This window comes from Hypanus sabinus, unplaced genomic scaffold, assembly GCF_030144855.1.
Source record: "Hypanus sabinus isolate sHypSab1 unplaced genomic scaffold, sHypSab1.hap1 scaffold_503, whole genome shotgun sequence".
NCBI lineage: Eukaryota > Metazoa > Chordata > Chondrichthyes > Myliobatiformes > Dasyatidae > Hypanus > Hypanus sabinus.
The window spans coordinates 1,618-73,706 of record NW_026781370.1 but is presented as its reverse complement, the minus strand read 5'-3'; the positions used below and the strand labels follow the sequence as shown (position 1 = coordinate 73,706).

Sequence of the window (72,089 nt, the reverse complement as noted above, 5' to 3'; positions counted from 1 at the left end):
TCAATTTTTACCCTCCTCTCCTCTCTCTGTGACTTTTCATTTCGTGCTCTCCAACTCTCCAATAATGACGATCTACCTTATCAATACCCCTTATGATTTTAAACTTCTGAGGTCACCTCTCATTCTCCAAGGAATAAAGGTCCAGCATGGCCAGCCTCACTGTAACCCAGACCCTCTAGTCCAGAAAGCATCCTCGTAAATTTCTTCTGCACCCTCTCCAACTTGACAGCGTCCTTCCTATAACAGGGTAAGCAAAATTGTAGATAATATTCCAAAAGTGGTCTCACAACAAATTATATTACTGCAAATAATCCCCCGCTCCTACACTCTACGCCATATCTGATAAAGGCAAGCATGCTAAACGCTTTTTTTTTCTCACAATCCTGTCTTTTAGTGAACTATGCACTTGTCAGTGCCTTGCCATTCACTGTACAAGTTCTACTTCATCTGAATGTCCATCACCTCACATATAACCATATAACAATTACAGCACGGAAACAGGCCATCTCAGCCCTTCTAGTCCGTGTCGAATGCATACTCTCACGTAGTCCCACCGATCGGCTCTTAGCCCATAACCCCCCATTCCTTTCCTGTCCATGTTCCTGTCCATTTTTTTTTTAAATGACAATATCGAACCTGCCTCTACCACTTCTATTGCCACCTTGTTCCACACAGCTACTACTCTCCGAGTAAAGAAGTTCCCCGGCGTGTTAAACCTAAACTTTTACCCCCCAAACTCTCAACTCATGTCCTCTTGTTTGAATCTCCACTACTCTCAATGGGAAAAAAGCCTATCCACGTCAACTCTATCTACCCCCCTCATAATTTTATATACCTCTGTCAAGTCCTCATTCAACCTTCTAAGCTCCAAAGAGTAAAGATCTAACTTGTTCAACCTTTCTCTGTAACTTTGGTGCTGAAACCCAGGTAACATTCTAGGAAATCTTCTCTGTACTCTATTTTGTTGACTGCTTTCCTATAATTCGGTGACCAGAACTGTACACAATACTCTAAATTTGGACTCAGCAATGCCTTGTACAATTTTAGCATTACAGCCCAACTCCTATACTCAATGCTGTGATTTATAAAGGCCAGCATACAAAAGCTTTCTTCACCACCCGATCCACGAGATTCCACCTTCAGGGAACTATGCACCATTATTCCTAGATCACCCTGTTCTACTGCATTCCTCAATGCCCTAACATTTAACATGATTGTCCTATTTTGAATAGTCCTAACAAAATGTAGCACCTCACACTTATCAGTATTAAACTCCATTTGCCATCTTTCAGTCTACTCTTCTAACTGGCCTAAATCTCTCTGTCAGCTTTAAAAAACTACGTCATTATCCACAACGCCACCTATCTTAGTATCATCAGCATACTTGCTAATCCAATTTACCACCCCATCATCCAGGTCATTTATGTATATGACAAACAACACTGGACCCAGTACATATCACTGCCGCACACCACTAGTCAGCGGCCTCCAACCTGACAAAGAGTTATCCACCACTACTTTCTGGCATCTCCCATCCAGCCACTGTTGAATCCATTTTACTACTTCAACATTAATACCTAACGATTGAACCTTCCTAACTAACCATCCGTGTAGAACCTTGTCAAAGACTTTAGTGAACTCCATATAGACAACCTCCACTGCTTTACCCTCATCAACTTTCCTCGTAACCTCTTCAAAAATTCAATAAGATCTGCGGACGTCGCGTGCTGCCGTAGGATCAAGACGTTGGGAATCCAGCTCCCTCGGAAAAAGTAATGAAATAAGGTTTAAATGAAGAAGAGTTAACAAATATCTACTAGAAACTATTTATAAATAACTCAGTATTATCTTTTGATATGGCTCCAAAACCGAAACAGAAGAAAGCTACTACTTCGAAGACTGCGCAAATCGGCGTGGGAAAAGGCCTAACCGTATCGGCGAAGCCTCGGACTCAAGTTGGATCTCCTCCCGGCGAAGTGCATGGCACTTCTGTTGATGCGGGACAGGAATTTGCAGCAATGTCGGCGGTCTCTAAATGAAACGGCAAGAACAATGCATGCGCGAAGAAACAAGTGTGCATGAACAGATATCAGCAAAAGTAACAAAAGTACAAATCCCAACTACGGCTAGAAGTGAACCTGGAAGTATATCGGAAGTGGAGTCAGACTCTGTGGGAGATTCAGAGGAAGAAGAAGAGGAAAAGATAATGGAGATTAAAGGAGTCATTAAAGATATCCTGATATATATTATAAATGAATTAAAAGCTATAAGAAGGATGAAGAACACACTCGATAATGTGGTGGAAAAACTAAAGAAGATGGATAATAAAGTTGAAGAAATGGAAGTAAAAGTGGAAGAAAACACTGAAAGAATAGATAAGATACAAGACAATAATCTCGCCTGGACAATAAAAAGAAAACGGATGTTGGAATAAATAGATGCGCTTGAAAACTCAAGTCCACGAAATAATATCAAAATTGTTGGTCTTATGGAGGGTACAGAGGAAGAAAATCCAATAAAATTCTTTCAAGAATGGATTCCGAAAATTTTGGAAATGAAAGAAGGAAGCCAAGTAATTGAAATTGAAAGAGCACAAAGAGCTTTAAGACCAAGACCTCAGCAAGATCAAAATCCGAGATCAATTTTGATAAAATGCTTAAGGGAGCAAGGTAAAGAAGTGATCTTGAAGGCAGCTACTCAAGGTGCTAAAAAGAGAAATGGGCCATTGATAATAGAAGATAAAAGTTTTTTTTTTTATCCGGACATAAGTTACGATCTTCTGAAGAGGCGGAAGGAATTTAATCCAGTGCAAAAATATTTCTGGGAAAAGGGCTATAAATTTTTATTGAGCTACCCAGCAAAATTGATAATATTCCTGGATAACAAAGAAAGAAGATTTTTCGTTGACTACCGGAAAGCAGAGAAACTTGTATAAGAATTACCTGATGTCCACGAAGAGGAGTAAAGAATTATAGAAATGAAGTGGACTAATGATGAAGAATGAAACAAGGTTGGACTTGACAGACATTTATAAGGGAAAAAATAGTTGAGTATGAATTGGGAGCAGAGACATTAATTATTTTCTTTTGTTTCTTCACTAATATATTTTCTTTTTTTTGCGAGGGAGTTGGAGGAGCTCCTGATCGATGGCTGCGAGTTTCACTTGTACAATCATGGCGATTGCCATGACCCGTAAGTGGGGGGGGGAAGTAATGTTGTGTTCGTTTTATTCGCAACATTAGTGAGGGAGTATTTTGGGGTTTTTCCTTATATATAAGTTACCTTTCTTCTATTTGTCTTCTTTTTTGCCTGGATGGTTGGGGAGAGACTCATAGCAACATGGAGAATTTCAAAGAGTTCCCAAGGTATTATGAATGATTAATTTACTTAATGTTTTAAGTTTTAATGTTAATGCACTTAATGGACCTGTGAAAAGAAAAAGAGTTTTAACATATTTTAAGAAAATGAAAGGAGGTATAGCTTTTTTACAAGAAACACATTTAACAGAAACAGAACATAAGAAATTAAAGAGAGATTGGGTTGCAAATGTCATTGCAGCTTCATTTAATTCAAAATCGAGAGGAGTTGCAATTTTGGTTAATAAATCTTTACCAATTAAAATATAAAATGTAGTAATTGATTCTGTGGGGAGATATGTGATTATACATTGTCAATTTTTTTCAGAATTATGGACTTGTATAAACATTTATGCCCCCAATGAAAATGATGTAAAATTCATACAAGAAGTTTTTTTTGAACTTGGCTGATGCACATGATAAAATATTAATAGGTGGAGCTTTTAATTTTTGTTTAGATCCAGTTTTGGATAGGTCAACTAAAGTTGCTACAAAATCAAACGTAATAAAACTAACTTTATTATAAATGAAAGATTTAAACCTGATTGATATATGGAGAAAAAATAATCCAAGAGAAAGAGATTATTCATTTTATTCAAACAGACATAAAACTTACTAAAGGGTTGATTTTTTTTATTTTCAAAAAATATTCAAGATAGAGTGAAAAGTGTGGAATATAAAGCAATAATTCCCCTTGATAATAATGATAATGATGGATAAGCAGAAATCGATCTCTTGATGAAGATTTAATTCAATTTTATTAAAACGTCAAGACTTTTGTGATTTTATGAAAAAACAGATTCAAATTTTTTAATACAAAATTACATTCAGTTCAGGAAAAAATTGTATTATGGGAAGCGATGAAAGCATATTTAAGGTGTCAGATTATAAGTTATACCTCTAAAATTAAGAAGGAATATTTGGCAGAAATAGATCAATTAGAAAAAGATATCATAAAGTTAGAAAAAGAATCTCAAAGATATATGACTGAAGAAAAACGAAGACAATTTTAAATAAAAAAAACTACAATATAATACACCAGACATATCGTACAGAAAAAGTAATTATCAGAACTAAACAGAAATATTATGAATTAGGTGAAAGATCTCATAAGATTCTTGCTTGGCAGTTGAAAACAGAACAGGCTTCTAAAACAATAAATGCAATTAGAACAAGTGTGTATAAGGTCACTTACAAATTAATGAAACTAAAATAAAATTATACTGAACTATATCAATCAGAATCACAAAATACGATTACAAAGATAGATACATTTTTATCTTAAATAACCCTTCCAAAATTAAATTTGGAGGAACAGAAAGGATTAGATATGCCCTTTACATTAAAAGAGGTTGAAGAAGCTTTAGGATCACTTCAGAGTAATAAATCCCCAGGAGAAGACGGTTTTCCTCCTGAATTTTATAAAAGGTTTAAAGATTGATTAATTCCTCCTTTTATGGAAGAAATATATCGTGGAAAGAATGTAGTTTTAACAACGATTATAACTGTTCTGCCAAAAAAAGATAGAGATCCTTTAAACCCAACATCATATAGGCCCACTTCTTTGTTGAATACAGATTATAAAATAATAGCAAAATTTTATCTAAAGGAATATCTAAATATTTACCAAAATTAATACATATGTATAAACAGGTTTTATTAAAAACAGACAATCAATGGATAATATAAGCCAGTTACTTAGTATAATTCATTTGGCACAAAAAAGAGAGAAAATGAGTGTGGCAGTTGCTTTGGATGTAGAAAAGGAATTTAATAGATTGGAATGGGATTTTTTATTTAAGGTATTGGAAAAATATGAGTTAGGAAAATCTTTTATACAATGCATTTAAACCTGAAATCCTAATCCTCAAGCTAAAGTAGTTACAAATGGTCAGATTTCAACACCATTTTGCTTAACGAGGTCAACTAGGCTGCCCATTATCACCTGCTTTATTTGGATTGGCAATAGTACCATTAGCTGAATTAATTAGAACAGATTCAGACATTGGGGGCTTTAGAGTTAATAAAGAAGAATATAAGATTAATTTATTTGCTAATGATGTTTTGATTTATTTATCAAACCCATTGCAATCTTTGCAAAGATTATCTTTTAGATTGAAAGAATATGGGTATCAGGGTATAAAGTAAATTGGGATAAAAGTGAAATTTTACCCCTTACCAAAGGAAATTATAATCAATGTCGATTAGTAACTCAATTTCGATGGTAATAAATGGGATAAAATATATAGGTATTAGCGTTGATAATGATGTAAAAAAATTATATGAACAAAATTATTTACCATTAATAAAAAAATAAAAGAGGATCTTGATAAATGGATTATGTTACCAATAACATTAATAGGTAGAGTTAATGCTGAAAAAATGAATATATTTCCTAGATTGCAATATTTATTCCAAACTTTACCAATACAATTACCTCAGAAGTTTTTCAAGAACTGAATAGATATGTAAGGAAATTTCTTTGGAAAGGAAAGAAGTCAAGAATATCGTTGGAAAAATTGACATGTATATTTGATTTAGAAGGGTTACAAATTGCAAATTTTAAGAATTATTCTAAAGCAAATCAACTTAGATTTATTGCGTCTTTTTTGATGAAGAAAAGCCAGCATGGATTAGAATAGAATTAGATAAGATAGGAGAAAACATACCAGATGATTTTATATATAAATGGGAATCCAAATGGATAAGGGGAAAAAATCTCCTATATTAAGACACTTGATTGATTTATGGAATTATGTAAATATGGACGATATAAAGAAATCTTTATTAGCAATAAGAACTTTAATTCAAAATAGGCTTATTCCTTTTACAATGGATAATAAACTTTTATATAATTGGTTCCAAAAGGGGATTAAATATATAGGTGATTGTTTTGAACGAGGTATATTGATGTCGGTTGATCAATTAAGAAATAAATATAAAATATCAAAGAACACTCTTTTCTGTTATTTTCAATTAAAGGATTATTTACGAGAAAAGCTGGTCAAACAATGTTCATGCCAAAACCTAGTGAAATAGAAATATTAATTCAAAAAGTAAAAATTAAAAAAAATACATCTTCTATGTACAATTTGATTCAAAAACAGACAATTAAATCAGGAATTCATAAATCAAGACAAAAATGGGAATCTGATTTGAATGTTAAAATTGATGGAAAAACTGGTCAAGTTTATGTTCTGATAGTATGATAAATACAATAAATGTTCGACTTAGATTAATACAATATAATTTTACATCAATGATATATAACACCACAGAAAATGAATAGATTATATTCAAATATGTCTGACCAATGTTTTCGCTGTAATCAAGAAATTGGTACTTTTTTACATACTACTTGGTCTTGTTTTAAAATTCAGCCATTTTGGATAAATCTGAGACTTTTATTGGAACAAATTATTGGAGTACAACTCCCACATAGTCCAGTATTATTTTTATTAGGATACATTGAAGGGACAATACCGAAACTTAAATTGAATAAGTATCAGAAAAAAATTATAAAAATTGCATTGGCACTAGCCAAAAAAAGTTATCACAGTTACATGGAAATCTGATTATATTTAACTATGGATCGATGGAATAATGAAATACATAGTTGTATTCCACTTGAAAAAATTACATACAATCTAAGAAATGAATATGATATATTTTTGAAAATTTGGCTCCCAAACATACAAAGGGTGGGATTAAATACATAGGTCCTTTGGAGATAAAATTATAAAGTAATTGGGGAAAGTAAAAATAAATATTAAAATTATTTTGAACTTCATGGAGCATGTGGGGATCCTCCGGTATCCAGGCAATCTTTCTCTTCTTTCTTTCTTTTTTTTTTTCTTTAGACAAGCGTTAAGGGGGGAGGGCTAAGGGGAGGGGAGAGGGTTAATATTATTTTTCTTTTTCTTACTATTTTATAACCTCATTTATTCTTTGTAAATTTCTAAAAATGTAATAATTGTTTTTTAATTTTTTAAAAAATTAAATAAGATCTGTCAAACATGGCCTTCTACGCACCAATCCATGTTGACTGTTCCTAACCAGACCATGTCTGTCCAGATAATTATATATACCATCTCTAAGAATACTTTCCATTAATTTACCCATCATTGATGTCATAATTACAGGCCTAGAATTGCTAGGTTTACTTTTAAAACCCTTTTTAAACAATGGAACCACATGAGCAATACGCAATTCCTCCGGCACCATCCCCGTTTATAATGACATTTGAAACATTTCCGTCAGAGCCCCTGCTATTTCAGCACTAACTTCCCTCAAATTCCCAGGAAATATCCTATCATGTCCTGGAGACTTATCCACTATCCTTAATAGCGCCAGCACTTCCTCTTCTTTAAACAGCTCGGGTATTTGCAAAGTAATGGTGATAGCGGGGTAACACACCGACGGGAGTAATGTAAATAGAACCAGTAGTCATGAAAGTCATCTGATTGATAAGGTTATTTATTTCCAGTAAGTGAACACTAATCTGATGGTGAAATATGTTGTACTCTTTTGGCTGTGGCTATGTCCAGTTTGCAATCTCCACTTAGCTGCTGCCTTGCCCATCATTGTAATGGCCCCATTGTGGACAAATATTTAAGTTTGCTTTATAAAGTTGTTGACTGAGATCGGTGCTGCTGGCTTGCCCATCATTGTAATGGCCCCATTGGGCACAAATATTTAAGTTTGCTTTATAAAGTTGTTGAGTGAGATCGGTGATGCTGCACGTTACCGGGACACGGTTTAATCTGGCGAAAGTGAATGTCCAGTGTTCAAAAGAAAAGATTGTTCCAAAATCATAACTTTTTACCAGAGTTCACATGGCCCATCCTGCTGCTGTGTCTTTCCTATAACCATATAACATATAACAGTCACAGCACCGAAACAGACCATCTCGGCCCACAGCGATAAGTCCACAGCGATTTCTGCCCTCAGCTGTCACTGAAGTTTATAGTCTGACAGTACATTGGTCCCAAAGTAAACAATAAATTAATGCGAAATGACACCACCCGAACTGAACCAGGATGCGGGTCGCGGTTGCTCCCTGGAGCTGATCGATTTGTCGTGAGATACAGGTGCTCGGATTCGCTGGAAACAGAACCAGGAGCTCAGCACAGAGTAAACACGGAGACTGTACTGGGTGGGCGACGTTACGATGAGTTAATGCGTCCACTTGTGATGGCAGGAATTCTAGTTTTTCTACCATTTCATTACTGTCTTTAAAATAGTGTGGCTTTGCGGATCCGCCTGATTTTTCTGCAGGAGTGAGTGTGCTATTCTAGCAAAGACAGCAAGTACCTGTCAGTGATATTTAAAATAAAACTTGCTGATTTAAATGTCATTGGCTGTTGACAACAAATGTCTGTGTGCACTGTATTGTGTTCCTCCGGTACCCAGTAATACAGCCACTGGCTCTATGTCCGTGGTGTCCTATTGCCGGAGCCCATTCAGTTCAATGTTCGACACGTTACGCGTCCAGCGATGCCTCTCCGCACAGTGCAGGAGTAACGTGCTTATTTGAGTTACTGTCGTCTTCCTGGCAGATTGAATCGATCCCGCCTTTCTCCACCGACCTCTCTCATTACTAAGACGTTTTTGCTGTCAGAATTGCCGCAACCTGTTTTATTTCCCAGCACCATTCTCCGCAAAACTGAGACTGTTGAACTTGACAATGCCAGGATTTCAGCAGTTCCTGCGATATTCAAACTGAACCGTCTGAAACAACAAACATTCCACCCTAAAGTCATCCAGATCACATTTCATCTCCATTGTGATGTTTGCTGGAGACAGAACGTACCCTTTACGAAAGAACATGATAGGGAGAGACCGGCTGATAAAGCTGTGGGTTTAGTTAATGATTATCACCAGGAGCTGACTGAACATTAACCAGGGTGTGTTCATTACTGACAGAACCCGTAACACAGCCTCTCTGGGACAGGGTGGTAACAGAACCTGGAGCCGCGGTACAAGGTAAGAAGCTCTATATACTGAAATATAAACATCATAAAGATATTTAGACACTTTTATGAACACGAATGGGATTGATAACGTATTGTGTTCATCCACATTAGAACTGTAGCGAATCGCTTTTAAATGAATTAATAATTCCCTTCATCTAATTGAATGCATTGACTTGCTGTGGGGGGAGGCGATGTAAGGAGTTGATGGTTCCATTATATAGTCGGTTGCTGAGAACTGTTGTGGATCACCGCCTGCAGTGTTGTTTCGCTTCTGTCAGAAGTCAGCGGCGAGGTGGGAAATCAAGAGAAGGTTTACCAGACAGATATTTGCCCCTGCGAGTTTTTGTATGAGGAATCTGTTGTGATCTTGACTTGTGGTGTGACATAAAACAGGGGCTTGTATACATTACAGTTGTTCTTTAAACAACAATATACTTGATTGTATACGCGGTAATTTGGTATAATGAGTGGGAACTTCGATGGGACAAAGTATCCCACGGAGTTTGACAGGGACGTGTACAAAATAGTTCCTGTTGTGTGAGGATCTGAAACCAGGCACCGCCAGTTGAAGACAGTTGAGATGTTTTCCCTCTCTCTATGGGTCCAGCGTGTCATGGGAATGACCGTCCTCAATATTCAGGAGACAGAATATTCATCACACAGTGAGGAGAAACGGCTCCGGTATCTGTACATGTGAGGGCGGGGAAGCACACCAACGGGAGGAAAGTAAACAGACACATTCGTCATATTTTTATCTGATTAATAATTTTATTTATTTCCAGTAAGTGAACACTGATCTGTGGAAATATATTCTTATCTTGCTGTACTCTTTAGGGCGTGGTTATCTCCAGACCGTTGCTGCCTTGCCCATTATTATAGAGGCCCCATTGTGGACAAATATTGAAGGTTGCTTTATAAACGGTCCGACTCTGATGTCAGTGCAGCTGCAGCAGATGGGGTACCGTCACACCTGGCGAAAGCGACTGTCCACTGTTCACAAGGAAGAGTATTCCCAACCAGAGTTGACAGAGTCCGTCCTGCTGGTCTCTCTCTAATAAACCCATATTGAACTTTGCCCTCAGCTGTCACTGGGCTTTTCAGTCTGAGAATAAACTGGTCCAGAACTAAACAATAAATTAATTCGATCAGACCAACCGAAAGGAAACAGGATCCCTGGAGCAGACTGAATTGGAAAGAGATTCTGGATGTAATCTTTGTCACTGTGCACCGAAGTACAATCGGAAGCCGGTACCGAACGACACAATACAACCATTTGCCTGACTGAGGTTTGGTGTCCTTCAGTTCAAGCACTGGGGAGCGGGGTGTGGAGTTACATCCCGGTCAGTGTGAGGTCCGGGTTGCTGAGCGTGATCTCAACTGAACGTTCCGCAGGGTGTACTCACTCACTGTTTGGGCCCAGGGAATTCACTGGGAACGGAATCAAGAGCTCGGCACTTGTTTATTTGTTTCTCTCTGTATGTTTTTTTGTGCTACCTTGCGCAAAGATAGAGTCTATCTTAAGACTATCTGAAATAAAACTTTCTGAAGTACATCTCACGGTCACCTCCTGTACCTAATAGTGTGGCCGCTGAGTGTATGTCCGTGGTCTTCTGCAGCTGTAAGCCGCCCACTTCAGTCTTCGCCATGTTACACGTTCAGTGATGCCTCTCTGAACGCTATTGTTGCAGCGTGGTTATTTGAGATACTGTCGTCTTCCTGACATATAGAATCAGTCTGGCCTTTTCCCTTCGATCTCTCTCATTCATAAGGAGTCTTTGCTCACGGAACTGCCGCAGCCTTACTTCTTTTCTGTGCTGTTCTCCGCAAACTGAACCTGTTGAAGGCGACAATCCCAGGAAATCCGCAGTTTCTGCGACATTATAAACTGCGCCGTCTGGCATTAACAACCATTCCACGTTCTAAGTCACTGAGATCACATTTCATCCCCATTCTGATGTGTTTGAGAGACCGAACGTACCCTGTTCCAAGGACTAGGAGAAGGAGAGACCCGCTGATGAAGCTCTGAGTTTAGTTAATGATTATCACCAGGAGCAGACTGAACATTAACCTGGGTGTGTCCATTAACCACAGAACCCGTAACACAGCCTCACTGGGACAGGGTGGTAACAGAACCTGGAGCCGCGGTACACGGTAAGAAGCTCTATATGCTGAAATATAAACATCATAAAAGCAGTTAGCCACTTCTGTGAACACTTAAATGAGACAGAGAACGTATTGGTGTATTGGACATTAGAACTGTAGGTGAATCGCTTTTGAAAGAAATAATAATTCCCTTCGAGTAATTAGATCAACTTCGTGTACATGCCCGGCGGGAAACTGGTGTAGTTGGAAGTGTTAATGGAAACGTCGCACTTTCAATGCAGTTGCGAATGAACAGCAAAGGCTAGGAAGGAGCTAGCTTCCAGATGTTGGGAACTGTCCCCGGGCTACAGTCTCCAGCAGGAGACCGGCCTCTCCACACCGGGGCTTTACTGATCGCTGACTGACAGAACCGAGGATTCGCTTTGTTTATTCCTTCGCTGGCGGGATCGACACTGTTACGAATGTGCCACAACTCTGAGTGGCCGAAGGGTACAAAGTCGCCCCCTCCTTTTTGAGAATCGCAAGATCGCTATTAATTCGGGTCTGGGACCCAGGAAATGAGTGAGAATCGACAAGGTTTGGAATGTGTCCTGGCCTCAGCGAGACAAAGCCACGGATAACGGCCATTGTCTCTGGGAGACGGAATTGTGTATTGAGTACTGTACTATTCATTGAAGCCCTCAGGGAATGACCAGAGTGGTCTGGTTGAGGGATTGCATCATCCCAACCTGACTGACATCTGAGACCCCGTGAGTGGGGATAAAAGAGGGTCTGGGGAACAACCCCTTCAGACGCACCAGGAGAAACGCTAGGAATCCCGTGACAGCGTTTAATAGCGACAGCCGGTGGGGGGTTCGTGTGCGTCCTTTCCCTTGCCTCGGATTGGCGGCCTCACCACGGAAGAACGGCTTAGCTAAAGGAGAGGCCACAAGTGAACGGCCGCACCAACGAGACTCTGACGGATCGAAATCATAAAAGGAGTTGGCAAGGTTCTCCAAATCTCTCTCTCTCTCTCTCTCTGTCTCTCTCTCTCTCTCTCTCTCTCTCTCTCTCTCTCTCTCTCTCTCTCTCTGTCTCTCTGTCTCTCTCTCTCTCTCTGTCTCTCTGTCTCTCTCTCTCTCTCTCTCTCTCTCTCTCTCTCTCTCTCTCTCTCTCTCTCTCTCTCTCTCTCTCTCTCTCTCTCTCCAACCAAAGGCTGCAGCCGCGTGAACAGAGTGACGTTTATATTTCCATCGGACAATACATTCTCCAAATCTCTCTCTCTCTCTCTCTCTCTCTCTCTCTCTCTCTCTCTCTCTCTCTCTCTCTCTCTCTCTCTCTCTCTCTCTCTCTCTCTCTCTCTCTCCAACCAAAGGCTGCAGCCTGAATGAACAGAGTGACTTTTATATTTCCATCGGACAATACATTATCCCCTGGACAACGATACAGCCACTTCTTATTGATGATTATCATACCCGCACTTTTAGATTTAGTACTGACGACGTATATTATCTGTATGTTTGCATTGATATTATTTTTGTGTATTTTTACCAATAAATACTGTTAAAAATCCTATCATCAGACTTCAAAGGACCTCTCTGTCTTTGCTGGTAAGTGACCCAGTTACGGGGTTCGTAACAACACTATCTGCCCATCCTAGGCGTCATTTCGGTCGGTAGCTACAGGCAGAGGGTGAATTTATGAAAACTACCCACATTGCAGATTATAGCGAGGGGACGGGGGATTTAAAGAGCTGATGGTCCCATTATATAATCGGTTGTAGAGACCTGTAGTGGATCACCGCCGGCAGTGTTGATGCCCTTCTGTCAGAAGGGTGTGGGTAGGTGAGAGATCTAAAGAAGGTTTAACAGAGAGTTATCTGCATCTTGTGAGTTGTCCTGTGATGAAGCCTTTGTGATCTTGGCTTTTTTCAGTGATTGAGAAGAATTCGACATGACCTAAGTTTACAGGGTGGTCTATACATCGCAGTCTTTTTTTTTAAACAAAAACAAGGTACTTGATTGCATCCATAGCAGTTTGGTAAAATCAGTGGGGTCTTTGATGAGACATAAAGTATCCCGCGGCGTCTTGACAGGGACGTGAACAAAATAGTCTCTGTTGTGGGAGAACTGAAACTGGCTATCGCCAGTTGTAGACAGTTGAGTTATTTTTTTTTTCTCTCTGGGTCTAGTGTCTCATTGGAATGGCCTCCTCAATATTCAGGAGAAGCACATTATTGCAAATAATTCTGTAATCTCTGCAGTGTAATGGTCCTTGAAGGACATGTGAGTGACATGTTACAGGTGAGAGGCAGGATTAAGGCGCTGAGATCACAAATTGAACTAGGTCGGTCACAGTAAATTCAGCATGTGAATTTTATTAAATCTCGCTTCAACATCCTCTGGCTGACAAAAACACATCCAGTGAATTTAATGTTAAAGGGCTTTTCATCATTCAGTAAACATAGCACCCCCCCCCATAAACCACCCCCCCGCATCCCCGTGAGGCAACTTTCAGGGATCTGAACGGGAGGAACGCAAATAGACCCATTAGTGATAATTTTATCTGCTTGATCAGGTCACTTATCTCCAGCAAGTGAACGCTCATCTGAAGGTGAAATATATTTTTATCTTCTTGTACTTTTTAGGGCGAGGTTATCTCCAGATTGTAATCTCGACACAGTTGCCGCCTTGCCCATTATTTTACTGGCCCCATTGTGGACAATTGTTGAAATTTGCTTCATAAAAGGGCTGACTCTGAGATAAGTGGAGCTCCAGGCAGTGGAAGCACAGTTAAATCTGGTGAAATTGAAGGACCAGAGTTCAAAAGAAAATATTATTCCAAAAGCATAACTTTTCACCCGACTTCACATTGCCCGTCCTGATGTTGTGTCTTTCCAATAAGTCCACAACGATTTTTGCCTTTAGCTGTCACTACCGTTTTCAGTCTGAAAATAAATTGATCCCCAAGTATACAATAAATTAATGCCAAGAGAAAGTCTGCAGAAGCTGGAAATCCAAACGACAAACACGAAATGCTGGAGGAACTCAGCAGGCCAAGAAGCATCTACAGAAAGGAGAACAGTCGAAATTTCGGGCCCAAACCCTTCAGCAGGATTGGAGAAAACAAAAAAAAAGAAAGATGTTGGGTCACAGCTAGACGGAGAGAGATGGGGCTTGGAGGAAGAAGCAGAAAGTGATAGGTGAAACAGGGAGGTGGAGGTATAACATAAAGTGCTGGGAAATTGATTGGTGAAAGTGATACACGGCCGGAGAAGTGGGAATCTGATAGGAGAGGACAGAATGCCAGGGAAAAAGTAAAGTACACCGGAGAGAGGCAATAGGCAGGTAAATAGTTAAGGCCAGAGAGGGAAAGGGGAATGGGGAATGATGAAGTCGGGGGAGCTGAAGTTTGAGAAATTAATGATCATGCTATCAGGTGAGAGGCTACCCAGACGTAATATAAGGTGTTGCTCCTCCAGTCTGAATGTCGCCTCACCACAGCAGTGGAGGAGACCAGGGATTGACATGTCGGAATATGCATGGGAAGTGGAATTTAAATGGCTGGCCACTGGAAGCTTCTGCTTTTTCCGGCAGACAAAGTGCAGGTGTTCCGCAAAGTGGTGCTGCCGAAGGGTCTCGGCCCAAAATGTCGACTGTCCTGTTTTCCATAGATGCTGCCTGGCCCGCTGAGTTCCTCCAGCATTCTGAGCCTGTTGCAATGAATTAGTGTGTTGACACCAACTGAACGGAGCCGGGATGCGGGTCGCGGTTGCTCCCTGGCGCAGATCGAGTTGTGGACAGATACTGGATGTAATCTGTGTCACCGTGCAATGAGGCCTGGACCGAACAGCACAATGGAATCATTGTGTTATCAACTGAATCTTGCTCACGGTGTGCTCACTTACTGTTTGCACCCACTAAGTTCAGGGACTCGGACTCGCTGGAACAGAAAGAGAAGCTCAGCACCAAGTACACACAGAGACCGTACTGGGTGGGGAACGTTGTGGTGTTTCAATACGTCCCTCGTCAGGAGAGGATTTCCAGTGGTTCTACCCGTTCGATATCGTCTTCAAAACTGTGTGGCATTACGGACATGCAAGATTTTTACTGTGTGCGTGTTGTTTTTAAGGAAAACAGACATGCATCTGGCAGTGATAATTACAATGCAGAGATTACAGAATTAATGGTAATAATCTGCTTCTGCTGAATGTTGAGGAGACCATTCCAGAGACGGGAGGAGAGAGAGGGGGAGAGGAAGGAAGGGGAGCACAGAGAGATGGGGAGAGAGGGGCAGAGGGGAGGGGGGGGAGGGGAAGAAGGGGGTCGGGGGGAGAAGCGGGGAGAGAGGAGGGGAGATGGGGAGAGAGAAGGGGAGGGGGGAAAGAGGAGTGGGAGAGCGGGGGAGAGTGGAGGAGAGTGGGGGAGAGAGTGGGGTCTGAGAAAGCGGGAGAGGGCGAAGAGAGGGGGTGAAAAGGGTGGAGGGAGAAGAGGAGGGAGACTGTCTTCAACTGCTTTCAGTTCCTGCCAGAACAGGAACTATTCTGTCGACGTCCCTGTCAAGAAGCCGCAGTATACTTTATTTCTCATCAAATACCCCACTGATTTTACCAAACTACTACGGATACAATCAAGCACATTGTTATTTTAAAAAAAACTGCAAAGTATACACCATCCAGTAAACTTAGGTCATGTCGAATTCTTCTCAAGCACTGAAAAAAGCCAAGAGCACAGAGGTTTCCTCACAGGACAACTCACACGGTGCAGATGTCTCTCTGTTAAAACTTCTTTTGATCCACACACTTCTGAAAGAAGGGAATCAAGACTGCAGGCAGTGATCCACAACAGGTCCCACCAGCCGACTAGACAATAGAACCATCACCTCTTTACACCCCTCCCCGCCGTCCCCTCTCCCGCTATAACCTGCAGTGTGAGTAGTTCTCATAATTTCTTTTTCTTTTGCACAGGATACGTTCTGTCTCAGACAAACATCGCAATGGAGGGGACATGTGATCTCAATGATTTTGAGAGTGGAATGTTTGTTCACGCCGGACGGTACAGTTTTATAGACGATAGGTGCAGAAGTAGGTCGTTCGGCCCTTCGAGCCATCACTGCCATTCACTGTGATCATGGCTGATCATCCGCAATCAGTACCCCGTTCCTGCCTTCTCCCCATATCCCTTGACTCCGCTGTCTTTAAAATCTCTATCTAATTCTTACTTGAAAGCATCCAGAGAACTGGCCTCCACTGCTTTCTGAGGCAGAACATTCCGTAGATCCACAAGTGTCCGGGTGAAAAAGTTTTTCCTCAACTCTGTTCTAAATGGCCTACCGCCCTACCCCTTATTCTTAATCTGTGGCCTCTGCTTTGGACTTCTCCAACATCGGGAACATTTTTCCTGCCACTGGCGTGTACAATCCCTTAATAATCTTATATGTTTCAATCCGATCCCCTCTCATCCTCCTAAATTCCAGTGTTCCAGTGAAAACACTGTCATTCAAGCGTGAAGAAAGTTTAACTCTTTGTCGTACAGAGAAGAGTGATAGAAACAATGACGCGATGTAAAACCCATTAGCTGGGGTCTCGAAGGTCGACTGTTCTTTTCTCCATAAACGCTGCTTGGCCTGCAGAGTTCCTTCAGCATTTTGTTTGTCTTGCTCAGATTTCCAGCATCTGCTGATATACCATGTTTCAGAGAGATCGGTGACGGGTGACTGCTCCGTTGGATATTTCATATGTCACTACCGGGGTGAAAAATGCTTTCTGCTCACATTCACTAGAAATCAGCCAGGAGAGTAATTCTGGTTGACGGCAAATACGTCGTTTCTCTTAATCCAATTGGACAGCAATTGGCTCGTTAACATTAACGTGTCAGAACTCCCTTCTCCCACTAAATTCACTCCCGGTTTTGACCAAATCCGAGCCTCGCTCTAAATCCTGAATAGCTGTGCAGAATCATAGACAACACTTACCTCTGATGCTGTAACCGGCCGGCGTTCAGTGTTGTCCCAGCAAATCACAGTCCACTTCCCCGGTGACCAACAATGGTCCTGCACCGGTGTGCTCACTCTGTACGGAGAGTTGAGTCTGAGCTGCTGCTCCCGAGGCCGCTGGGCGGTGATGCGCCCGCCGCTCATTACAGATGGACAGGGCCGGGTGAGCCGGGGTAGAGCGGGACTGCCGCAGTCTGGGTCACACTAACTCTCACCGGCTCAGGACGGGTCTGACAGCGGGAGGAGGCGGAAGTGGGGTCAATGTCGCAACCCTAAAGAGGAAAACAAACAGGCTGCGTTAACCTTTCTGTCCGGGTTTCGGTGTGGATCTCTCCTTTTTCTTTCATCGCAACCAGTGGGAAGGTCTGAACTCCGCCCTCTGTGTAAGAAAGTCTGCCTGACATGGATAGAGTTTCAGCTCAATCCTCCCTCGCCTGTTCAGGTACAGGGGCTGCATTTCTGCTGAAGTTAAAGCAAACACGTTCGACTATATATTTCTACGAACTGGAAAAAAAACTGGTAGAGATGTTTGCATTTCCATCTGGACAACTATTGTCACAAGAACTCTCCTCGCCCACGGTTTCATTCCACACCGCGCTGGAAATACTTGCCGAATTTAATTCTCTTAAAAGTCATTTATTCCAAATGGCCAGAGGTTTTACCGAGGGAGGGAGTGACGCACTCACTGAAAATCGTCACATACGTTAAAATAGTCGACAGGAAGGACGCACTGATTGAAATGAGCATCGGGGAGGGGGGGAGCTGTTTGCCGATTAAAAATGGGAGCCTCACTCCCCTCTGTCCCCTGACCTAACTCTCACTAGCCTCATCCCTCAACCCCATCTACCCTGTCTATACCCCTCATGATTTTGTAGACTTCCATAAAATCTCCCCCAAATCGTCCGCGTTCCAAGGAACAAAGTCGTAACATATCCAATCTTCCCTTATAACTCAGGTCCCCCAATCGCAGCAACATCCTTGTAAATTTTCCTTGTATTCTGTCAACCTTATTTACATCTTTCCTGTGGGTAGGTGACATAAACTGCAAACATACTCCAAATTAGGCCTCATAACTGTCTTATGCTATGCAGTCACCTGTACTGAATACTTTAATTTATGAAGGCGAATGTGCCATAGATTTCTTTACTAACTTATCTAGGTGTGCTGCCACTTTTAGTGAGTTATGGATCCGTATTCCCGGATGCCTTTGTCCTACCGCACCCCTCAGTACCGAACCCTTCATTGTGTAAGACCCACCCTGGTTGATCCTACTGAAGCGTAACAGCTCACAAGCCTGCATTAAACTCCATCTGCCATTGTCAGACATTTTTACTCCTGGCGCAGATCCCGCTGTCAGCTCTGTTAGTCTTCCTAGCTGTCAAATACACCCCGAACCTTGGTTTCATCTGCCAATTTGCTGATCCGGATAATCTAATTATCATCGAGATCATTGATAAAGTTGACAAACAACAACGGATATCAGCACCGATCCCTCTGGAAATCCACAAGTCACGGGTCTCCAGTCAGAGAGGCAACCATCTGCTACCACTATCTGCCTTTCCCTCTATGCTAATGTCTACTCCCATTTTATAAATCAACTTGAATGCCAAGAGAATGAAATTTATTGGTCAACACCCTATGCGGGACCTTGTCAAATGCCTTGCTAAAGTCCATGGAGACAATATCTAGAGCCTTGCCTTCATCAACTTTCCTGGTAACATTCCTTGTCACCTCTTTGAAAAACTCAATAGATTGTCTAGAACACACAAAGTCATGTTGGATGTCCCTAATCAGTCTGATGACGGATGCTGCCCGACCTGCTGAGTTCATCCAGCTTATTTGTACGTTTTGTTTTCTTTACCAGGGCCTCAATACCACGGAGCAGAGCTATCGTTCGCCATACTTCCTTTGAATCTGATGGCATTGTGATCACCAGATGCAAACAGTTTCCCTACACAGACTTCTATTACCTCTGTTCTGTCTCAGTCCCCAATGGGAGATCAAGTATCACACTTGAGTCTTTGGGACTTCAATGTACTGATTAATGAAACTTCTGTTAGACATTTGTCAACTACATGAGTACATCTACAGTATGAGAGTTCCAGTCTGTATGTGGAGGGTTAAAATCATATTATAACAAATTATGGTTCTTGCAATATTCTCTGACGTCTACTAATTTGATCCTCTAAATCCCACAGACTCTTGGGTGGTCTATAAGATAGACCCATTAACATGTTCAAACAAATTTTATTTCTTCGATCTACCCATAAAACCTCACTAGATGAGTTCTCCCATCTGCCCTTACTGCACACTGCCGTGACAGTTTCCCTGAGTGAAACCACCCCTACCCCTTTAATCCCTCACGCTCTGTCCTGTCCAAAACAACAGAACCCCAGATTATTGATCTGCCAGTTCTCTGCAAGCCAGTCTCATTGATGGTGACAATATCATAATGTCATGTGTTAATCCATGACCTAAGCTCATCTGCCTTTCCTTCAATAAAATACATCGTGGGAATTTTTTGGTGTTTCCGCCAATTTCAGGAGAGTGAGGAAATGGTGGGTGCTGTCGTCACACAGATTTACAAGGGATTTCAGCCACCCCAGAGAAACAGGAGTTGTATTCTGTGAATGCTTCAGAGGTGGGGTCATTTTTGCTGCAGTTGGAAGTTTGAACATCCCTTAGAAGGCTAACAATTATACCAGTGCCCAGGAAGAGCAACTTCATGTCCCTGTGTGTCAGCATCTCTGAGGATCTCCAGGGCCCAGCATACCGATGCAGTTACAAAGAATGCACGGCAGCTATTACAAAACAGTGGCATCAACCATTAGGGATCTGCTTCACCAAGGAGATGCCCTCTTCTCGTTGGTATCAGCAGGAAGGTGGTACAGGAGATTGAGGGCACACACTCAACTAGTCAGGCACCGCTTCCTTCCCTCTGCCATCCCATTTCGGAGTTGGCATGGAACACCGAACGTACTTCACTGTATTCATTTTTGCAATACTTATTTAATTTAACTTTTAGTAACAGGTACTTATTGTAACGCGGTTCTGTTTTCTATTATTAGAAGCCGTGTTGGCTAAATAACTTTTCCCACGCTTGCTTTCGAATCGTAATCCCTGATTCGGGAACTGTTTTTAACCTTGACATAAACTGTAGAGAATCTCAACCGTGCAGACAGGATAATGCAAGAACACAAATACCACGACCGACAGAGGAGACTTGAAATAGAGCGAATAACTTCTTGCGAAACACACTAAATGCGGGAGGAACTCAGCAGACCAGGCAACATCTCGGAAAGGAGTCCTATCGAAGGATTTTGGCCCAAAACGTCGTCCGTTCACTCTTTTCCTAGATGCTGTCTGGTCTGCTGAGTTTCTCCAACATTTCGTGTGTGTTCCTCCGGAATCTGTAAATTTTCTCTTGTTTGCAAGTAACTTCTTGATCACTAATCCAAAACGTGTCGGTTGGAAATAAAGATCGGAAATAAATATCAGATGCTGAATTATTCTCACCTTAAGAATGTTCAGTTTCCGTGTGGGTAGATTCTAACTTTACAGCGGACAGTCAGGCGAGGGTCATTTAGTAGCTTCAGGGGAGGAGGGGAGGTGGGGGTGCTAATCTGTGAAAACTCACAGCACGATTCTCTGTACCATACAAACCAGTTCGACTTTCCGCACTCACCTTCAACTGTGAACAAAGCTAATTTAACACTGTTCAAATATTTCTATTACAGGGAAAAACAATAAAAACACCGATGATATAGAAAAGAAAGTTCACCAGTGTATGCAATCTGAATTTCGACTTGTTTGAATTCCGATCGGACTTTAAGAGTGTTTACATATCTATTAAAAATACACAATTTAATTAAATAAATATATCTGCGGCATTGTCCACTGCGACGATCCGAACGGCAACATCTTAGAGTCGCTCTGTTTTCCGAATAGTTTTTCGTGTGTATGTGAGTGAGTGAGTGAGTGAGTGACAGGGAGTGAGAGGGGTGAGAGGGAGAAGAGGGACAGAGACTATTTCCCTGCCCCATGGGGACATTGCGCATTATCATTGTCGGTGCGAAAGGCTTTTCTGCAGCGACGAGAACAACTAGAGAAGGTTTGCAATAGAAGGTAATCGTTTCTTTTAATCCATCTGGTCAATAATTAATTCGTTAATTTGATTTCAGATTCCCCTTCTCCCACTGAATTCCCTCCCGGTCCCGACAGAAGCCGAATCCCGTTGAAAACGTTCCCTGATTCTGGAGAATCGGAGACAACACTTACTGTGATGTTGAAACCGGACCGAGTTCAGTGCGGTCCCGGGTGAACGGTGCTCACCGTGCACGCAGATTTCAGTCTGAGCCGCTACACCCGAGATCATTTGGTGATAAAGTGTCAGTCGCTCATTACAAAAACACTCGCTCTCCTCCCACCCGCCCCTCCCCGTTGTGCTCTCCTCCCAATCCCACCCCCCCGTCTACTTTTCCTCCCGCGCTCTCTTCCCCACCTACCCCCGTTCTCTCCTCCCCCTCCCGCTCTCTCCTCATCCCATGCTCTCTCCTCCCAGCCGCCCCTCCCCGTTGTGCTCTCCTCCCAATCCCACCCCCCGTCTACTTTTCCTCCCGCTCTCTCTTCCCCACCTACCCCCGTTCTCTCCTCCCCCCCGTTCTCTCCTCCCCCTCCCGCTCTCTCCTCATCCCATGCTCTCTCCTCCCCGCTAGACGCTCCTTCCCCTTTCCCTACTCTCCCCTTCCTTCTTTCCCTACACCCTACCCCGCTCTCTCGCGCCTTCACCCCTCGTCTTCTCTTTCCTCTCCAGGTACGGCCTGTCTATCCCCTTCGCACCCCTCTTCTCTTTCCCCACTTTATATCCGCCCCTCCGGGTGAGGGGGGGGGGGTGTGAGAGGGAGGGGATGAGTAGGGAGTGGGACGGCAGGGGTAGATAGTTGAGCAACTTTTGCAGGGCGATGCTGCGTAGCAGAGGGAGATGGAGGTAGGGAGGGTGGTGTTGAGGGAAGGGGTGTGTGCTGAGACAGGGGAGTGCAAAGAGAGTGGATGCGCAGGGAAGGGGGTGTGCGCGTGTAGAGAGGGTGGAGGGTGGGGTGGGGTGTTGAGAGAGGGGATGTGCTTGGGGAGGGAGGTGCTGAGAGGGGGGTGTAGGAAAAGGGTGGAGGGAGGGGGTGTGTTGAGAGAGGGGATGTGCTTGGGGAGGGAGGTGCTGAGAGGAGGGTGTTGAGATTTATTCCCAGGGTGAGGATTTTCACTTCAGGACATCAGACATGTTCTTCCTCAAAGAATGTCGTTTCCCGTCCTCTACCACTGATGCTGCTCTCACCCGAATCTCCTCCATTTCCTTCTGCCTTAATAGTGATGGTGTTCCTCTTGTCATAAACTACCACCCAGTCAGGTTCTGCATCAACATAACATTCTCCACAACTTCAGTCATCTCAAAACAGGATCCTAACACTAACGCTAACTCACCTACACTTCCGCAGTGATCCGTCCCCACTCATCTTCCTCCTGGCACTTATCTCTGTAGGCGGCCAGAATGCTACACCTGCCAGTCCTTCCAAGAGAGGCAACACTTCACCTGCAAATCTGTTGGACTGAAAGATTGCAAATGTCACTCCGCTCTTTAAGATGCGAGGACCGTAAAAAAAAAGGAAATTATAGGCCAGTTGTCCTTATGTTAGTGGTTGGGGAGCAGTTGGAGTCTATTATTAAGAATGAGGCTTTGGGGTACTTGGAGACAAATGATAAAATAAGTCAAAGTCATCATGGTTTTTGTGGAGAGAAATCTTGCCCGATAAACCTACTAGAGTTCTTTGAGGAAGTAACCAGCAGGGTGGACAAAGGGAAGACAGTGGATATACTTTGCTTACATTTTCAGAAGACAATTGGTAAGGTGCCACACATGAGGCTGCTTAAAAAGCTAAAATCCTGTGGCATTACTGCAATAGAGGAATGGTTGGGAGGCAGAAGGCTGTCAGTGGGAATAACAGAGGCCTTTTCTCGTTGGCTGCCGGTGACTAGTGGTGATCCTCAGGGGTCAGTATTGGGACCACAGTTCTTCACATTATTTATCACTGATTTAGATAATGGAATGTATGGCTTTGTGGCAAAGTTTGTGGATGATACGAAGATAGGTGGAGCAATAGGTAGTGCGGATGAAGCAATGACTCAGACAAATTGGAAGAATGGACAAAAAGTTTCAAAGGGAATACAGTGTTGGGAAATGTATGATAAAACATTGTGGTAAAAGGAACAATAGTGCAGACTATCATCTAAATGGGGAGAAGGTTCAAACATCACAAGTGCAGAAAGGATCATGAGTACTCGTGCAAGGTTAATTTCCTTGAACGTTAATTTAAAGGTTGAGTCTGTAGTGAAGAAGGCAAGTGCAATGCTGTTCTTTATTTCAAAGGGAATAGAATATAAAAGCAAGGAGAAAATTCTAAGTCTTTATGAGACACTAATCGGGCCATACTTTCAGTATTGTCAACAGATTTGTGTCCAATATCTCGGAAACGATGTGTTGTCATCGTTAAGTGACCGCAGGAGGTTCATGGGGCTGATTCCAGCAATGAAGGGGTTCACATATGAGGAGCATGTGGCAGCTTTGGGCCTGTACTGACTGGAATTACAGGAATGCTGGGGGATCTCATTGAAACCTACCGAATGTTGAAAGGACCGGCGAGTTTAGATGTGGAGAGGATGGTGGGCGTATCCAAACCTAGAAGAAACAGTCTCAAAATTGATGGGTAACTGTTTAGAAAAGATGAAAAAATATTTTTTACTTTAGACAGAGAGTAGTGAATCTGTGGAATGCTCTGCCACAGACTGTAGTGGAGGCCAAGTCTGTGGGAATATTTAAGGCAGAGGTTGATAGTCTCCTGATCGGTCAGGGCATCAAAGGTTATGGCGAGAAGGCAGATGTATGGGGTTGAGTGGGATCAGGGGTCAGCCATGATGGAGTGGCGGAGCTGAATCGATAGGCTGAATTCTGCTCCAAGTCATATGGTCTGGTAAATGTCACAACCTGATTTTTTTTTAAGAATCACGAAATAATTTTTTAGAGACAACTGTAGATAATGTGAGTCTGAAGGAAATAGTAGTACAATTCTGGAAACTCACAGCAAGCAGTTAATTGATAACGTTGCAGTTTCGAGACCATTGGTACTGTTCTTTATATCAGTTTTCAGATTCACTGACCTTCCCTGCAGCAGAGATAGCTTAGCAGAATACTAATATGAATGCTTTCACATCGGAATGAGATTGAAATGTTAAACCGGTTGGGTTTCGTTTTCGCAGAGTGACCACTCACTGGAATGTGGAATGTGCAAGGCCAGACAGCCGCTGACACCAGACCCTGGTGAAACTCCTGGTGTGGAATACAGAGACCAAAAACTGGAATCTCACCCTGGATTTGCTCAGTGATTTGTGATTAGCCACGTCTAACAACCTTTGGACTGTGGATGATTAAACAGTTAGTCTAATTATTCCGCCCAGTCACAGCACCTCTCTCACTCATCCATACCTCCTCACTGTCGTTCTCTTTCATTGAAACAAAGAAAGTCAACAGCACAATACAGGCCCTTCGGCCCACAAAGCTGAGTCGAACATGTCCTTACTTTGGAAATCACCTAGGTTTACACATAACCCCCTATTTTACTCAGCTCCATGTACCTATCTAGGAGCCTCTTAAAGGACCCTGTCATATCCACCTCCACCACCGTCACCAACAGCCCATTCCACGCACTCGCCACTCTTTGTACCTACTCCTGTCATCTCCTCTGCAGCTACTTCCAAGCACTTTAAAACTGTGCCCTCTCGTGTTAGCCATTTCTGCCCTGGGGAAAAAGCCTCTGACAATCCGCAGGATCAATGCCTCTCATCATCTTGTACACCTCTATCAGGCCACCTCTCATCCTCCGACGCTCCAAGGAGAAAAGGCCGAGTTCACTCAAACTGTTTTCAAAACGCATGCTCCCCAATCCAGGCAAAATCCTTGTAAATCTCCTCTCACTCTTTCTATGGTTTCCAGACCCTTCCTGTAGTGAGCCGATGCTTTCTTCTACATCTCTTTCCTCCAATCTCTGCACTTACCTCATTCTGTTCCCCACACATCACCCTCACTCATCCTTTCCCAACAACCCTCGTGCTCACTCCACACTCGAAACCACTTCTGCCTGAAACCCGTTTCCCTCACCCCTCCCTCATTGATTACATTCTCACTCTCCATTTTGCTCCGCACATTTAAACTTACATCAACAAATTTAAAGGGGTATTTAGCATGTTTCCTTTAACAGGGAAACATACACGTTTCATACACTGTGTCATGTCTTTGTATTAAAGTATTTCACATTTGTGAATAATGTCATGGAGTGATTTTTCTTAAAAGCATTGTGGAAAAAATACTTTTAAAACAACTGCAGATATTTGAGTTTGAAGTAAAAATAGTCAAATTCTGCAATCTCACAGCAACTAGGGCAGCAACTCTAATTGGTTACGTAGCTGGTTCAAGCCCATCCTTTAAGATAAATTACATATTCATTGGTTTATTGCTCTTCCCGGCAGAAGAAATAGTTAATAGTTAATAGTTAATAGTTAATAGTTAGCTATTAACAGTTTAGCATCTTTGCATGTACAGAAATAGACAATAGACAATAGGTGCAGAAGTAGACCATTCGGCCCCTCGAGTCTACACCGCCATTCTGAGATCATGGCTGATCATTCACTATCAATACCCAGTCCCTGCCTTGTCCCCATATCCCTTGATTCCCCTATCCATCAGATACCTATCTAGCTCCTTCTTGAAAGCATCCAGAGAATTAGACTCCATTGCCTTCTGAGGCAGTGCATTCCACATCCCCACAACTCTCTGGGAGAAGAAGTTTTTCCTTAACTCTGTTCTAAATCACTTACCCTTTATTCGTAAACCATGCCCTCTGGTACTGGACTCTCCCAGCATCTGGAAAATATTTCCTGCCTCTATCTCGTCAAATCCCTTAATAATCTTATATATTGCAATCAGAACCCCTCTCAATCTCCTTAATTCCAGCGTATACAAGCCCAGTCTCTCTAACCGCTCTGTGTAAAACAGTCCGGACATCCCAGGAATTAACCTTGTGAATATACGCTGCACTTCCTCGACAGCCAGGTTGTCCTTCCTTAACCCTGGAGACCTGAACTGTGCACAAATCTCCAAGTGTGGTCTCACCAGGGCCCTGTACAAATGCAAAAGGATTTACTTGCTCTTGTACTCAATTCCCTTTGTAATAAAGGCCAACATTCCATTAGCCTTCTTCACTGCCTGCTGCTGTTGCTCATTCACCTTCAGTGACTGATGAACAAGGACTCCTAGATTTCTTGGTATTTCTCCTTTACCTAACTTTACATCGTCCATATCATAATCTGCCTTCCTGTTCTTACTCCCAAAGTGAATAACCTCACACTTATTCAGATTAACTTCATCTGCCAAGTATCTGCCCACTCACCCAGCCTATCCAAGCCACCCTGAATTCTCCTAACATCCTCATCACATGTCACACTGCCACCCAGCTTAGTATCATCAGGAAACTTGCTGATGTTATTCGCAATGCATTTATCTAAATCGTTGATGTAATTCGTAAACAGCTGTGGTCCCAATACCGAGCCCTGTGGCACCCCACTAGTCACCACATGCCATTCCGAGAAACACCCATTCACCACTACCCTTTGCTTTCTATCTGCCAACCAGTTTTCTATTCATGTCAATATCCTATCCCCAATGCCATGAGCTGTGATTTTACCCACCAATCTCCTATGTGGGCCCTTATCAAATGCCTTCTGAAAATCGAGGTACACTACATCTTCTGGATCTCCCTTGTCCAACATCCTGGTTACATCATCGAAAAACTCCAACAGATTAGTCAAGCATGATTTGCCCTTGGTAAATCCATGCTGGCTCGGCGCAATCCTATCACTGCTATCTAGATATGCCACTATTTCATCTTTAGTAATGGACCATTGCATCTTCCCCACTACTGTTGTTAGGCTGACAGGACGATAGTTCTCTGTTTCCCCCCTCCTTCCTTTCTTAAAAAGTGGGATAACATTAGTCATTCTCCAATCCTCAGGAACTGATCCTGAATCTAAGGGACATTTTAAAATGACTACCAATGCATCCGCAATTTCCAGTGCCACCTCCTTTAGTACCCTTGGATGCAGACCATCTGGAGCTTGGGGATTTGTCAGCCTTCAGTCCCATCAGTCTACTCATCACCGTTTCCTTCCTAATGTCAATCTGTTTCCTTTCCTCTGTTACCCTATGTCCTTGGCCCACCCATACATCTGGGAGATTGCTTGTGTCTTCACCAGAGAAGACAGATCTAAAGTACTTATTAAATTCTTCTGCCATTTCTCTGTTTCCCATAACAATTTCACCCAATTCATTCTTCAAGGGCCCAGTATTGTACTTAACTAACTTCTTTCTCTTCACATACCTAAAAAAAGCTTTTGCTATCCTCTTTTATATTATTGGCTAGCTTGCGTTTGTAACTCATTTTTTCTCCGCGTATTGCCTTTTCCGTTAAGTTCTGTCGTTCCTTAAAAAAATTCCCAATCATTTGTTTCCCCACTCTGTCATACTCCTCTTTTTTTTAATGCTATGCAATCTCTGACTTCCTTTGTCAACCACTGTGGCCCCTTTCCTCCCTTTCAATCCTTCCTTCTCCGGGGGATGAACTGATTTTGCACCTTGTGCATTATTCCCAAGAATACCTGTCATTGCTCTTCTACTGTCTTTTCTGCTAGGATATCTGTCCATTTTACATTGGCCAGCTCCTCCCTCATGGCTTCATAGTCTCCTTTGTTCAACTGCAACACTGACACCTCCGATCCGCCCTTAACCTTCTCAAATTGCAGATAAAAACTTATATTAAGGTCACTACCTCCTAATGGCTCCTTTTCTTCAAGATCGCTTATCAAATCCTGTTCATTACATAACACTAAATCCAGAATATCCTTGTCCCTGGTCGACTCTCGTACAAGCTGTTCCAAGAATGCATCCCGTAGGCACTCTACAAACTCCCTATCCTGGGGTCCAGCACCAACCTGATTCTCCCAGTTCACCTGCATGTTGAAATCCCCCATAACTACTGCGACATTACCTTTGCCAGATGTCAATGTTAACTTCCTATTCAACTTGCACCCAATATCCATGCTACTCTTTGAGGGCCTATAGACAAGACCCATTAGGGTCTTTTTGCCCTTACTGTTCGTCAGTTCTATCTACACAGACTCTACTTCTCCTGAACCTATGTACCCCCTTGCAAAGTACTGAATCTCATTCCTCACCAACAGGGCCACCCTACCCCCTCTGCCCACATTTCTGTCCCTACGATAGCACGTATACCCTTGTACATTCATTTCATTGTACATTATACCCTTGTACATTAAATAGTTGAATAGAATTCTAAAGTGACTTTGTTTGCGTGACTGAGAGTGAAACTTCGAACCGGTTGGATTTGGTTTCAGCAGAAAGTCCGCTCCCTGTTCTGAGGAATGTGCTGTTTAAAGACAGACCCTCACAGAAAAGCAACCCACACATTCTAACTCACTCAATGGTATTGCCTCTTCCCTCTTCCTTTCCAGTTCTACTGAAGGGTCTCGGCCCGAAACGTTCCCTTTGTATTCAGTTCCATACATACTGCCCGGATCTGCTGAGTTAATCCGGTTAGTAGCAGAGTGGCGCAGCGGAAGCGTGGTGGGTCCATAATCCAGGGGTCGATGGATCGAAACCATCCTCTGCCATATTCTCTACTTGCGCATCCTTGTGTTTCTGAACACCCACGCTCAGTCCGTCAGAGAAAGCAGGACCTCCCACTGGCCACACATTTTAATTCCACGTCCCATTCCCATTCTGATATGTCTGTCCATGGCCTCCTCTACTTCAAGATGAAGCCACACTCAGGTTGGAGGAACAACACCTGATATTACAACCTGATGGTATGACTATTGATTACTCTTTTTATTGAAACTGAATATTGATTACTATTGATTAACTTCTGTTAATGCCCCTCCTCTCCTTCTTTCCCCATACGTTATCTATCTAACATTTAGTTATTTAAGACGTGAGGATACGCGAGGGCAGATCCAGGTGTGGGGGAGCACATGCGTGACGTTAGGCGCAAAGGTGAGTCTGTGTGACGTCCCCTGTAAGGGAACGCTCGCATTTAAAAGCACCTTAATTGGCATTCCTTATGATTTCAGTGGGACAACAACATTAATCACGGGTTTCATCACTGAATCCAGTGTTGTGGGATGTAAAGTCCCCTGTTATGTGTCCGGCTGTGCCGTGTTGTTGGTGGAGTGGGCAGCGTGGTGTTTGTCACGATTCGGGTCACAACACCAGAATTCCTAGCGGGGTCCACACACAGTGTATTAGTCAACAGAAATCTTCCCGTCCCTGCAGTCTTTGTCTCCCGGTTAACTCAACACCCTGACAGTGTGGACCATAGACACCCCTTCCTCTCAGAGTCAAGGGATCATTCAGACAGCTGATCGCTGAGAGGAATTATATTTATTGGTCATTAAAGTTGGCCCAGATTCGTTTGGACGGATTTGATGTGGAGTTCGGGGTGTCACAGTGAAAGGGCCGGACGGCCGAACTCTTTCCATTGTCCAAACATCCTTACAGGTGAGGCGACACTTCACCTGTGAATCTTCCGGGGTCCCCTGTTGTGTCCGCTGCTCCCGATGCGGCCGCCTCGACACTGGTGACACCGGCTCCTCCGCAGTTGTGCGGGGTAGGAGTGTTTTTTTTTATCGGGGGTCGATATTATTGTTCACTTTTGTGCGGAGGGTTGGGTTTTGGGGTTTGATTATTGGGGTCCCGCCCTTCTTGATCCGGTGGGTGGGGTAGAAGTTTGATTTTTCTCTGTGAACGACTTTCATTCTCTTTCTTTGATTCGTGGTTCTCTGGAGAAAGAAAAAACTAAGCGTTATTTAGGGATACCTGCTTTAATAATAAACTAACCTTTGAACTATCCACTCCGAGCGGGACTTCCCGGTGTCCAAACATATTCATTCTGCTTTCCATTCCCTTTGCTACCCGGCCTGCTGTGTTCGGCCAGCATTTTGTTTGTGTTGCTTTGGATTTCCAGAATCTGCAGACTTTGTCGTGTTTGTGATTTACCTCTCCGTTGTCCCTCCCGCCTCCGGCCACTGATGGCGCTGTAAGGATCTCCGGCCACTGGTGGCGCTGTATGGATCTCCGGCCACTGGTGGCGCTATATGGATCTCCGGCCACTGGTGGCGCTGTGCGGACCACCGGCCGTCGGCGACGATGTGCAGACCTCCGGCCGCCGGTGGCGCTGGGGAGAAACGCTGCTGAACGCATGCGCGGTGCCGAGTGCCGTTTTTGTTGGCGGTTCTCCGATTCGAGCAGGGGTAAGTAGGGAATGATCCCGGTGTTGTGTAACTCGGGGGCCGGTTGCATTGGGAAAGGGCCGGGCCCGAGCTCTGCCGGACGGCTGGAGCAGGGGTGCAGTGGTAATGTTTTAGCTGTGGGGGTGGGGGGTGCGGGAGATTGCTTGATTGATAAGTTCGTGGCCTAAGTTGGAAGGCCTGAAGTTATACAGCTCTCGGTGCCTGCACGTGTAGTTCAACTCTTTGAGTGATTATGCAGAAAGTTTGAAGTTAATAACTTTTGTGGTATTTCTGTTTCAGATAATTGAAAATTGCTAGGTTTTGTAAAATTGACTCCTTCCACCTTAGGCCATGAACTTATCAATCACTTCCAGTTTGTGATATCCAATTTGTGTACATGCTCATTTCATTTACTGGGCAACTGCCTTGCCACATTCGTGCAATGAGCAGGTGCACAAATTTGATGTGACATACATAGGGCTTCCTATAATGGCAAGCAGTAAACCAAGGTGAAAGAAATATATGAATTCCAGAGCTCCACAGAAATATAGTGATAGTTAAGACATTAACAAGATTACAGCCTATCATTACATTTCAGTGTATAACTGGTAAAATTAACCATATAATACTTAATTTAATAATATGACAAAGTATTGCATGGTTGCACTTAACCGATTATCATAACATATAATTATCAAGCAAGTAAAATAACTTTGCTTTGAAGCCCAAGTGTTGTTAGTGAGAAAAATTTACTTTAGGATTACTGAGTAATCCACGGACCACCATAGATGTAGCCTTACTAATACGAGTGATTCGGAGCAGACGGCAGGGCCCGCAGCACTTAGCAGTGTTCCTCAGAGGTATGAAAATGACAGAAATAAAGCAATTCATTTTTTACACCTTTAGCCACCTAAATTGGAACCAAGTAATCAAGTATGAAAAAATAAACTCTGATGAACTATTGCAAAAGCCACGAATATTGCTGAATACTAGTCTCAAAAGTGGTAGGTTGGCAACTCTGCCTCGTACCATTTCTCTCGCAGAAATGGTTGGATGGGAAGTGTACCTGTGAGTGTCGATACAATATCCTCACACGTCGGGTGTTACGTGGTTCGACCTTTACAGGTCCTGTTTAGTCTTTAAATATATAAAAAGTTAAAGAAGTTTGAATCTTTACATAAATTATTATCACATTTATACAAATAGAAAATATCGTAGTTTGGAAGTGACAAATGTTAACGGGAGGGCAGCAACCATTTGGGAGTTTTGGAAATGCATTTCATCTCATTCATTGCCTCACTAAATTACTCTTTTTCCTATCAACACAAAGAGAAAAAGAGCCTCTTTCCCATCAGCTACAGTTGGTGGAGCGAGGCCAAGGGGTTGATCCGCTATTAATGATAGTTGAAATGACGTAAAACTACCTTATAGCCCAGAAATGTTTTTTTTTCCATTTAGCTTGTAAAACAAAACTAAATTTATCCAGGTGTAGAAGAGGATTTTGGATGATTAGCTTGTGTATTTGATCAAAATCAGGAAGAAGATGAGCGAGCAGTGAATTTTTCTTTCATTGTTTTCAACTTCTAAACTTGGGTTTCTATGTTCATTCCTTGCTTAATATAGCTCCTTCCTGGAATCCAATGGTACCCGTTGGAAAGAGCAGGAAAATGCTTACACTTCTGTGCAGGTATTTCCCAGCTTCCTTGGACAATGGGTCGAGCGAGAAGGAATTTCACAAATACCTAAATAAAAAACAGTCACAGCTCCAGGATTTCACCAAAAACGATCAAATATCCTAATGTTATTACTGGTACTTTTCCCCACCAGCCAACACCCCAACTTCCCAACCCCCTGCTTCAGTAGAATTCCCTCTATTTAATATGTGGCTGCTGTTAAATTACCCACATGTTTATTTTGACTTTTTTACAGAGGTTTTGGAGCGGTGGTCCGGTGAGCTCTGGTAGCACTGCACCCCTGAATGTATGATCCCTTCTCCCACCTGGTTCCCTCTGCTCATCTCTGCTCATCTTGTTCAATCTCTGTGCAGTCTCCTAATCCCATCTTCCTGCTTCAGTGATTTACATCTCCCATCTGGGTCATCTTCGGTCCACCCTGTATCCCACCAGCTCAATGTTATATATCAGCAATCTTTCCTCCAACCTCTGTCTTCATTGTGAAGTGTTCTTTTGATCCTTTGGCCTCGCTGAGTCATTTCCAGAATCAGTTATTGTTAGCTGGAATGCCGGAGGGTCATCAGGTCCCGGTTCTGTTGTGCATTGCTGTGGAGGTGCTCGTTTATGAACAGTGACGGGCTGACACACTGCAGCATTTTGCTGGCAGCAAAGAGTACTGGGAGAGTTGGTGCTTGGGCTCTAATCCAGTTATCGGCTGTCCAGGCAGATGGAACTGCTGGTGTTTTAGCTTTGACTTTGGTTTGAGCTTCTACAGATGAGGCTGAATGCTCGTCCTGCAATGAAGCAGAAATTTCGAGCAGCTGGTCATTGTTTGTGGGGAAATCCCAGATTGCACTACCCAGTGTGAGATGTGGGGACGATGTGTGAGACTCTCAGGGTCGGTGAGTGGCAGATTAAGCTCTGTGAGTCTGTGAGGTTGGGTCCTGGGATATCATAGTTTTTAATCCAGCTAAAGTGGAATCAGGGATCGATCTGTTTGGGCTTGTGAGGTGTTGATCGAGTATTTCTGGTCTGGGATCAGATGTTTGTTTCTGGAGTTCCTTTGGAAGCAATGGCTGCCAATCTGAGGAGAGGATGAGTTCCCATTCCATCCTCACAGGGAGAGGCTGTGAGTAAATGGGCTGTTCCATGTTTACAACGGTAGAAATAGACCCTGAGTCTGGTGTTCAAACTGTGTTTGGAAATCACCCCTCACTGTTACACAGTGGAAATCAGGCAGCTGTGCTGGAGATCTGCACTAAAAACTGAAAATGTTTGAACTCAATCTGATGAAATGTTATTAATTGAATTGTATTGTAAGCTGTTCCTTACCTGCAGAGTCTTTCTGGTAATTCCAGTTTCTTTTTATTTCTTGGTTTATATTTCATGAAATGGACCTGTTTTAACCTGGAAATGAAAATGGCTGTGATAGTTTGTAGGCCTCCGTTGGAGTCTCTGCAGGTCTCCCCTCTCCACGCCAATGATGTTGTCCAAGGGAAGGGCATTAGGACCCATACAGCTTGGCACCAGTGTCGTCGCTCAAGGACACACATGCAGCCTCTGCCAAGGCTCGAACTAGCAACCTTCAGATCTCTAGACCAATGCCTTAACCACTTGGCCACGCGCCAGCACATGTGATAGTAGAACAGTAATGAAAGCACAACTTTTCCCTGTCAATTATCCTGGAACCAATTTTTCTGTTTTTCCTGGAAATGTGTTCAGTACAGTGTTCCTAACAAGGTTTACATGAATAATCTCAGGAACGATCGGTGTTATGAATGAGGAGCATTTGATGGTTCTGGACCTGTGCTCAATGGTGTTGAGAGGGACGGTGGGGGTGGTGGAGGGATGTATGGTTAATAAACCTACCGAATGCTGAAAAGCCTGGATACAGTGGAGATGGAGAGGATGTTTCCATTAGACACAGAGTCTGTGATCTGACAACACAGTCTCAGAATAAAGATGCTTCCCGTTAAAACTCAGATGAGAAACATTTTATGGCCAAAAGATGTCTGATCTGTGGAATTTGTTGCCACAGAGGTTGGTTGAGGCTGCCATTTGGGTATATTTGTGACAGATTAATATATTGGTAATTGCTGAGTAGCTTCAGGGTTACAGGAGGAAGGCAGGAATGTGGTGTTGGAATAAAAATCAGCCCTGGTTGTGTGGTGGGCAGACCAGATGGATCGAATCACCTAATTCTGTTCCTGTGTCGTATGTCTTACCGTGACTGAATGATGGCTCCTTCTTATCCCATATCGTCTGTGTCATGTGAGGGACAATAAAAGATTGTTTACTGAGGTCATTACATCTGCCTTCAGTGTTTAAATTTCAGTGAGTTTTGTTCTTAGTAACATTACACAGAAATGTTTAGTTCTCCTTTTCATTATTAATGTGCTTCATTGTCTCTCTGTTTAAAGTTCGACCAGTGGTGAGAGATTTATTTGAAGAAAATCCCCAACTGGACGCAAACCACGACTGAAGACGAGGGAACAGCAACAAGTGAACCAGCCCGAGGACTGAGAGCACCGACTGGAGAGAACCCATCTGACTCGCAGATTCCAGTGATTCAGTCAGGAGAAAGTTTGGTGAGTCTCATTTACTCAAACACTGGTCCTTTAGACATTACATACCTGTACAAAGGAAGGGAGGAAGTAGTTGGGAGTGAGACTGAATGTGCCCAGCAGAACCAGTTATGCCTCTGTCAGACCCAGATGCAATCACTCCAAGTCTGGTAATGTGCTTCCAGCAGCCCAGCCCTTTGAAACCACTCCCATTCCCTCACAGTGGTTACTCAGTAAAAGATCTTGCATCCTGTGAAGTCGCTTTTGGTCAGATCTGAGTGGGGAGAGGGAAAGAGAGGGGAGTGTTTTTACTGACTGTCTTTCAAAAACAGTATTTGTTTCAACTTGCTGCAAACTCTCTCCCCATACCCTGTACTTTCTCAACCAAAGTATTGACATAGATTACAAGTAGCAATGGGTGTAACCCCAGGGAACGTCACTAAGCATGGAACTCGAGTCCAAGAAACAGCCTCTCACCATCACCCTCTGCCTCCTACCACCCAGCCATTCCCAGACTCTGGGGCTCTGTAACAAACTCAATGTTAACAGCAAGATTAGTCAGTGATTAAGATGATGAGAGAATTGTGGCCTCCTGAAAGGACATGCGAGCTGAGCTGTCTGATTCATTGGACCAGATCCACCCTCGTTGACAACGTAATTTACCCCTTGCCCATCCACCCAGGTCATGTTACTTCCGATCACCCACAGTACCCCAACCACCCTCCGTTCCGCCAGTGGCCCCACACCCTTCTGACCATTCATCCCACACCGACACATAGACAGGCCCCCTTCACCCACGTCCACCCTCCCAGCTTGGGGAACCAGAGCAGACTGATCCTGCGATCCCGACACAGTGCAAAACTAACACCAGGGATGCAAGACTGGAGAGCCCGGAGCCTCCAGCTGTCCGGCTCGGTCTCGGCCCTTTCCCACTGCAACCGGCCCTGGATTTACACAAACCCGAGATTAACACCTTCCTCACCGCCACCTGAACAGAGGAAACACCCGCATCAGCTGGGGTTGAGCTGCAGTTGGTCCCCATATGAGTTAAAACTCCCCGCTGTCGGATCTGGAGACCAGAATCGTACGCAGTAAAACCATATAACAAATACAGCACAGAAACAGGCCATCTCGGCATTCCTAGTGCGTGCCGAACGCTTACTCTCAACTAGTCCCACTGACCTGCACTCAGCCCATAATCCTCCATTCCTTTCCTGTCCATATACCTATACAATTTTTTTTTAAATGAAAAAATCGAACCTGCCTCTACCACTTCCACTGGAGGCTCGTTCCACACAGTTACCACTCTCTGAGTAAAGAAGTTACCCCTCATGTTACCCCTAACCTTTTGCCCCTTAACTCTCAACTCATGTCCTCTTGTTTGAATCTCCCCTACACTCAATGGAAAAAGCCTATCCACATCAACTCTATCAATCCCCACATAATTTTAAATACTTCCATCAAGTCCCCCCTCAACCTTCTATGCTCCAAAGAATAAAGACCTAACTTGTTCAACCTTTCTCTGTAAATTAGGTGCTGAAACCCAGGTAACATTCTAGTAAATCTCTGTTCTCTGTTGACATCTTACGTATTATTTGGTGACCAGAGCTGTATATAGTGCTCCAAATCTGGCCTCACCAATGCCTTGTACAATTTTAACATTACATCCCAACTCCTGTACTCAATGCTCAAAGGTCAGCATACCAAAAGCTTTCTTCATCACCAGATGAGCTTCCTCCTTCAGGGAAATATGCACCATTATTCCTAGATTTCCTCACACTGTCTACAAGCTTTCTCTATTTGTGAACTAACCTCTTCTCTCCTAGTCTCTTCAATCTGATTCCCATCCCCCCAACCATTCTAGTTTAAAGTCTCCCCAGTAGCCTCCACAGATCTCCCCGCCAGGATATTGGTCCCCCTAGCTTTCAAGTGCAACCCATTCTTTTTGTACAGGTCACACCTGTCCCAAAAGAGGTCCCAAAGATCCAAAAACTTAAATCCCTGCCCCCTGCTTCAATCCCTCAGCCACACATTTATCCTCCACCTCATTCCATGACTACTGTCACTGCCACGTGGCACAGGCAGTAATCCCGAGATTACTACTTTGCGGACCTTCTTCTCAAATCCCTTCCTAACTCCCTATATTCTCCTTTCAGGACCTCTTCCCTTTTCCTACCTATGTCATTGGTACCTATTTCTACCACGACCTCTGGCTCCTCACCCTCCCACTTCAGGATATCTTGGACGCGATCAGAAGTTTCCCGGACCCTGGCACCAGGGAGGCAAACTACCATCCAGATCTCCTGACTGCATCCACAGAATCACCTATCTGACTCCCTAACTATCGAGTCCCCTATTACTACTGCCTTCCTCTTCCTTTCCCTCCCCTTCTGAGCCACAGGGCTGGACTCTGTGCCAGAGGCACGGCCACAGTTGCTTCCCCCAGGTAGGCTGTTCACCCCCCCCACCCCCCGCAACAGTATTCAAACAGGACTACTTATTGTCAAGGGGTACAGCCACTGGGGTACTCTCTAGTACCTGACTCTTCCCCTTCCCCTCCTAACCGTGACCCACTTGTCTACCTCCCATGGCCCCGGTGTGACCACCTGCCTGTAACTCCTCTCTATCAACTCCTCGCTCTCCCTGACCAGACGAAGGTCATCGAGCTGCAGCTCCAGTTCCCTGGTACAGACCCTTAGGAACTGCAGCTCGGCGCAGATGTGAATGTCCGGGAGGCTAGGAGACTCCGGTACCTCCCACATCCGACACCGAAAACAGCAAGCTGCCCTCACACTCATAATTCCCAGCATGGAACCGTAATCCCACGGTGGATTTGTTCGGTGAGTTGTGAACATACGTGATTAATGACTCTGCAACTGGGGACTGGATAAATAGTTAATCTAACAATTCTAATTAGACACACAGTCTCCTTGCCTTTCTCCCTCACCCCTAGCTACTTACCCCACTTCCCTCACCACACCCTCCTCACAGTCTTCCTCATTGGGGCCCTCTACTCCAGCCCTCCCTTCTTGCTCCCTCTCTCCCACACTCTCAACTCTCCCTCACCCCTTCCTTATCATCGCCCCCTCAATCATCCTTGCTTCCTCACCGCCTCTCTCCCTCCCGCTTCTCTCTTCCCTATCCCTCTCAGTTGCACTGCTACTTGACCAGTCTCCCACTCTCTTTCACCCCTTTCCTCGCGCTTTCCTTTTTTGCCACTCTCTCTACCCCTCTAGTAATAAATCGTACTCCTCTCTCTTGTTTCTCTTCATCTCCTCACTCTGTCATGCCTCTCTTCATTTCTCTCTCCCTCTCTCCCCTATCCATGTTTCTCTTACTCTTCCATTCTCTCTCCCATCCCACAATCCTTGTCCCTACCCCTATCACCCACCAACTCGATCTCAGTCACCCTCTGTCTTCCCCTCTCCATCTCCTCCTCTCTCATGCACCTCAATCAAACTCGTCTCTCTCACTCAGTCGCCTCCACCACTCTGTAACCTCTTCCATTTCTAGCTCTCTCCCTCTCTGTCTCTCTCCCTACATCCCACCCTCCCCCCTCTCTCAAACACTCTCCCTGCTGGCTCCCGTATCCCATAGTGTCTTCCCCTCTTTCTCACCCTCCAAATCTACCACTCACCCCACGCATTCTCCCTCTTCGCTCCTTGTCAGTCCCACTCCTCCTCCTCCTCCCCCTCTCCCCCGTCACACCCCGCGCTCTCCACCCCAGTATGCAAACGCCTGGGCACCACTGGTCAAACTTCCTGTTACTATGAATAGTTCAGTGAGTAGAAGGTGAACTGGTCTCCAAAAGTCATAAAACTGACCAGTCTTATAGAGTCTCTCGAGGAAGTTATCAGGAAAGTGGATGAAGACAAGGCAGTGGATGTTGTCTACATGGATGTTAGCATGGATGTCCCTCATATGGGAGGTTGGTCAAGAATGTTCAGTCATTCAGCATTCAAGATTAGACAGGAAATCGGATGAGACAATGTCTTTGGGAGAAGCCAGAGTGTGGTAGCAGATGGTTGCCTCTCTGACTGGAGGACTGTGACTAGTGGTTGCCACAGAGATCAGTGCTGGATCTGTTGTTGTTTGTCATCTATATCAGTAATCTGGATGATAGTGTGGTTAACTGGATCAGCAGATTTGTGGATGACACCAAGACTGGTGGTGTAGTGGACAGCGAGGAAGACTATCAAGGCTTGCAGTGCGATCTGGACCCCCTGGGAAAATGGTTTGAGAAATGGAAAATAGGTGTTCCACTTTGGTCTGACCTACCAAGGGAGGCCTTTCACAATGACTGATCGGGCACGGAGGAGTGTTGTGGAAGAAAGGGACCTGGGAATACAAGTCCTTAATTCACTGGAAGTGGTCTCACAGTTAGATAGTGATGGAAAGAAAGATTTTAGCCCACTGGCCTTCATGAACCAAATATTGACAATATATAGATGTTATGTTGACTTGTAGAAGACATTGGTGAGGCTTAATTTAGAGTATTGTGTGTAGTTTTGGTCACCTGCCTACAGGAAAGCTGTAAAAGAGGTTCAGAGATTTCAGAGAAAATTCACAATAAAGTTGCCAGGTCTGGAGGACTTGGGTTATAAGGAAAGATTGAACAGGTCAGAACTTTATTCCTTCGAATGTAGCAGATTGAGGGGAGATTTGATTGTGATAGAGAGGAATAGATAGTGGAAATGCAAGCTGGCTTTCTCCACTGAGATTGGGTGGGACTACAACCAGAGGCCAGGGGTTAAGGGTGAAAGGTGAAATGTTAAGGAGAACATGAGGGGAAACTTCTTCGTACAGACGGTCATCCGGGTGTGGAATGAGCAGCCATCAGGAGTGGTGCATGCGAGCTGGATTTCAACATTTAAGAGGTTTGTGTAGATACCTGGATGGTAGAGGTGTGGGAGTGGGCAGTTTAAATAGTTCAGCACAAACTAGATGGCCCAAAGGACCTGTTTCTGTGTTCAACACGAGTGAATCTGCAGATGCTGGAAATAAATAAAAAAACACGAAATGCTGGCAAAACTCAGCAGGTCAGACAGCATCTATGGGAGGAGGTAATAATGACATTTTGGGCCGAAAAACTTCATCAGGAGTGGAGTAACATGGAATGGTCGATGGGGGATAAGAAGTGGGGGGAGGGTTAAAGTAGAGAGCTAGGAAGTGATAGGCTGGAGGGAAATGGGCTGGGGGAAGGTGGAGAATTATGAGAAATAAAAGAAAAAGAAAGGTAGGTCTGGGGGGAGAGATTATAGGGAGGGGGGACAAAGAGAGAGAAAGAGAACCAGACTAAAATAATCGATAGGGATGGGGGTAAGGGTGGGGGGCAGGGGTATCAACGGATGTCTGTGAGTTGGATGTTCATGCCGGCAGGAAGGAGGCTACCTAGGCGGGAGATAAGGTATTGCTCCATCGAACTGTGTCTCCATCTTGATGGCAGAGGAGGCCAAGGACAGACATGTCGGAGTGTGAGTGGTCTGTGGAATTGAAGTGTGTGGCCACAGGGAGATCCCGCCACTGCTGGAGGAATGAGCGCCGGTGTTCGGCGAAACGGTCTCGCAGTATGAGGCGGGTCTCCCCAATGAATAAGTGTCCACATCGGGAGCACCGGATACAGTATATCACCCCGGTTGACTCGCAGGTGAAGTGGTGCCTCACCTGAAAGGACTGCCTGGGGCCTAGGACTTCATTAACTTCGCCTCCAACTTTCACCTCAAATTCACCTGGTCTATTTCCAACACCTCCCTCCCCTTTCTAGATCTTTCTGTTTCAATCTCTGGAGACACCCGATCCACTGACGTCTACTACAAACCTACTAACTCCCTCAGCTACCTAGACTATTCCTCCTCCCACCCTGTCTCCTGCAAAAATGCTATCCCTTTCACTCAATTCCTCCGCCGCATCTGCTCTCAGCATGAGGCCTTTCATTCTCGGGCAAAAGAGATGTCTTCCTTTTTTAAAGAAAGTGGCTTCCGTTCGTCCACTATCAATTCTGCCCTCCATTGTTCCTCCCATATTTCACGCACCTCTGCCCTCACCCATCCCCCACCAGCCCACCAGGGATAGAGTCCCCCCCAGTCCTCACCTATCACCCTACCAGCGTACAGATCCAACGCATAATCCTCTGTAACTTCCGCCACCTCCTACATGATCCCACCACCAACCACATCTTCCTCTCCCCCCCCCCCCCCCCCCTCGGCTTTCAGCAGGGAACACTCCCTACGCGACTCCCTTGTCCATTCATTCCCCCCCAACCCTCCCCACCGACCTCCCTCCGGGCACTCTTCCCTGCAAACGGAATAAGTGCTACACATGCCCCCACACTTCTTCCTTCACCACTATCTCAGGCCCCAGACAGTCCTTTCAGGTGAGGCACCACTTCACCTGAAAGTCAACTGGGGTGATATACTGTATCCGGTGCTCCCGATGTGGCCATTTATTCTTTGGGGAGACCCGCCACAGACTGGAAGACCATTTCGCCGAACACCAGCCATCGGTCCTCCAGCAGTGGCGGGATCTCCCTGTGGCCACACACTTCAATTCCACAGACCACTCCCACTCCGACATGTCTGTCCTTGGCCTCCTCTGCCATCAAGATGGAGACACAGGTGGATGGAGCCATACCTTATCTCCCGCCTAGGTAGCCTCCTTCCTGCCGGCCTACCCTTACCCCCATCCCTATCGATTATTTTAGTCTGTTTCTGTGTTGTACATTTCTAGAAGAACCTGAAATATTAGAACAATTCACTGAGCCCTTTTAACAGCTGTGCGAACCAACCATTCACCTCAGCAGGAATTTTTATATGGCGTGAAAACTGTGGCACTTTAAGTTAATAACACAGAAAAGAAAATCCCAGCTGCACATCAAGAAAAACTATTTGTGTGAGAGTGTTTAAGTTACTGTGGGGCCAGGCACCCATGCAGCTCAGGAGGAACAGGGAATAATACCAATGGAGAGAGTCAGACTGAGCCAAATCACAAATTTGAGACGGCAGAAATGCCCCATTCTTATAGAGACAGGAAGAGCATCAGGGAATTGATGCTCATTCCAGATACCAGCACTCTGCCCAGTCAGAAGATGATTTCTCTCTCCAACTTGGGATGTACCTCACTGTAACAGTGTGATACCAGATCAAACCTTGGCAACTCAAGTAATCTCAACTGAAATGTTGTCCTAAACCCACTGATGGATTTTGAAAATCTTTTTACAGGTTAAAAATGAGAAGGAATTTGTCTCCAGGAATCTCAAACTTGGCACGGCAGTTTTGCTGTCTCTGTCTAGATATTTAAGAAGTGGAGCAAGAGATTCAATCGACCATCCTTCCAGCTCAGACTGTGGGGAGGGATTCACTCGTGCATTTGACGAACTTGCATGCCCGTCATTTTACACAGGAGAAAGGCCGTTCACCCGCTCAGACAGTGGGAATGGATTCACTTGCTTATCACAATTGAATGTACATCAGCAAGCTCACACTGGGCAAGGCCAATCACCTGTTCTGTGTGTGAGAAGGGATTCAGTCGGTCTTCCCACCTGTGGTCATACCAGTCAGTTCACACTGGGCAGAGGCTGGTCATCTGCTGAATTTGTGGGGAAAGGTTCACTCAGTCATCTGATCTAATGGCTCACCAGCGAGTTCACACGAGGGAGCAGCCGTTCACCTGCTCAGACTGTGGGAAGAGATTCACTCACTCTTCCATCTTGTGGAAACACCAGCGAGTTCACACTGGGGAGAAGCCGTACATCTGCTCAATCTGTGGGAAGAGATTCACTGAGTCATCCATCCTACTGGTACATCAGCGAGTTCACACTGGGGAGAAGCCATTCACCTGCTCAGTCTGTGGGAAGAGATTCACTCAGTTAACCCACCTACAGAGTCATCAGCGAGTTCACACTGGGGAGAGGCCATTCACCTGCTCAGAATGTGGAAAAGGATTCACTGAGTTATCCAGCCTACAGAGACATCAGCGAGTTCACACTGGGGAGAAGCCGTTCACCTGCTCAGAATGTGGGAAGAGATTCACTCAGTCATCCACCCTACAGAGTCACCAGCGAGTTCACACTGGGGAGAGGCCGTTCAACTGCTCAGAATGTGGGAAGAGATTCACTCGCTCTTCCAGCCTACAGAGACATCGGCAAGTTCACTCCGGGGAGAAGCCATTCATCTGCTGAGAATGTGGGACAGGATTCACTTAGTCATCCCAACTGCTGGTACACCAGTCGGATCACAATGAGGAGTGGCCATTGTTATGAATCTCTAGGTTTCATTTGCTGTGGACTATCATTTTAAGAGAGAGAAATGAAGAAGATGAATCAGTCTGACTTGCAGCTATTTTACATTGCTCGCAGCTTGTTTAGTTTAACCGAGGACATAGACACTCAGAGTCAGATGGGGATGAAGGAGGAAAAATGGAAGGATCGAACCCAGGGAACTAGTGGACAAGGGTCACTGTTTGGAATTTTTCTATGCCCACAATGGTGGGTTAATTATCAATTCAGCATTCATCGAATGTGTGGTTGTTACCTTGTTTGATCCATAGGGGTGGATCTGTTTTGGGGTATCCTGTGAAGACCACTGATGTGTTAACCCTTGCCTAGATGTGGTGTGGTAATTCACTTGACGATACCTCTTGTGACAAGTCACTTTCGGTGATAATTCATATGTGGATTTGGAATGATGACAGATAAAATCTACAGTGACTATTCTCTCATTTTACAACCATGGAACCTGTGGAATTCAACATAATTGCCTTCTCTCGACATTTACCCTAGATTACAAATATCTCTCTCTCATCACCTATTCTGTGGATGAACTGAACATTCATACTTTACCATCTCAAGACTCCAAGCCTTGTTTCCCCCGAGAATAGTTTGGGAGCTATATTTACACACATGCCACTTAACTTTTGTTTATCTTCCTTAAGTTATTGTATAAGTAGATTCTATTAAAGATTGTTTTAACATCAAAAACAGACTCCAGGTGTAGTCCATTGCTGCTGGTTCATTTCTAAAGCATAACAATTCAGAGTAAAATTGGGGCCTGCAACCGAAATATGAACAGATTTGGGGGTGTATTGATTAGTTATCGATTTCATTGGGGAAATTCCTTTTGATTTATTTGTGTGTGGAAAATCAGCAGCAATGGATGTTGATAGATGTCAGGAAGCACCAGCCTCTGAGGCATTAGAGGACGCCGGTAGGATTGAGTTGTTGAGTCTTGCTAGAAGGTTAAAACTTGCTAAGGTGAAATCGACAATGAGGAGGGCTCAGATGCAGAGGATAATAGCTGAACATTATGTATCTGAGGGAGTGTTTAAAGTGGCAGAGTTGGAGTTTTTTCCTGAAAGTAAACCTCATGAGCTTGAGCTCCAGTAGAAGTGAGAAAAATTAAAGATGGAGGCTGCGGAAAGGCAGTGGGAGCTTGAGACTAGACAGTTAGAAAAACAGGGAGGAAGCAGAAAGACCGGCTGTTTGAGTTGGAAAAGATAGAGAGATTGCAGCAAAGGGGTCTAGCGTTAGACTCTAGTGTTAAGTTGAGGCCAGTCAAGAAGTTAAATTGGTTCCTCCATTTGACGAGGTAGAGGTTGATAAATACTTTCGGCTTTTTGAGAAGTTTGCTCAGAGTTTAAAATGGCCAAGAGAGGGTTGGCATATTCTCTTACAAAGTGTAATTCAGCGGAACGCTTAGCAAGCCGATTCTGCTTTGACAGTTGATGAAGCAGCTGATTATAGGACATAGAATAGTACAGCACAATACAGGCCCTTTGGCCCACAATGTTGTGCCAACCCTTAAGCCCTGCCTCCCATATATCCCCCCACACCTTAAATTTCTCCATATACCTGTCTAGTAGCCTTTTGAATTTCACTATATCTGCTTCCACCACTGACTCAGGCAGTGCATTCCACACACCAACCACCCTCTGAGTGAAAAAACCTTTCTCTGATATCCCCCTTGAACTTCCCACCCCTTACCTTAAAGCTACGTCCTCTTGTATTGAGCAGTGGTGCCCTGGGGAAGAGGTGCTGGCTGTCCACTCTATCTATGCCTCTTAATATCTTGTATACCTCTATCATGCCTCCTTTCATTCTCCTTCTTTCCAGAGAGTAAAGCCCTAGCTCCCTTAATCTCTGATCATAATGCATGCTGACTAAACCAGGCAGTATCCTGGTAAATCTCCTCTGTACGCTTTGCAATGCTTCCACATACTTCCTATAGTGAGGCGACCAGAACTGGACACAATACTCCAAATGTGGCCTAATTAGAGTTTTATAGAGCTGCATCATTACATCGCGTCTCTTAAACTCTATCCCTCGACATATGAAGGCTAACACCACATAAGCTTTCTTAACTACCCTATCTACCTGTGAGGCAACTTTCAGAGATCTGTGGACATGTATCGCAGACCCCTCTGCTCCTCCACACTACCAATTATCCTGCCATTTACTTTGTACTTTGCCTTGGAGATTTCAGCTTCCAAAGTGCACCACCTCACACTTCTGAAGGTAGAAGCAAAAAGTAGTAAGGTGAAAAGTAAAAGTGGCAGGCAGGCAAATCCGGGGCAAAAATCAAAAAGGGCCAGTTTTCAACATAATTGTATAAGGGCTAAGAGTGTTTAAAAACAAGGCTGAAGGCATTGTGGGTCAATGCATGGAGCATTTGTAACAAGGTGAATGATTGAATGTGCAGATAGTTATTAATGAATATGATATAGTTGGGATCCCAGAGTCATGGCTCCAGGGTGACCAAGGATGCGAGGTCAACATCCAGGGATATTCAATATTCAGGAGGGATAGACAAGAAAGAAAAGGAGGTGGGGTAGCATTGCTGGTTAGAGAGGAGATTAATGCAATAGAAAGAAAGGAAATTGGCCTGGAGGATGTGGAATCAATATCAGTACAGCTGCATAACACTCCAGGGTAGAAAACGCTGGTGGGAGTTGTGCACAGGCCACATAACAGTACTAGTGTGGTTTCGGATGGCATTAAACAGGAAATCAGAAATGCATGCAATAAAGGTACAACAGTTGTAATGGGTGAGTTCATTCTACATATAGATTGGGTGGACCAAGTGGGTAAGGGTGCTGAGGAAGAAGATTTCTTGGAATGTATGCAAAATGGTTTTCTGAACCAAAATGTCGAGGAACCAACTAGACAGCAAGCCATTCTAGACCGGGTATTATTGTGTGATGAGAAAGGGTTAGTTAGCAATCTTGTCGTGCGAGGCCCCTTGGGTAAGAGTGACCATAATATGGTGGAATTCTTCATTAAGATGGGGAGTGACGTAGTTAATTCAGAAAAAAAAGTTTCTGAACTTAAAGAAGGGCAACTTTGAAGGTATGAGATAGGAATTAGCTAAGATAGACTGGCAAATGATACTTAAAGGGATGATGGTGGATATGCAATGGCAAGCATTTAAAGATCGTGTGGATGAACTACAACAAATGTTCATCCCAGTTTGGCAAAAGAATAAACCAGGGAAGGTAGTGCACCCATGGCTGACATCGGAAATTAGGGATAGTATCAATTCCAAAGAAGAAACATACAAATTAGCCAGAAAAGGCAGCACACCTGAGGACTGGGAGAAATTCAGAGTCCAGCAGAGGAGGACAAAGGGATTAATTCGGAAAGGGACAAAAGATTATGAGAGAAAGCTGGCAGGGAACATAAAAACTGACTGTAAAATCTTTTATAGCCTTTTAAAGAAAACGATTGGTTGACAAATGTCAACCCTTACAGTCAGAAACAGGTGAATTGATCATGGGGAACAAGGACATGGCAGATCATTTGAATAACAACTTTGGTTCTGTCTTCACTAAGGAGGACATAAATAATCTTCTGGAAATAGTAGGGGACCGAGGGTCTAGTTAGATTGAGGAACTGAGGGAAATGCATGTTCGTAGAGAAGTGGTGTTAGGTAAATTGAAGGGATTAAAAGCAGATAACTCCTCAGGGCCAGATGGCCTGCATCCCAGAGTGCTTAAGGAAGTAGCCTAAGAAACAGTGGATGCATTAGCAATAATTTTTCAAAACTCTTTAGATTCTGGATTAATTCCTGAGGATTGGAGGGTGGCTAATGTAACCCCACTTCTTACAAAAGGAGGGAGAGAGAAACTGGGGAATTGTAGATTGGTTAGCCTGACATCAGTGGTGGGGACAATGCTAGACAGTTATCGAAGATGTGAAAGCAGCACATTTGGAAAGAGGTGAAATCATCGGAAAAAGTCAGCATGGATTTGTGAAAGGTAAATCATGTCTGACAAATCTTATAGAAGTTTTTGAGGATGTAACTAGTAGAGTGGATGGGGAGATCCAGTGGATCTGGTATATTTGGATTTTCAAAAGGCTTTTGACAAGGTCCCACACAGTAGATTAGTGTGCAAACTTAAAGCACACGGTATTGGGGGTATGGTACAGATGTGGATAGAGAATTGTTTGCCAGACAGGAAGCAAAGAGTGGGAATAAATGGGACCATTTCATAATGGCAAGCAGTGACTAGTGGGGTATTGCAAGGCTCATTGCTGGGACCCCAGCTGTTTACAATATTTATTAATGATTTAGACCAGGGAATTAAATGCAGTATCTCCAAGTTTGTGGAAGACATGAAGCTGGGAGGCAGTGTTAGCTATGAGGAGGATGCAAAGTGGATGCAGGCTGACTTGGATAGGTTAGATGAGTGGGCAGATTCATGGCAGATGCAAATTAATGTGGATAAATGTGAGGTTCTCCACCTTGGTGGCAAGAGCAGGAAAACATGGTGGCCAATTAGGAAAAGGGGAGGTACAACGAGACCTGGGTGTAATTGTACACCAGTCATTGAAAGTTGGTATGCAGGTACAGCAGGCGGTGAAAAAGGCAAATGGTATGTTGGCGGTCATAGCACGAGGATTCCAGTATAGGAGCAGGAATGTTCTACTGCAGTTGTACAAGGCCTTGGTGAGACCACACCTGGAGTATTGTGTTCAGTTTTGGTCCCCTACTCTGAGGACAGACACTCTTGCCGTTGAGGGAGTACAAAGAACGTTCATCAGATTGATTCCTGGGATGGCAGGACTTTCATATGAGGAAAGACTAGGCTTATACTCGCTGGAATTTAGAAGATTGAGGGGGATCTTATTGAAATGTATAAAATTCTAAAGGGATTGGACCGGCTAGATGCAGGAAGATTGTTCCCGATGTTGGAGAAGTCTGGAACGAGGGGGTCACAGTTTAAAGAGATAGGGGAAGCATTTTGGGACCGAGATGAAGAAAAAGTTCTTCACACAGAGAGTGGAGAATCTGTGGAATTCTCCGCCACAGGAAACAGTTGAGGCCAGTTCATTGGCTATATTTAAGAGGGAGTTAGATATGGCCCTTGTGGCTAAAGCGACCGGGAGTATGGAGAGAAAGTAGGTACAGGGTTCTGAGTTGGATGATTCGCCATGACCGTGCTGAATAGCGGTGCAGGCTCAAAGGGCTGAATGACCTACCCCTGAACCTATTTTCTATGCTTCTTTCATCCGAACATCAACTCCCTAATCATTCTGCATCACTTATTAATTCTTTTTTTAATTGATTATGGCTTAATTGAAATTTGGAGGCATATGCATCCTAGTGATAGAGAATACTCTTTTTTTTCCCTCACATGTTCATAATAAATATTCGAGAATCGACTATTTTATAGTCAACCCTCGATTTATATTTAATGTTCAGAAATGTGAATATGATGCAATTGTTGTCTCTGATCATACTCCTTTAAACCTAATAATTGAACTGAAAGATGATGCTTCTACTGGACCACTTTGTTTTCCAGAACATTGTCAACGAAGTTCTGAATTTGTTGAGTTTATTGAAACTCAGAGTTTTTTTTATCTTTAATAATACAGGAAACGTCTCAAAGTTAGTAATTTCGGATACATTAAAAGACTATTTCATATATAGCTAAGCTGAAGAAACAGACAAGAATGGAATTAGATAAAATCTCTAAACAAAGAATTAGATAACATCAGTGCTACCTCTCCAAATGTTGCTTTGTTTAAAAGAAGAGTTAAATTACAATCACAGTATAATTTATTACTAACATATCCTATTGAAGGATATTTGCTTAAATTGTAAATTCAGTTTTATATTTTTGGGGAAAAAAAATACTGTGCACTTAGCTTCCCAATTAATGGCAGCTGTAGCTAAGACAAATTTTAAAGATTCGTAAAAATATTGGAGATATATCATGTAACGATAAAGACATCAATAATATTTTTCAGGATATTTATTCTTTTCTTTATAGATCTCAACTTTCTGCAGATTCCTCCAAAGTGAAGGCTTTTTTTTACATAAGATTAAATTTCCTCAAATTACTGTTGAAGATCAACAGATGCCTGATGCACCAGTTATTGAGCATTTAATTCAGAAAACTATGTTGTTAATGCAGTCAGGTCAAGCTCCTGGACTTGATGTGTATTTGGTAGGATTTTACATAAAAATTGAAAGGTTACTTTCTCGTTACCTGTTGGAAATATTTCATGAATCCTTTGAGAAGGGTAGTTTACCTTTTTATGAAGCTTCTATTTCTTTAATCCTTAAGAAAGATAAAAATCCTACTGAACGTTCATCATATAGACCTATTTCGTTATTAAATGTGGATTTGAAAACTCTCTCTAAGATAATGGCTAACCACTTGGAAAATATTTCAACTAAAATTATCTCGATGGAGCCAACAGGCTTTATTAAAGGTCGTTACTGTTTCTCCAGTGTTCGGAGATTGATGAACATTATATATTCATCACTATCTAAGGAACCCCAATGTGTTAACTCTTTCGATGCAGGACAGGCATTTGATAGAGTTGAGTGGTCATATTTGTTTAAAATTTTAGGAAAAAATTGGTTTTGGTAATAATTTCAACAGGTGGATTCAAATGATTTATGAGAATCCTATTGCCACAGTTATTACTAATAATTTCAGGTCCTTTTTTTTCCCACTTTCAGTGGCACAAGACAGGGTTTTCCATTAAGCCCTTCATTATTTAATCTTGTACTGGAGCCTTTGGCCATAAAACTCCGTGAAGCTAAAAATATTCATGGTATTTCTATGAATTGAATACATAAGATTTCTCTTTTCACAGATGATCTTTTGGTAAAAGATTTTGGTAAATTTTCAGGATATAAACTTAACCAATAAAAAGGGGATTGTTTCCATGAAATGCCGCTGTGTTTAAATATAATGATATTCCATTTAGTATTGTTCATTCTTTTAAATCTTTAGGTATTATAATTACTAAATATATATCTTTATAAAGATAATGTAGTTCCTTTAATGGACTCCATGAAACAACTATTTTCTGGATGGAATCCACTTACTCTTGCTTTAATAGGTCGTATCCATGCCGTGAAAATGATGATTTTACTTAGATTTTTATATATTTTTCAAAATACTCCTATCTTTTTAAATAAAATAATTGATCAAACTGACTCACTTATTTTGTACTTTATTTAGAACAATAATTTAGAACAATGGTTTTTTATATTGAATTTTTTTATTTAAACCTTCAATAACTCATCCGATTTTTCTCCTGTGGAGAAATAAGGGGATCCGGTCTTGTGCAGATTTACTTTGTGATGGCCGATTGATGACTTTTGAAGAGTTTATTAGCAAACATTCTCTCTCATACACACTTACTGCAATATTTTCAGGTTTGACATTTTTTTACAACAATACTTATCTAAGTTTCTATATATGGCAGAATCTGATTTGTTGGATACAATTTTGAATTTGAATCCATTAGTAAGAGGTTCCATTGGTAGAATTTATAATTTATGTTTACTATAAAAAGATATCCTCTCACTAAAGATTAAACAAGATTGTGAGAGAGAACTTAATATGACCTTGGTTAATGAAGATTGGTTGCGAGTTCTGAAAATAAGTAATGCCAATCACGGTTTAATTAAGTTTAAAATTGTTCACCGTTATTATTTAACAAAGGTGAGATATTCAAGATATTTCCTGACATAGACAATTACTGTGATAGGTCTAAAACTAAAATAGCCACTTTGTCACATATATTCTGGTCATGTTCTTCATTAAAATCTTTTTGGAAATCTTTGTTTTCTACAAGTTCTAAAGCTCTGAAAATTAATTTACAACCTATTACATTGACTGTACTAATTGGAATAGTTCCACATCATATTCAGGGTATTGCATCTTCACATCAACATGTAATTGCATTTGTTACATTGTTTGCAAGAAGGGCTATTTTATTAAAGTGGAAAGATACCTCTGTCCCTACATTAATTCAATAGTTTTCTCAAGTAATATTATATCTCGGTTTTGGGAAAAAAAAATGGAAGTAGAACTTTTGATCCTTGATTCGACTTTGAGAGAAGATGGGGCTGTTTTGCCAAATTATTTAATTTGTAGTATTTTATATGGTTTCCTTCCAATTTTATTTTATGTAAGGATGAATTAGCAGTTAATGATTCTTTTTCTTTTTTTTTGTGAGAGAGAGAGAGAGAGAGAATATGAATATATGATGGTAAGATGTATCGTTGTGGGAGTTGATTCCTAATGTTTTTTTTTCCTTTTTTCCTTTTTTGGTAGTTATTGGGGTTTCTTTTTTTTTTTAGTTAGTTGGGGTTCTCATTTTTTCCTTCATATATTTTGATAATCTTTTTTTCTTCAGCTTTATTAATTGTATATATATGAACTTGTTGAAGTTTTGTATCATTTTATAGCTGTAGAAGATTATGCATCAATAAAAAGTTTCTGAAAATGAAGATTCATTATTTTTGTTAAAGGATTTATGATTTAATCATGATGGCCTGAAGTCGATCTGGTATTGAATTGAAAAGCGGCAAGACCTTTCCTGAAATGGAACAGCAGAACAAATAAATCAGAGAAATCTGTTACTTTCGCAGAAATACATGATATGAAACTTGAATTTGGTTCGCTTACAGATGACGGATGCTAACAGAAAGCTTGACAAATCTATCTCTACTGTTCAAGAATCTCTGAAGATTTTGGACTTTCAATTTCATTATTTTTGTTAAAGGATTTAAGATTTAATCATGATGGCAGGAAGTCGATCTGGTTTTGAATTGAGAAGCGGCAAGACCTTTCCTGAAACACCTTTCAGATGCTCAAACAGACTACCCATCGAATTGAGAGGGAACAATAACAGTTAACAAACTAGAATTGAAGATGTCATCTATGGAAAAGAAAGTTAATGAAGTCACATTGGAATTATCAAGAACAAAGAGAAAAAAATGATTGATTTAGACAGCAGAGCGCGCCGGAAGAATTTTCGGGTTTGCCTGAAAATACTGAAACTGGTGACCTCTTAATTTTCTTCTGAGATATGCTGCATTCACTTTTTAGTGAGATCCTTGAAGTGAACCCTTTACTCGACAGAGCACATAGAATTCCGAGATTTCGGCGTTTATCTGAATTACGTCCACGACCACTCATACTTTTCTTGCATTGTTATACAAGCAAAAAAGCTATACTCCGAGAGGCTAGAAAAAGAGGACAACTAATCTACAATTCAACTGAAATTGGTATAGTGGAAGATTTTGCTCCTGAGATTTTTGCCGGAAATACTGGGAAGTGATGCTTTTTTTTTCTTTCTCAATAATAGAAGTTTTTCTATGAATTGTTAAGAGTAGTTGTGGTTCCTTTTTTATATTAGCTCAGTGGTATACGCTACATGATTTTGACAGTGCATATTCCTTTCTTTGTACTTTTATTGAAATATACATTTGATAGATCTTCTCTGACTCTCAAGTGATCTCATCTGAAATGTTGTCCTTCACCCACTGATGGATTTTGTATATCTTTTTACAGTTTAAATCTGACCAGGAATTTTTCTGTGGGAATTAAAACACAACAAACCAGTTGTGCTGCCTCTGTCTGGATATTTAAGAAGTGGAGCAAGGGATCCAATCAACCATCCTTCCTGCCCAGGCTATGGGGAGAGATTCACAAGGTCATCTGACTGACTGGCACGCACATCATTTTACATAGAGGAGAGGCCATTAACCTGCTCAGACAATAGGAATTAATTCACTCGGTCATCTCATCTGAAGGTACATCAGCAAGTTCACACTGGGGCAAGCCCATTCACCTGTGCTGTGTGTGGGAAGGGATTCAGTCTGTCCTCCCACCTGTGGACACACCAGTCAGTTACACTGAACGGAGACTGGTCATCTGCTGAACTTGTGGAGAAAGATTTATTCGGTCATCTAACGTAATGTCTCACCAGCAAGTTCAAACTGGGGAGCGGCCGTTCACCTGCTCAGTTTGAGAGAAGAGATTCACTCACTGTTCCACCCTATGGAGACACCAGCCAGTTCACACTGGGGAGAAGCCGTTCACCTGCTCAGTCTGTGGGAAGGGATTTACTCAGTCATCCTCCCTATTACGCACCAGACAGTTCAAACTGGGGAGCGGCCGTTCACCTGCTCAGACTGTGGGAAGGAATTCAGTCAATCATCCAATCTACAGAGTCATCAGAGAGTTCACATTGGGGAGAAGCTGTTCACTTGCTCTGAATGTGAGGAGTCTTTCACATGGTCATCTCACCTACTGAAACACCAGCGATCTCACACTGGCTCGAGGCCGATCACCTGCTCAGACTTTGGGAAGAGTTTCTCTCAGTCATCTCCACCAAATGTGCATCACTAAGTTCACACTGGGGAGTGATTGTTCACCTGCTGTGAGTGTGAAAGGGATTCTCTCAGTAATTAACCTTATGGCACCATTAACCTTGTAGTTCACAATAGGAAGAAGTTTCAGTAAGCTGTATACTGGATATTTGTCCATCCCCTTTGCTGAATGCAACTTTGAGACTGACTGTCGGTGCTGAACTCCGCAATTATTGCTGCTGCTCACCACACCCAGTTCTGCACCCTGGTCACTGGGCATGGGAGGAGTTTCTTCTGCTGCACATTCACCTTTAATGGAACTGGAGATTAATATTCTGGCTCTGAGACAAATAAATCAGTTCTATTTTCAACTCTGTCTTCGGATTCTGTTGAATTTATAACACTGCTAATGTACAGTAGATGGTCAAGTCAGGCCAGCTGGACACTGCCAGTGATTCTGTTCCAGGTGAGTCCTTGTAAATCCTCCCCTGTTGTTCACCTCTCGCTCTGCCTGTGGTGATGGTTTCCAAGCAGTCACCACTCTGTGGGTGAAGAGGTTTCCTTTGAAGTTCATGCAGACTGAAGAAGAAGTCGCGCTGACTGCAGTTCTGTCTGAGATGTTCTTCGCCCCTCAAATCTCTGGGTTGAGGAAGAATGACATTGGTAGTTAACCTCCTTATTCATGGCTCATTTCCACATTATGGGTCATTTTTCCTGCTTCTGAAGGGTTGTTGAAAGCGCACTTTCCTCTAAAGACTGAAAGCGGAATGGGGAACCATCTGTCGGATGTTCAACGGAGCAGGGTCAGAAACCAGAGGCAATTCTGCACAGGGAAGAGTTTGGGGTTCGGCGATGATCAGGGTAAAAACGTATGATGAGGAGAAGGGAATCAGCAGCAGGCGTGGCAACGAATGACAGAGTAGTAACATTTGGAAGCTGATTGACAGAGAAAATAATTTGGTTGTCTGACTGATGACACAAACAGTACCTGTGGTGAGGTGCTCCAGTGGTCGAGGAACATGTGTGTGTTGGGAACGGTTTTATCTATTGGGGGAGTTGTTCCTGCTTGTTTATCCTGTAATGTTATATCTGGATGGTTATTATGGGTTGTCCTATCTGAAATAATGTATTGATTATCATGTAATTTGTAAGATTTTGACTCTAAAACTGGATCACGCTTGAATTTATGGTGGCTTTTTGAAGTGATGGAGGTCATTCATCAGTACATTAAAGCAATATTTTGGTGAATGATATTTGCCACTTGATTGTACTTTTGTAAGTAATCCGATTGAGTTAAACTGCTGCAGGATCCTGGTTTGTGTTGGATTGTGTCTGGTTACTCTTGGCATTTTGTGCACTTACTGCCTTGTTTGTTTGTATTTCAAGTATTTTTTTGATTTTTTTTTACATTTTAACCACCTTGTCCTGTAGTTCTGCAAGGAATGTCTCTCTTTCTGGGAACAGTTTTCCAACTCTCAGTCAGGTGCTCGATGCTTCCTTGTCACCATCCAGTCTGCTCAGATCGTTGGGATGTCTCCCATGGAGGGTCATACTCATTCCACTGGTTAATGTTTTCTTTGATAGTGATGATTCATTTTTCTGAGTTGGCCTCTCATGTACGTTTTCTGGTCTATCTTTCTTATAACGATTGCATATACACACATGGAGTGCTGAATCCAGTTCATGTTTGTTGTCAGTTCACGTTGTTAGAAGTTTCATCTGACGGTTGTGTGATTTGTTTCATGTGTATGATTTCTCTTCCTCCTTCTGTCCAAAGTCTAAGTGGGTTTGTGTGTAAATAGTCTTTTCTAAAGTTGCTATTTATCTTTTAACTTTGCTGATTGAAATGTGTCCAAGATATTTTTGTTAAAGAAAAATCAATGTCGGTATTGATGAAGGTGTTTATTGCATTTGTTGTATTTGATAAATATTGTGCTCTGTTTGATAGGGTTTTTTTTTAAGCCTTGAACTAAATTTTGTCAAAAGTTTTCCCAGATACATGGGAATCAAGAGTCCCGATAAAGGGTCTTGGCCAAAAATGTTGATTCCCATCCATAGATGCTGTCTGATATGCTGAGATCCTCCAGCACTTTGTGTGTAGTTCTCTAGCGTTTGCAGGTCCTCTTGTTTCCCAGATACTTATATATTTCTTGAAAGAATAAGCCAAGAACAAGCTATTTGTGTTGTGTGGCTCTGTTGGTAAAATATTAAATAAAATCATTGGAAGGAGTTGGCATGGGGTTGGAAGGTGTAGAATCTCCTTGGGTTGAATTAACGAGCAGCAAGTGTAAATAAACTCCCTGATGGGAATTCTACAGAGACCTCCAAACAACAGTAAGTATGTGGTCCAAACATTACATTGGGAGATAGAAAATGCGTGCCAAAAGGGCAATGTTACAATGGTCATGGAGGATTGTCATGCAGGTGATTAGGAAAATTAGGATGGTGTTCAAGATGTTTTTTTAGAGCAGCTCGTGATTGAACCCACTTGGGGATCAGCTGTTCTGGATTGTGTGTTGTAATGAACCTAAATTAATTCGGTCACTTAAGTTCAAGGAACTCTTAAAGACAAGTGATCTTAATATGATCATATTCATCCTGACATTAGAGAAGGAGAAACTAAAGTCAGATGTGGAATAAAGAGAATTAGAGATGCACGAGAGAAAAACTGGTCAAAATTGATTTGAAAAGAACACTTGCAGGGTAAAAACGGAACAGCAAAGGCTGGAATTTCTGGAAGAAATTGGGAAGGCACAGGATGTATACATCCGAAGGAGGAAGTGGAATTCTGAAGGTAAGGTGACCAAACTCTGGCTGATAAGAGTAATCAAACACAACATGAAAACCAAAGAGAGGGCATAGAGCAAAAATTACTCGGTAGTTAGATGATTGAGAAGCATTTAAAAACCAACAGAATGCAACCAAAATAATTAAGAAGGAAATGATGGAATACATAGGTGAGCTAGCTAGTAATATTCAAGAGGATGCCATATTTTTCTTCAGGTACATATGGTGTTAAAGAGAGGCGGAAGTGGATATCAGACCTCTGAAAAATGATGCTGGAGAGGTAGTAATGTGGTGGGGGTGCATGGGAATGGCAGATGAACTGAATAATTATTGTACATCACTCTTATCACTCTGCCAGGAATACCGAAGTCCCAGATGTCAGTGGTCAGAATGTGTAAAGTAACGTTACTCAGGGGAAGGTTTTTGGGAAACACAAAGGTCTGAAGTTAAATAGTTCATCTGGAACGGATAGCGTACACTCCAGAGATCTGAACGAGGTGGCTGAGGAGATGTGGAGGTATTATCAATGAACTTTTGAGAATCGTTAAGGAAATTATATCCTGAGAAGATTCTTCCTTCATTACTCCCATTCTCCCAGTTTCACCTGTCATCTACCGCTTCTTTCTTCCCTCTCAGCCCCACACTTCTTCCACTGACGGCTCATCTTTTTTTTCCCAGTCCTGATGAAGGGTCTCGGCCCGAAACGTCGACTGTTTACTATTTCCCATATATGCTGCCTTGCCACCTAGGTTCATCCAGCATTTTGTGTTTGTGTTGCTTGGATTTCCAGCATCCACAGATTTTCTCCTGTTTTTGATAAAATAAAGGCGGGATCACGTAATATAGCAGGAAAACAGTCGGAAGTGAGAGGATTGGAAATTACATAACCAACAGGAGACGACGAAAAAAAGACACACAGGAGAGACAAGATGAAAAATTAAAGTAAGTGAGCCAATAATATCAGTTATCAAGAGCTGTTCATACATATAAATAGTAAAAGGGGGCGAGTTGATATTGTACCGCTGGAAGATGATGCTGCCGATCGAACAAAGAGATAGCAGCTGAACGTAACAAGTATTTTGTGTCATTCTTCACTGTATAAGACAATAAGACATAGGAGCAGAATTAGGCCATTCAGCCCATCAAGTCTGTTCTGCCGTTCTGTCATGGATGATCCCGGTTCTCACTCAACCCTATGCACCTGCCTCCTCAGCATATCCTGTAATGCCCTGACTGATCAGCAAGCTTCTGGATTCTGCCTTAAATGTACCCACAGACGTGTCCCTCACCGTCGTCAGAGAATTCCACAGATTCACTGCTCTCTGACTGAATAAGATTCTTTTTAACGAAACTGAAAGGTCGCTCCTCAGTGTTGAGGCTGTGTCCTCTGTTATCGCAACCCCCACCATACGAAAAGTCCAGTCCTCATCCACCTTTTCTAGACTTTTCCCTCATTCGGTGAGTTTCAGTGCGATTTGCCACCCCACTACCCGCATTCATTAAACTTAGGTCAGTGCAGGAGTACAGGCCCAAGGATGGCAAACGCTCCTCATATCTTAACCCCTTCATTCCCGGAATCATCATCTTGAACATCCTCTGGATTCTCTCCAACGACAGCACACGTTTTCAGAGATATGGGTCTCAAATGCTCTGTGCGGCCTACAAGGGTCTTAAAAATACTAGCATTATCTCCTTGCTTATATAGACAATAGGCAATCGGTGCAGAAGTAGACCATTCGGCCCTTCGAGTTCTCCACCGCCATTTTGAGATCATGGCTGATCATCTACTATCAATACCCTGTTCCTGCTTTGTCCCCATATCCCTTGATTCCCCTATCCATAAGATACCTATCTAGCTCCTTCTTGAAAGCATCCAGAGAATTGGCCTCCACTATCTTCCGAGGCAGTGCATTCCAGACCCCCACAACTCTCTGGGAGAAGAAGTTTTTCCTTAACTCTGTCCTAAATGGCCTACCCCTAATTCTCAAACCATGCCCTCTGGTACTGGACTCTCCCAGCATCTGAAACATATTTCCTGCCTCTATCTTGTCCAATCCCTTAATAATCAGATATGTTTCAATCAGATCCCCTCTCAATCTCCTTAATTCCAGCGTGTACAAGCCATCTTCCACTTTACTCTAAATAATTGCCAAGTTTGCATTTGCCTTCTTTACACAGGCTCGTCCCGTAAATTAACCTTCTGTGAGTTTTGCCCGATGATTCATATTTCCTTCTGTACTTATGTTGTTTGAACCTTCTTCCCCATCAGATAATAGTTCAGTATTGTTCCTTTTGCTAAAAAGCACTATCGTACATTTCCCAATATTGTATTCCATCTGCCACATTTTTGCTCATTCTTCAAATTTGCCTCTGTCTTCCTGCAATCACATTGCTTCCTCAGCCCTACCAACGCCTCCACCTATCTTTCACAAATCTGTCCCGTAGCCCGAGTTTCGGACGGGGTCCACGTCCGGATTACCTCGGTTGTGTCGATCATAATTTTTCAACAGTGCAAACCAGGATCTAATTCTGACCCTTAATCTCACCTAGTCCCACCTACCCGCACTCAGCCCATAACCCTCCTTTATAAAGTTCTTTATAAATTGTCCACATTATCTTCTTGCTTTTATATTCTGGTTCTCTGGAAATCCACGCTGACATTGCACGCCTTCTTCACCCAGACTCAACCTGTAAATTCCCCTTTATGGACTGTCACACAGGACCTCCCGGGTCTCTTTCCCCCTGAGATTTGTGTTTGCATTTTCCCTCCGTTTAGAAAATAATCAATGATTTCGTTTCCCCTACCAATATGCATGACCAGAGACGGTGCTACCTTCCACCTGCCATTTCCTTACCCATTCTCCTAATCTATGTCGGTGCTTCTGCAGCCTCTCTACTTACACAAAGCTCCCTGCCTATCCACCTCTCTTCATATCGTCTGCAAACATTGTAAATAAAAGCGATAAATTCCATCATTGAAATCATTGGCACAAAACGTAAGAAGAATCGGTTCCAACATGGAGCCCTGTGGAACCCCACTCTTCACCGGCAATCATCGTTTCGATTATTTGACAGTTTACCCAGGTTCATGGAAACTTCGTCGGCTGTGTACGTTCACGTGCTCATTTAGTTCAGACAATAAAGGCACTTACCAATAAATACAAACTCCTTCTGTACCTAACTGATCATTATTGCTGATGGGAAATCCTCGTAACACATTGTCTCAATTGTGACAGCTACATCTGCATCATCCGAAAGTCAGCACACAGTAGCATTAAACAATTAGGCTTACACAGCAATACTGATGTCAGTCTCCAGAACGCCATGATAGTTCACACGACCAGAGTGGCTGGAAAGTTCACACGAATTGAGAAGTAGGTGTGTGCGGTTTGCTCGTGCCTCAGGATTTAGCGGCTGGAGCTGAGAGCAAGAGGGAAAAAAAAAGTGCGGCTGCAATAATGCCATTGATAATAATTTACCTGTTTACAAACGGTATAAAATTGTAGCATCATGCATCCCATAGCTATTCGACACTCACTTAGGTAATCACAATATAATTACAGAAGAGCAGAAAGTATGCCGTGAGGGTGTGAAAATATGTAAAGATAACTGTTAATAGATTCTGTAATTCTGAATCAAGCCCGAATGAATATCTGAAAGCTTTCATGTTGTTATGTTGACTACCAAAAGTTATTTAGTTCTGCCCCACCCTAGAGAAACATGTCATTTGGACTGGATAACCGCAGAACATTAAACATAATGAAAGGTGCAATAGAGCGAGTAGAGCAGCAAGTTCCGATACTCCCCATGGATGGATATGAAACATATAAACACCTGGGATATCAAAATGCAAGCAAATTAGATCATGGCGTAATAAATGGAAATAAACCACTTCAGGTCTTAAGAAAATGCACCAGAAAGAGCTCAATAGTGAAAATATTACAAAGGCAACACACAGGTTTGCTGCTAATACATTATATTTGTTTGTCAAAACCTATCTGGAAAACTGATAAGGAAAAATAATAACTGAAATGAAAATTTTAGAAAACACTACATGCACTTGAAAGCAGGTACCTCGGACAGAGGCGGAAGAGAAATAACAGACGCAATAAGTTTACACACTACCCAGACGAAACTTAGAAAGATAACTTTTCATCAAGGAAGACAGGCTTTAGTAATCAACGCGAACATGTGGAATTCTGATATGGAGGCAACACCATTAAACTTAAATGAAAGTACAATATAGAAAAAATAATAACATTGTCACTTCAGAACAGAAAGTTATCCGATGGAAGAACATGACCCTCTGTGGAGAACATCCCGACGATCTGAACAGAGCCGATGTCGACAAGGAAACGGCGAAGGATTAGCTCAGATTTGGAGTCCTTTTCCCAGGAACGGTGTAACACAAGGTGGTGAACTCTGAATCAATATAAAATACAGAAGAACAACAAATTCAAGCCGACAATGTCACGAGAAAGCAGAAACAATCGATCGCAGCACAGGATCCTGCAGTAGATTAACTCAGTTTCATTACTGATACAGGTGAAATCAGGTGGCCAGCGTCATTCACCAAATTCTTGCTTTAAAATGCTAACCCATAAAAGGCAGTAACGTTACTATAGATAGAACCTGATCCAGTTTTCAGCGTCGGAGTCCTACAATTACATTAAGGCCGGTTCATTATTACAAATAGGGCCAATACATGGCGCCCGTCCGTCAATCACCCCTCGTACCTCATCCTCAGCACGAACGACCCGGGTCCCACCCACGGCAAATTACTTTAAACCCTCCCGAACAGCTCTAGCATACATTGTCTAGTATACATTGTCCCAATAGGAATATTCACAACTGGTCTCATCCCAAACACACCATACAGTATTTTGAAACAGTTAGGCCTTCACAACAATATTTATGTAAGTCTCCAGAAAGCCACAATAATAAACAACTCTAGAATGCTCCTAAAACTCCCCGCAATTAAGAAAATAAGTGCCCTCGGCTGTGGACATGCCGCAAGTTTGACCAGCTTGAGCTGAGAAAAAAAAAACTTAAATAGTAATCAGAATGAAAAGCTTCATTATGCGTGTTGTAGACGGGGTTGGTAATGCTGATTAACTCCCACTACACAAAACATCTCTCAATGGCGTGTTTCTCACACAACCTCTGGGCTGTCTACCCCGTCTGAACAAGCCCAGCTCCTGACCTTCACATGAGGTTTAACTGCTGAGCCCGGCGGAACCATTTCTATTGACAGGATGAGGAGCAAAGGCTGCTCACCATGGCTTCGGACGGATGGGGCTTGTCAGCCGGGGTTGGCACTCATCATGTGATGGAGAATTCTGTTCTCCACCCTACAACAAAACCCAGTCCTGGGGAAAGCTTCGGTAGCAAACTACGAGGAAATGTTGTGAACAACAACTACGTGGCAACAACGTGCTCTGTGTATACTGTTGCAATAGCTTGACACATTGGCTTGTGTACCAGGGAGACAACCCGGTCGCACCGTCCATGGTCAACACTGGCCAACGGAGGGAGTGAATAATAATGCAAAACAGTAAATAAATAAATAAACAAACAGATAGATAGATAGATAGATAGATAGATAGATAGATAGATAGATAGATAGATAGATAGATAGATAGATAGATAGATAGATAGATAGATAGATAGATAGGTAGATAGGTAAATAGAGGTCGATAGGACAGAAAAATAGATAACTTGATCAATGAATACATCACATCAATATTAGGAGAACATGACTTTCGGAGCCATTCAAACTGTGTCCATGGTTGGGGAATCTGTTCAGTTTTGCGGTGAGTGAAGTAATCCGCGTTGTTTCAGGTGCCTGAAGGTAGGAGTGAAGAACTGTTCCTAAACCTGGTCTTGCGTCTCTTTCCGAGGGCAGCCGGGGTAAAAGAAAATCATCTGGAAGGTGGACGCTCTTGTTTGTGCCTTCTGCTTCCTTGTGACGTCACACGTTGTAGCTGTGTCGCTAGTTTCCTGTGTTTTCACCTGTCGGGTGTGTGGGGCTTTTCCTGTGATGGGATGGGATGCATCCACTACCTTGTGCAGGTGTTTCCGTTCTGCGGTATTGGTGTTCCCACACCGGGCCGCCATGCACCCGGTTCAATACTGCACTCCGTGCTGAGATTTATAGAGCACTCCAAACCCAGATTAGCAAACCAGAATCAGAATCAGGTTTATTAATGCCTTTGTCAATGTCGGGCCTGAGAGGTTGTGCCGGAGTGTCCCGTCTTTTGTCACTGTGAATGCGGTAGTAAATTGGATGCAACGCTGGCTTACTGCAAGTGTTCCCTTCCTTGTATCCACGGACCCCTCGGTTAACCGTAGGGCTCCATGCAATAAAAATATTGGAACCCCTGTCCTAGAGGCAGAATCCTGAGGGTGGTAGTAGGTAGTGGCCTCTCTAACTGGAGGCCTGTAGTTACTGGTGTATAGCAGGGGTTGCACTGGGTCCATTGTTGTGTGTTATATAGATCAACGATCTGACCGACAGTCTGATAGGCTGAATCTGCAGAGTTGCGTGTGATCCCGATATTGGATGAGTGGTAGACAGCGAGAGTGGCTGATGGTCTTGAATACAGGTCAGTGTGTGGTGTATCACTTTGGGAGGACAAACCGTGGTAGGATTTATTCTGTAAAAGGGAGCGCGTTGAGTACTGCGGTATTACAGAGGGACCTGGGAAGATTGATCCATAATCCGTTGCAACTGGCGTCGCAGGCAGATAGGATTGTGAAGAGAACTATAGGCACATCGGCCTTCAGACATCGAAGCAACGAGTACAGGGGTTGCGATGCTATGCTGAAGTTGTATAGTTGGTGATGCCTAATGTCGAGTATTGTATGTTTTCTGGTCACCAACCTGCATGAACAATATCAATATCTTGACTGAGTACATAGAAAAATTAGAAGGATGATTCGGGGACATAAGGAGGGGAGTTGGAGGGAAGGATTGAGTAGGTTAGGAATAGGTTCGCATTCCCCCAAGCTTTGGAGTGAGAGGGAAGGTTTTTAAGAGATGTTCCAGTTGATGAAGGGTATAGGTAGCGTAAATACAATCAGGCATTTTCCACTGAGGTTTGACTAGAGTGGTGAGCTGCGGGTGAACGGTGAAATATATCTGGGCAATATGCGGCGGAACATCTTCTTGAGGCAGCGAGAGTGTGGAACGGGCTTCCAACGGAAATGGCAGAAGCAGGACCGATTTCAACATTGAAGAGGAAATTGGATCCGACACGAATGGGAGGGTTATGGACGGCATGGTCCAGGTGCAGTGTCCACGGGACTAGGGAGAGGATCAGTTCGGCGCTGGAGGATGAGCAGAAGAGCCTGTTTCAGTGCCGGACTGCTCGATGACTCTGTGACCAGATGCCACTGCGGGATGTTCCCCAGCGGGGTAAGGGTACTCCCGTCAGGCCGAGTGTGGCGAGGCATCAATATGGGACCACTGACCATTCCTCTCATAGTCTGCTGTAGGCTGAAATAATTATCGCACATTTGTGCAATTCTCGTCGGTCTTAAGCAATGATTTGGCAAAACAACATATTATATTCCAAAAAGCAACATGGATTTAACCTCTGAATTTGGCGGCTCTTGATTTGGCCTTGGGTAAGCTCAGAAACCCCGGTGACTGAGTCTCTGAGCGACCGGCACGATGGTGAAAGACCTCCACGCAATAAAAAAATAAAAACAATAAAAATAATGGGAACCCCTGTCTTGGACGCAGAATCCAAAGAGTGGTGGTAGACGGTGGCTTCTCTAACTGGTCCTGTAGTTACTGCTGTAACGCAGGGGTTGCACTGGGTCCATTGTTGTGTGTTATATAGATCAACGATCTGACCGACAGTCTGATAGGCTGAATCTGCAGATTTGAAAATGATATTTGAAAATTGGATGAGCAGTAAACAACAAGATTAGCTAATGGTCTTGAATACAGGTAAATGCGTGGTGTATCAGTTTGGGGGGGGGGGGTGGAGAGACAAACGGTGGTAGGACTTTCGCAGTAAAATGTAGGGCATTGAGCAGTGTGGTATAACAGAGAGACCTGGGAAGACCGATTCATAATTCCCTGAAATTCGCTTCACAGGCAGATCGGGTCGTAAAGAGTACTACTGACACATTTGATTTCAAACATCAACGTAATGTGTACAGGAGTTGTGATGCTACGTTGAAGTTGTATAAGGCGTTGGCAATGTCCTATATCGAGTATTGAATGTGTGTTCTAGACACGTACTTGCATGGACGACTTCAATGTACATAGAGAAGTTAGAAGGATGATGCCGGGACTGGAGGGCGAGAGTTAGAGCTAAAGATTAAGTAGGTTAGGAATAGGTTCGGGTTCCCTCAAGCGTTGAAGGAAGAGGGAACGTTTTGTAAGAGAAGATCCAGTTTATGAAGTGTATGGATAGCGTAAATATAAGCAGGCGTATTTCACTGAAGTTTGACGAGAGTAGTGAGCAATCGTTGTAAGGTGAAGTACATCAGGGCAATATGCGGCGGGACATCTTCTTGAGGCAGCGAGAGTGTGGAACGGGCTTCCAACGGAAATGGCGGATGCAGGACCGATTGCAACATTGAAGAGGAAATTGACTCCTACATGAATGGACGGCATGGTCCAGGTGCAATGTCCACGGGACTAGGGAGAGTATCAGTTCCGCACTGGCGGATGAGCATAGGAGCCTGTTTCAGTGCCGGACTTCTCCATGATTCTGTGCTTTGTGACTCTGTTTCCGAATACAACTGCGGGATGTTCTCCAGCGGGGTAAGGGTACTTCCATCAGTCTGGGTGTGGCGTGGTATCAGTGTGGGACACTAACCATTTCTCTCATAGTCTGCTGTAGGCAGAAATAATTACCTCATTTTTTTCTGCAATTCTTGTCAGTGAATTAAGCAATGAATGAGCAAAATAACATTTTATTCCACAAAGCTACTTAGAATTAACTTTTGAATTCCGCGGCTCCTGTCTTGGCTTTGAACAAGCTGAGAAACTCCTGTAAAAGAATCTATGAGGAGCCTGCACGATGCTGGAGGAACAAGTCATGTAGGCAGCGTCAGTGGAGGAAAATGGACAGATGACCTTTTGGGTGGAGGCACCTTATCTTCGCTTTCATAGAATCCATAGTATGCCTGTCCTCGAGGAGGAGAGCGCTGCACACAATTAACCATTTCATTCTCATGCACAAAGGGGTTCGACCGTTAGTGCCAGAATGCTCCCTGACATACCATTAATCCCCTTTCCCCGGCACCCAGATATAGAAACAGCTGTAATTCCAAGCCACTGTACGGCCAAAATCTCAGTTATTGATGCTGGTTTCAGAATGTTGCTTTCTTTCGAAAGCGTCTCCCTGGATGTTCCTAATGTCCACTGGCTGAATTGACGCAGAATTTTATTCTCATGCACATAGAAAGGGGTTCGACAATTAGTGCCAGGATCCTCCCTGATTTACCATCAATCCGCTTTCCCCGGCACTCAGATATTTGCGCGGCTCTAATCTGAAGCCAGTGCACGCCCGGAAGCTCAGTTACTGATGCTGGTTCATAATGCTGCGTTATTTCCAATGCGTCTCTCCTTGGACCGTCATTCTGTTCCTGATGTGCTGTGGCTGAAGTGACGCAACTGGCCTGTTATGTTTCATGAAATTATGTTTCATGAAATGTCAAAGAACCCCTGTCCCCTGGTTCTCCATATTTCTCTGTCTAAACACGAGAACAGCGTGTTTCAGGAACAGCTCTCTTTCTATATCCTGATACTCGCTGTGCACGCGTATTGATGTTCCACTGCGCTGTTCACCTCTGTTTAGCACCTTAATATGTACTTTTTCTGAAATCTAACTTCGAAAATCATCTGGTGCCTCTGTAATATCGTTACTGCTACGTTTGCATTAAAACCGGTGTTGACACAATATTTTCTGTTTTACTCTGTCTGGTACAGCAGCGGACAATGTCTGTAATACTGGGGTCATTGGTTTGCATTTCGCGCCGCATATCTGCCAACATCTGTGTTTGCGACTGACATCATTCATGTTAATGTCCAGTAAAAAATAAATCACCGCAAGCAAAGTGACAGTGAATCACATGAAAGGTGCGTCATCACGGGGAAGTAACAAGACAGAGACTCCACTCGCAATGTGAGAATGGAATCAGCGCTGATGTGGTGGACTCGCCCACAGGATTACAGACTACTGTCGTCACCAGCAATGCGAGATAATGTCCTGTCATTACACGGAGTAGTTTGACAACATCGTATTCGGTGTTGCGAGCCCAGCATCGGCCGTCTCTTGTTGCTTCAAGACAGGTGTTGCGTTCAGTTCAATGAAGTAAGGCGTGTTATTTCCCCACTGGCATTACGGTTCGTTAGAGCAGAGATATTTTTGCTATCTACCGTTAATTAGCACCAGTCACTGTACAAGTTGTTTTCATTATTGGTGACCGATTTTTCTATAAAAGTACGTCATTCTGTGCTTCAGCTACATAGAGGACAGAAACATCCAGACGCGGTGGACTCTCAACAACGTGTGATCCGTGAAGAGTTTTACCCAGTAGCCGCAAAGGAAATTTGCTCTCCGGGCTTTGTTATAACTGTTTGAGTTCATTTACTAGCTATTTACAATTTCTAAGACAATTAGAAATTGGGAACATTCGAAACGGAACAGCCTTGGATCAACAATGTTTCGAGACAGGGCTATTTGTTACACAGTCATTGTAATTGTCGGTATCCCGGGTAAGTACCTTTCGAATATTTATACGAAAGCAGAGACCTCACGCCGCTCTCAGCTACTGCTGATGTGATTTTAATCGGTGATTATTAAAAATCCCTAAAATGCTGTTCCGTTCATCTCAACCTCCTGCCCTGTTGTCATTTTAACCTGGGTCGTGCAGACTTGTCACTGGACTGCTTCGCCAATCCCACCCCCCAAAAACAAATTCTCTTCCCTCCTTCAGAAAAGTAAACTCATATTTCCCCCTTCTCTTTCTCCAGGCACTGTTCAATTAACGGCCAATCTGTTTTCTATTCTTTGACAATTACCATTTTTTTCCCGTCACCAAATTCTGAGCTATGTTCCTTGGTGTCAGCACAGTTCCCTCTAAAATGCGGGGGTGCGCAGCCTCGCCATACTCCCCCGCGAACATGGCATTTGCGGACAAGCAGCTGGAATTTCTTTTACACGATGCTAACATGATTTTGAAATTATGCGAAAATCTTTCGAAATCGTTGGTAATATAATGATGAATTTAACTGTATTCATGAATATAATCCATAAATGTGCTAAACACTAAACGTACCACATTTACAGCGAAGCATTTTAGCTTCAGCGTATGTGCATTGTCATTGTTTCAAGTTACAACACTGTCACAAATGGTCAACATGAAGACAGAATGGAAGTCGGTCGCTCACTGTTCAGAAACCACCATCGCCGTTCCGTCAGAACATTTCACTGTTGCATCCTCCCTGTCAATTGTGACTGCCTGACAGTGTTTACGTGATGTGTGTTATGTTTTGTCATTGTTTGACTTGCATATTACAGATTTAAAAAACATTACAAGTGCCGAGCACTTTTAAGACCGGGTAACAATGTTCTGCTCAGAGCAATGGTTTGTCCCCGAAGCAGTAAAATAAAACAGAGGGAAGGTTGCTGCGGTGCAAGATCTTGGTTTCAGAATCTGACCTTGCAATCGAATAGTAACTCAGACTTTCGGAAAGAAGCGTAGATGCGCACTTCAATTACACTACCCCTCTCCTTGGAGATACCGCGCTTGGAGTTCTGTGAACAGTCTTGGTCGCCCTGTTATAGGAAAGGCAGAAGTCCGCTGAAAATGGTGCAGACAGTATTCACAAAGATGCTGCAGGGACTCGGGGTTGAGTTACAGGCAGAGGTTCGGCCGAGTGGAATTTTATTGAGGGCAGAAATGTAGCTGGATTACGAGCGACGTTTCCTCACATAGAAGTTGCTCTGTGTATTGAACAGCCTGACAAAGGAAATGGGAGCAACAGAGTCGTTAACAATATTTAAAGTGCACATGGACAGTTTGACTGATCTGATCCAGTCACGAACAACTTTATCAGCTGGCCAGGTTGGTCGGCATGGAGATATTGGGCAGAAGGACCCGTTTCTGTGCTCTATCATTCTTGGACTCTGCTCATCGCTGCTGCATCCGTGAACGTGAAGAGATTAATGTGAGCATGCGCTCCTGTAAAACGCTTTATGCTGCGGTCACACATTCAACAAAGAAAGTATCTTTTTACTTCCACTGATAGTGTCCACCAGAGATGAACGATGGATTTTATTTCAAGAGAACAATTGACGGCTGTATTTCTACAAAAAAAAACGATTGGATTTCTTTATTCTTATTTTTGATCATTTTTGCTTCACTGCAGTTAACCTTGTGGCGATCATCATTCTCAGCCGCGGAAACTGCGGTCTCTCCAGATGCGTCACGCGGTACCTGGTGGCGATGGCTGCGGCGGATCTAATGGTGGTGATTATCGAAGTCCTGTTCTACCAGATGGGTCGAGCATACGGATTTCATTCCGGAATCCTGGACAACGCTCCGTTCTGCTTTGTCCACTACGCCCTGTGTCACGTGGCCGTTGACTGTTCCGTGTGGTTTACTGTCGCTTTCACTTTCGATCGCTTTGTGGCCATTTGCTCGCCTACTTTTAAAGCAAAATACTGCACCCCCAGAATTGCGGGTCTGGTGATGGGCGCACTATCTCTCGGCTTCTTTTTTAAAAACATACCATTTTATTTCATGTATATGGAAAGAATAGCGTTGTTGGTGAGGGGTAATTGGATTTGTTTCGGTAGACCTGTAGTGCCTTTCTCGCCATCGTTTGAGGGGTTTTATTGGGTGGACCGTCTGTTGAATCCGCTACTTCCTTTCTTCCTCATTTTGACCCTCAATGCTCTGACCGTCAGACAGATACTGGCGGCGAGCAGGGTTCGCCGGGGGCTGAAGGGACGGGGAAATTGCGGGAAACACCGGGATCCGGAGATGGAGAGTCGGAGACAATCCATCATTCTGCTCTTCAGCCTGTCGGCGAGTTTCCTTCTCTGTTGGGCGACAACCACTCTGGTCTTCATTCTCATGCGATGCCTCTACACAGACCTGGAAACGTCAATCCGGCTTTATCAGGGACAGTTTTGGGGCTCTACTATTCAGAATTTCAGCAGCTGCACAAATACATTTATCTACGGAGTGACCCAGACCAGATTCAGAGAGCAGGTGAAAGTTCTTCTGCTTTCCCCAGCTGTGTTAGTCTTGACATGTTTTAGAAGCCTGTACCGCTCAGTTGAAAGGGTCAAATAATTAATGAATTCCGAAGTATAATCAGACTGTGCGGTGATGGAACTGAACTGTGAGCTGTTTGCTGCGTCCGGTGTGGCAAGGTGCCGGGTTGTAAGCAATCACTGGGAATTGATATCTCTGGGTATCAGCAGAACGAGCGGGGATTTGATTGAAACCTTTGGAGTGCTGCAATGCCCTGACAGTGTAGGTATGGAGAGGAGATTTCCAACAGTGGTGACCCTACGACCGGTCCTCACGGCTTCAGATTGAGGGACCTTCATTTGGAACACAGATGAGGATTTAATGTTTCATTTCGCCAGGGGGCGGAATTCATTGGCACAGCCGGCTCTCCAGGTCATGTCATTAGGTACATTTAAGCCGGAGTTTTGTAGCTTCTTGGTTAATCAGGGCGTCAAATGTTTTCGGGAGAAGGCAGGAGAATATATTTGAAAAGGATAATAAATCACTCTTAATGGAATCGTGGAGCGGAATGGCAAGGGTTTGAATGGTGTGTTCTGTTTCAACGACACACCACATGTTTGGTAAATCATCCAGACTTGTTTTTTAGAGTTTAAACTGTAAATCTAAATTCAAAACACATGATTTCTATCTGACGTTACTGCGGGAGTGAATATATAATTAATAATTCTCCATTTTTTAACCAAGATTCCGTTAACAAGTTAATTAAATATTCCTGTGTGATTCTGTGTGACGTGAATTTCATCATTCATTTTTCAAAGCTCGATGTCTCCCTGTCGATAAATAGATTGCAATAACCAATTGAATCCGGGCATTCACAGGAACTGCGGCGCCACAGAAACAAAGTCAAACCACAAGATGTCGCTGTTACTCCGGACTGGTGAAAGATTTACACTGAACTTCCTCAGATGTCAGTAGCAAGAGCGCTTTGTTTTTCATAAACATGAACGAGGAGCGGAAGGACTTTGGGGTATCATAACCGTGATATAGAGGAAGGTTAAAATAATATCGGAAAATATGGCAGATTAAATTAAATACTGAAGATTGTGACTCCCAATAATAAAACACGCCTCGTGCACAACATTCTTGCACTTACTCCACGTGTCTCCCAGTACCAACTGGGACCGAGTTTCAGCATCTCCTAGTTTCCACAGACACCACAACTCCGCCTTCAGTCGCCCAGCGTCTTCCGTACGAGCTGTACCAATTGATCCCCATCAGTCCACCACTGGCCATTCCCCCTCACCTTGTCCCAACAATTAGCAGCCAGGGGCTCCTATAAGCAGCTGGCTAGCACGCTGAAAATTCAAATAAATGATGCCCACAAAGTAGGAGAAGGCTATAAGAAAATAGCAAAGCCTTTCCAGGTAGCCGTTTCCTCTGTTAGTAATGTAATTAAGAAATGGCAGTTAGACGAACGGTGGAGGTCAAGTTGTGGTCTGGAAGACCAAGAAAATTTTCCGAGAGAACTGCTTGTAGGACTGATAGAAAAGCAAGTCAAAACCTCCGTTTGACTGCAAAAGACCTTCAGGAAGATCCAGCAGACTCTGGCGTGGTGGTGCACTGTTCTACTGAGCAATATATGCAAGACGGCCCAAGAATTTTACAGAACTAGGAGCCTTTTGCAAGGAAGAATGGGCGACATGCCCCACACAAGGATTGAAAGACTCTTAGGCGACACGAGTGAATCTGCAGATGCTGGAAATAAAGAAAGACTCTCAGCTGGCTACAGAAAGCGTTTACAAGCTGTGATACTTGCCAAAGGGGTATGACGAAGTAGTGGCCATGCAGGGTGCCCAAACTTTTGCATCGGGCCCTTTTCGTTTAAAAAAAAATTGAACTGTAAGAATGGAAATAAAACAGTAATCCTGCTTAAAATATTAAAGAAATGTGTCAATTTTAACTTTATGTTTCTTTTTTTTTGGAAATCAAGTCATCCTTTCCTCGCTTAACTTTTCACAGTGACAGAGACTTTGACCAGGGCTGCCCAATATTCTGCATGCCCCTGTAGGTTGTTGCTTCTCTACCCTGACGGTGGTCTCATCAGGGAAGAAGAGGAAACTGCGGAACAGGAATAGGAATCGGAATTAATATATTTGGACTGGGGGAAGATCTGTTTTTGGCGGATGGAGCTGAGCTGCTAAACGAAATGGTTCCCAATCAACGATGAGTCTCGCCAATGAAGAGAAAGCCGTTTCGGGAAGGTTGGACACATCGACTTCCACAGTGGATTCGTAGGTAAATTGTTGTCTCACCTGGAAGGGCTGTTTGGGGAAAGGACTGGTGGTGAGGTTGGAGGTGGACGGGCAGGTGTAGCACTGCGGCCGCTTGCAGGGATGTGCCAGGAGGGAGA

At 43.3% G+C, this 72,089-nt stretch overlaps 1 long non-coding RNA gene across 1 annotated transcript; it reads left to right on the top strand.

Moving 5' to 3' along the window:
- Positions 1-30,807: 30,807 nt before the first annotated feature.
- LOC132389213 (uncharacterized) lies at positions 30,808-50,117 on the top strand. Its single transcript, XR_009510449.1, has 3 exons — positions 30,808-30,832; positions 34,905-35,072; positions 49,314-50,117. It is a non-coding gene; the product is annotated as an uncharacterized LOC132389213 (long non-coding RNA).
- Positions 50,118-72,089: the final 21,972 nt, after the last annotated feature.